This window comes from Scomber scombrus, chromosome 9, assembly GCF_963691925.1.
Source record: "Scomber scombrus chromosome 9, fScoSco1.1, whole genome shotgun sequence".
In the NCBI taxonomy this organism is placed as follows: domain Eukaryota; kingdom Metazoa; phylum Chordata; class Actinopteri; order Scombriformes; family Scombridae; genus Scomber; species Scomber scombrus.
In genome coordinates, this window is record NC_084978.1 from 13,063,458 (window position 1) to 13,123,176 (window position 59,719).

At 39.2% G+C, this 59,719-nt stretch overlaps 5 protein-coding genes and 1 non-coding gene across 6 annotated transcripts; 4 read left to right on the top strand and 2 right to left on the bottom strand.

Annotated features, from left to right (window-relative positions):
* The first annotated feature begins 6,040 nt into the window (after positions 1–6,040).
* On the top strand, positions 6,041–6,113 carry trnav-uac (transfer RNA valine (anticodon UAC)). Its single transcript has one exon. It is a non-coding gene; the product is annotated as a tRNA-Val (tRNA).
* Positions 6,114–11,054: 4,941 nt separating this feature from the next.
* cstf2 (cleavage stimulation factor, 3' pre-RNA, subunit 2) lies at positions 11,055–23,371 on the top strand. The gene is made up of 13 exons (XM_062425435.1): positions 11,055–11,156; positions 11,402–11,480; positions 12,730–12,899; positions 13,008–13,144; positions 14,255–14,374; positions 14,552–14,674; positions 14,976–15,111; positions 20,839–20,938; positions 21,085–21,281; positions 21,739–21,863; positions 22,199–22,282; positions 22,806–22,965; positions 23,099–23,371. The coding sequence occupies exons 1-12, from the start codon at positions 11,060–11,062 to the stop codon at positions 22,929–22,931; spliced, it is 1,494 nt and encodes a 497-aa protein (XP_062281419.1). The 5' UTR covers positions 11,055–11,059; the 3' UTR covers positions 22,932–22,965; positions 23,099–23,371.
* A 1,183-nt stretch (positions 23,372–24,554) lies between these two features.
* On the bottom strand, positions 24,555–30,817 carry nox1 (NADPH oxidase 1). The gene is made up of 13 exons (XM_062425518.1): positions 30,773–30,817; positions 30,472–30,567; positions 30,244–30,354; positions 29,326–29,410; positions 28,082–28,227; positions 27,753–27,934; positions 27,533–27,659; positions 27,240–27,332; positions 26,904–27,145; positions 25,388–25,550; positions 25,006–25,152; positions 24,767–24,891; positions 24,555–24,681 (listed from the first exon to the last, which is right to left on the bottom strand). Exons 1-13 carry the CDS (start codon positions 30,815–30,817, stop codon positions 24,555–24,557), a joined length of 1,689 nt encoding a protein of 562 aa, XP_062281502.1.
* Positions 30,818–31,219: 402 nt separating this feature from the next.
* Positions 31,220–41,460, bottom strand: xkrx (XK related X-linked). Its single transcript, XM_062426104.1, has 3 exons — positions 40,589–41,460; positions 33,939–34,201; positions 31,220–32,996 (listed from the first exon to the last, which is right to left on the bottom strand). Exons 1-3 carry the CDS (start codon positions 40,942–40,944, stop codon positions 32,128–32,130), a joined length of 1,488 nt encoding a protein of 495 aa, XP_062282088.1. The 5' UTR covers positions 40,945–41,460; the 3' UTR covers positions 31,220–32,127.
* A 6,561-nt stretch (positions 41,461–48,021) lies between these two features.
* Positions 48,022–53,198, top strand: arl13a (ADP-ribosylation factor-like 13A). The gene is made up of 10 exons (XM_062425883.1): positions 48,022–48,082; positions 49,721–49,837; positions 50,430–50,500; positions 50,588–50,840; positions 51,473–51,578; positions 51,702–51,907; positions 51,992–52,100; positions 52,239–52,506; positions 52,610–52,726; positions 52,837–53,198. Exons 1-10 carry the CDS (start codon positions 48,063–48,065, stop codon positions 52,890–52,892), a joined length of 1,323 nt encoding a protein of 440 aa, XP_062281867.1. The 5' UTR covers positions 48,022–48,062; the 3' UTR covers positions 52,893–53,198.
* Positions 53,199–55,420: 2,222 nt separating this feature from the next.
* Positions 55,421–56,818, top strand: tmem35 (transmembrane protein 35). The gene is made up of 2 exons (XM_062425884.1): positions 55,421–55,540; positions 56,425–56,818. Exons 1-2 carry the CDS (start codon positions 55,421–55,423, stop codon positions 56,788–56,790), a joined length of 486 nt encoding a protein of 161 aa, XP_062281868.1. The 3' UTR covers positions 56,791–56,818.
* Positions 56,819–59,719: the final 2,901 nt, after the last annotated feature.

Sequence of the window (59,719 nt, forward strand, 5' to 3'; positions counted from 1 at the left end):
TACAGATATACCATTACCTGTAGCTGTGACGTCCATATTAGCTGAAATTCTACCTTTAAATGCAAACCTGTTGACGAGTGGCTGGTTATTCTCGGTTACACCGCAGACATTTTGGCTCGTCATGTTAGGAAAAGCACAGGTGTTACTAATAACAGCCGTGACGGTGTGACATCGAGCCAGCGTGCACGATACCAGCGCCCCTGAAAGTGAAGCAGCTAAATGGAATTCGGCCATCATTGATTTAATTATTTAAACCTGTGCTTCTGGTACTGTGACATGTTAAAATGTGTTGTGTGAAAAGAAAGAAAGAAAAAACGCCCGGTCCTTGTTCTCTTGGCAACATGACACAGAAAATATGAGTCCAGACAAACGCAACGTTCTTAAAGTATAAATAGAGGTTTGGGCACGACGCTGGAGCACAAACAAGTCTAATGATCATCAGTGAGATACATGTGGGTATACAGTAGGCAGGCAACATCTAGTTTTGTTGTGATGAAGAGAAAGACGATGATGATGATGATGATTTTATCAATCTGCTGATTATTTTGGACAAAAATTTGCAACTAACTGCAAATTCCAAGAGCACAAGTCGACATCTTCAAACAGCTTTAGTCCAAAAGCCAAATACATTTAGTTTACTATGATAATAAGCTGCAAATATTCATATTTTGAAAGACCAAAACTATCACATTTTTGACATTTTTGCTTTAAAAAATGACTTCAACGATGTATCAACTAAGTGTCTCAGCTCTAAATTACACACAAACATCTTACAGTACATAGATACCTGGACCTGACACTTAAGGTCAGGACATTCGGTCACCTTATTAGAATCTTGTTAAAGTGGCTTAAGTCAGTGAATAAATCAGGGCTACTGTTAGTGAGTTGAAGCCCAGAATAACCACAGCAGAAACCTCTCATTGGGCAAAACTTAACCAGTGTAATGGTGAGAATAGACCGAGAGGGTTTAAGATGTAAGTAGACATTTTAGGCCGAGTCTCACCGGTCCTTTGAAGCTATTCAGCACTGTTCAGGCTGAATTACTTTGTGTTCCTCATGCCTCAAGAGAGGAACACTGGAGATGTTCCCTGACACTGGCAGAAGCCCTGCAGCAAACCCGATGCCTCCGCAGACAACAGTTACACATGCAGTACAATATTTAGGACAGCTCCCTCTGCAGTAATGGAGACAGCTCTCATTAAAGTGGTGTTGAAGTCATCATCACCCATCGAGGAGAGCGGTGGACCAGTTGGTGCTATTTTACAATCACCAACAGCCAGTTTACCCAAATTACCAAAAACTAACATATATAAGGGCTGCAACTAAAGATTATTTTCATTATCGATTAACCTGCTGCTTATTTACTCGATTAATTGTTTAGTTGTTTATGTAAGAAAGAGGTTTTGAGATTTCTGATTGAGAGTTTTCGGTTGCACAATGGGTTGATTGAAATTCAACTTGTGGTCGTCAAAAAATTTAAAAGCACACAACTGAAAAACCCAGCAGCCATATTTTTTTCCTGAAACGATACCATGGTTACTCTGGATAGTCCACAGACCTCACTGTGAGCAGTTTTTTTATTAAAGAAATGGACCCATATGGAAAGTGTTGACAGTGAGATCTGTGTATTATCCTGAAGAACTGGGACATTGTTGCTGAGCTTCTAAAATGTAATTTTTTAAAGTTTAAAGCAGCACAAATTAAACCGTATCTGTCCCCATTGAACTGGGGTGTGGTCACTGGGGAGGGAGGGGTGTGCACATTGGCACATAAAACTGAAATTACCCTTATGGACAGACCACTGGGTTTGAGCGATAAAGTGTTTTTCTGTAATTCACTGGGTTCTCATGCCAGATGTTGTGTCACAGACTGAAACAGAAAGGCAGGTGATCCTGCTTAAGCTGTTTGCTGGGAAGATGAGACAGAAGGGGCCAGTAAGAATGAGATGGTCGGTCAGGGGAAGTAGAGATGCCACTGATAGGACTGGCATGCACTGCCAGTGTCGTCTGGGTCTACTGAGGCTCTGCAGGCCGGTTTCTGTACAGGGTCTGAAGAGTTATTGGAATTGCAAGCCTGTGCAAAAAGAGGGCCATCAAAACCACCACAGACCACAGGCGTTTAACAGCAAATGGTGCGCCCTGTTTAACGGGATCACAAAGACCAACTTTAACCCTAATTTAGTTACAATGACTAATTTTCAAGATATAACAGAGTCTGCGTCAAACAGGGCAGGTTACCTCTGACTGTGGGCACAGTTTATCTTGTGCAGGATCTCTCGCTCCTCGGCTGAGGCCATCCTGACCAGTCATGACCAAAATTAAACAGATGTTTATGACTAAAATTTGGACAAATCTGAACGTGATCCTGTAGTTGTGTAACCAAAGAAATCTTAAATCACTGTGCTTGTCCAGGCATTAACATGTGTAGACTGATACATTTACTGTTACATTTATTTTTAAAAGTTAGTTATATTGAAAAAGTCAATGTGTGTGGACAGTGTGGTGTGTAACAGCCAGCATTACTATTGATGCAGGTTTTATGTCACAATAGTTTAACAATACCAGACAATCAGAGATCCCTGCCTAACGAAACCTGGGGATTTTTCAAATTCACGGTATTTGCTTGAATGGTGGCGAGAAGAGCTGCTAACAAACCTACACTAGATTTTGTCAAGGACACGACTTACTGGAAATGATGCTCTCCCCTGAAGTGAACTGCATGTCATTGCCCCAATATTAAGGACGGCCCTAAAGACTTTGGACTTTGGTTCTTCAATGCAGGTTTTTTAAATCTCTAATTATTTCCCCCCAGTTTTAACAACAAAACTTAGGAGGTCGTCCTCAGTCCTCAGGAGAGAAGTGTTTAGAGGCTGACCTGTGAGTCTAATGTCACAGAAATGTGCAACACTTAAAGGTACCCTGTCAGTTTCTGACCACTAGTGGCAGTATAGAGCAATGTTTTTTCTCGCAGGTCCCCATTTTGTTTTAACTGTGGACAAGGACACACCTGGACATCCTGACATAGGTTTCATGCTCTCACTGATTGAGAGCATGGTGATGATAACGAACCGAAGTGTAACGAGGAGCTAACAAAGGCGAGGAAGAAGAAAACTGTTCGAAAACAAACATAAATGTAAACAATGCACTATTTAACATATTTTTTGAACCAGGTTCGCAAATGTTCGAGGCAGGAAATGTTTTCAACACACATCTCAAGATACACTCAATGTGTGAAAACTCCACTGGACACCTTTAGGGTCATCTGAGACTGACTGAGATTAACAGCAACATATTTTTTTAAATTTTATATTTAATTTTATAATAAAATTAGGAAAAGAAATTACTTTTAAAAAGTGTTTTATTTTTAGAGACGCAAGATAAATAAACATACTGAGAACAATAGCCATGTCATTGTTTAATTAGGAGCCATCATGAACAGGGATGCTAAAATCCTCAGATCACGTCTATTAGTAAAGATTCAGTCCTCGTTACTGACGCAGGGCCTCAGCGAAAGATTTGCAGCCAGTTCAGTTTTATCACACCAGGTCGATACAGATTTGTTTAACCTCCAAAACCACAATCATGAGGAACTGTTTAAAAAATGTTACAACTATTGTTCCTGATATTAGGCCTAACTTGTATTTACATTTGATGCTATTTTGGTCGTGTTTCTTCCCATAAATACATGAATAAAATACAAGATTAAACATATTTTTTTGGTGGTATCCTGTCAGTCTGGAGGTTCTTGAGCATGTGATTGCAAAGTCCTCGATACAGCCCGGCGACCTTTGTTACGTCATCCTCTTTGTCTCTTTCTCTCTTTTTTCATTTACCACCTCTATGTCCACTGTAACACTAAAAAAGCTAAAATGCCTCCAAAATATTTCATCTTTCTATCTTTAATCTTAAACCTCCATAAATCTTTACAATTGCTCTCACACCACATACACACATTATTGTATGCCAGTCAAATTCACAGGCCGCGGAACAGATCTAACCCATATATGAATCTGCCTTGTCTATTAATTCTGGCCCGCTGTGTTGGAGCCAGGATCAGTGAGAATACAAGCTCTGGCTGCCTCTCAAGGTGTGCTATTGTACCCCACATGATAAACAGATGCAGCTGTCATCCCCGCATTTTTCCAGCGCAGCCTTCGTGCCCTTCCCTTACTGGCAACCAAGAAAGCCAGAGAGCTACAGTCAAAATGGCTAAAAATGGAGGAGTGATGCTCAAGGCAGACAATTTCAAGACAGGAGAGAGAGCAACATACAATGTGGTGTAAAGCATTTACATATATTTATATTTATAGTTTGCTCAGAGACAACATGGGTTTTAAACAGTAGAATTGGTTATTCATGATTGTACACAAGCAAGAAATAAGGTGTGAAGGACATTTTGAAGGAGAGTATGGAAAGTTGCTTGATTGAGGAGCTTTAAAATGAGCACGCATCAATCAGTAACATCCTCACATCCCACAACTTTAGTGTACGTGCGGGTCGGGAAAAGCACGAAATACACACACAGCCTGAACATCTCAAAGCAGAATCCAGCAGGAGAAATGTAACTGTGAGGCTCAGAAATTCCGTTTTGAACTCTTAAAAGAACCATTTGCATTTGATGCAGAGACCATGGAAGACAGATGTAATGGATAGATTCACAGTGCAGGAGCGCTCTGAGAGACACCTTCTGTTGAGCAAGTGTGCGTTTTCATCAGGAACACGACACAGCAGTTTGAAAATGTCAGTATGAAAAAATAGCGCTCATAGTGAAGACATGGATTTTTAGGTTTTACTCCACAAACAAATTACCTTGTCTTTAAAAAAGTGACGAGCAGCTGCTGCCTTAACTGTAGGTCAGAAAATAATTTGACCTCACAGCTGTGGATCAACTTTGGAAACAGGTTCAAGAAATTCAACACAAAAGTCCTCTATGTTATTTTGTCTGACTAAATGTCAAACACACAACCAGTAATGTGTAATGATTAAACCTTAAGGTGGGCTTGTATCAGCAAAACATTAAACATAAATAGAGCTGCAACGATTAGACAATTAATGAATGAGTTGATCATCAGAAAATTTGTCAGCAATCAAAATCATACACTGAACATCGTTTTCAAAAATGTCCACATTATAATCTGAATATTTGCTTGTTTCTATAGGTTTGTACAACTGAAAATAGAAAATCTTGGACTTTGGACTGTTGGTTTATTGTAATAAACACAGTGACAATTTTCTGGTATTTTATAAAATAAAAAAATAATCAAGTAATTACCAGATTTGTCAATAACAAAAATGAGTGTTAGTGCAGCTCTTTGGCTGATTACACAGCTCTGTGCTATGTCCACAGGCACAGTTTGCACAGCCTACTGTATGTTAATATGGCCATTTTAAAAAATGTGTATAAAAATGTTGTATATTAATGACCTGTCCTCAAATTTAATTTCTAATGTGGGTCAGTTTTGATGTAACTCATGGACAGCTTTGTCTTTTTGGCAATGCACTGAGGGAGCCTAAGCTCCTAAAATATCAGACCGTATATTAGAGGAAAGGATTTGTTACCAGGAGATTTTATTGTTGCAATAAGGAGTTTTAAAATGTACACACTTGGCTCATGCTGGGAGGATAAGCCAAGTCAGCTTTGTAAGCCACGAGCGTAAATCTCAGTACGTTAGTTTCCGATAATGCAGGCTGGAAAAACACGGAGAAACACGGTCGACTCGCCCAACTTGATCATTTCAGCTCACAGCCGGCAGCTCCGTCGCTTGGATGACAGATATGGAGTCGAGAGGACCGGCCACAAAAGCGAAACGTCCCGGGAGGGCTCGACTCGTAGCTGAACGAAAACACCAGCAGCCAGGCGCAGCGTCGGGCAGCCACTGATCTCAGAGTCCCCCGCAGCCTGCAGACGTGAAGCGGATAAAACGCGGAATGAAGGGCGCTGTGAATGTCAGCCGGCTGTCGCGTTAGCACATAAAACAGGACTACGTTAGACGTGGTTCCGTATCTTCATAAACGATCCGGATCCTTAAACACGATCAGCTGGTTCCATAGTGTAGCGGTTATCACGTCTGCTTTACACGCAGAAGGTCCTGGGTTCGAGCCCCAGTGGAACCAGGAATACTTTTCTGACCTGAACTGATTTTCAAAATTATATCAACAAAGAAGTAATCTGCTCCACTGAACAGGCGAAGGAAGAGAGGACATGCGTGTTTGTGGTGTGGATGAAATGATCCGACGACTGAACACTGTGTTACAGCTAATGTTAACGCATACATACTTTATCGTAACATCGTCGTTGCCTGTATATCCTGTACATGACGAACATTTGATGAATTTTGTTCATGAAACTGCTAGGTTCAAAACAAATACAAGGAGTGGAGTAACACAGCAAATGCCTCCTTAAGGCCTGGGGTCTGTGAATAATTCACAGGTCAATATTTTTTTTTCGAGCTGGTGTTTTTTGTGATGAGTACTTTCACACTTAAAAATGTGCACATTTTACATCGTGAAAAAGAGATTTTCTTTTTTCTTTACTTTTTGGGACAAGGTTGATTTTACTGAGTTTTGACAGAGCAGCGCATAAGGCATAAAAGGTGCAAGTGTGTAAAATATAATGTCTTTCAGCAGAATGGACTAGTCAGAAAATAAAATATAATATTCGTGAGTGTGTTTTAATTAGTTTATAATCACCTGAAAATAAGAATTGTTGTGTTTTTGTTACCTTACTGTGAGCTCTTTATATCTACATAGGGAGCAGTGTCAGCCATTTTGAACCACCATGTTTCTACAGTAGCCCAGAGCGGACAAACCAAACACTAGCTCTAGAGAGGGACTACAGCCACCGTAGGTTATCGTACATGCTCGGAGGGCCTGCGCTCGTTTGATTGCAATCTACAACCTCACCACTAGATGCCACTAAATCCCACACACTGCACCTTTAACTAATCACGAAGGTTTTATTATCCCGCTGTGTGTGTATTTACTGTATCTACAATGACTGATTTGCTCCCAGTCCTGAGTTTACATTAGCCGGTCTATGCTGGTTTTTGGCCAGTATCACGTGCAATTGGCCGGCAGATTCATGTATCAATGGCCAAAATGTCCAGCAGGAAATACGGCAAATAATATATTAAATACGATTATAATATAATATTATGTGACATACTTTATAACATATGTTGCCAAGTCAGCAACAACAAAAAACTTGTGCACTTTGGATTTCCCTCCGTTTCATTGAGAAATTCACTGAGTGTTTGATCGTGTGACCTAAGTGCAGCACATCTATTAAACAAAATCGTGCTACAGATAAATGTGAATTAAATGTAGAATTCTGACCAGGCATACATCTCTCTCTTCCATTCACTCTCACCGGACCACCGCTCTCTCTCTGACTTTCAGAGCATAAACTCTGTTCCAGTCTGTGAGCTGTTTCACTGCAGGCAGACAGGAAGAGGTCACTGACTGGTTTAATCAACACAGTCACCTGATCCCAAATCCATTGTACACCTGTTTTTTTTGGAATAACATGTACAATCGCATCGTCAATACGTTAAAAAAAGGTGTGTGTGTGTGTGTGTGTGTGTGTATGTGTGTGTGTGTGGCAGGTATCTTGCAGAAGATGCTGTTGGATCCCTCAGTACAGTTCGATAGAAAGGAGCAGTGAAGCATCAAACCACCGTCATACCAGCTGTGCAAATTTTATCTGCTGATGAAGGCTGAAAGATGTGTCTGAAAGCTTCGGAGGAAACAGGTCAGTGGACTTTTTTTTATATCAAACTGCTATTTCCAAGATCAAGAATTAACTTGAATTAATAAGTGCCATATTGAAGAAAGGGAGATTTCCATTTCTGTTTTGATTATAAAGCAGGTCTAGGTGCTCTATAATTAGAATGTAAGTACTAAAACTCTCAGCCCGTATTCAGAAACCTTCCATAAGGTTGTGTGGCATTACAACCGTACAGAGGGAGGCCCACCCCTCTAATAAGCCCCCCCCCCCAAACGGAACACAATTAGCTTATTTACCTAATTTATGTCATTTCATATCAGCTCAGTGTGAGAGTCTGTACTATGTTTTACTGTCACTAATTTGTGCTACTTTGACTCCTCTGCTCCGCTCCACACGCACGCACGCACGCACACGCACACGCACACACACACACACACACACACACACACACACACACACACACACACACACACAGAGTGGAGGAGAGACAGACAGCAAAAGAAACACTGTGCACTTGTTGGATGTCAGGAAGACAGCCCTTGCAAAGGTTGGATGACATGATTCTCAGCGGTGGGCATCACGATGCACTGGTGAGTTTTACCCAGAGTCCTGGTTTTACCTCCAGACTACGATCTGTTACCTGTGGTTGGCCTGGGCGTGCGTCACTCAGAAAATAGTCAGCCAATCAGAAGACAGGGGCAGCGTGCAGACACAAAACAGCCTGTTCTTGGTCCGGGTCCAGGAAGAAGCTTAAGAGAGGGGATGCAAAAACTGTATTGAGATGGTTTCTGGTACTTAAAATCTGAAAAATATCTTCTTATCGACATCAAGACGTAGATTAAAACTCCAGAAAAGTGTCAAATATGATCTTTAAAGCTCAGTGCTGAAGCTGTTCTGAAGGCTTGTGGAGACACCTTATTAAAACATTTAATTTTTTTTTTCTTAACAGTAATGATGCAGACAGTTGTCTTATTTTTGTTAACATTTAACATGTAAACTATGCTATTTTTAATAATTTGTGTCTCATATGATTTTTTCCACATGAACAAACATTCAACAACACTCATTAAACATTTCTCATCAATCTACAAATATCCAAATACATATATTTAATTTGGACAGTTTTTCACATTCTTCAATGTTTGTCCACTTTTGTAAAATTGAATATTGGACCAGAATTGGCCTCCAAACTAGTTGTGATGTCACAAATCCTGCTTGTAGGCCCGCCCCCCTTAACATCGGATAAATGTGAAAACAGACTTATAGTATTAAACATGGTCCTGCAAAGTGAAACACTGAAGGAACAAGAAGAACACATTTTTTTTTAGAGGAGGGGGACTTTAAGGTAAAGAAGATTATGTGGTTTGACATGTGTATGAGGACTAAGAGAGCACAAACAAACTGACAGTTTTCAAACTTGCTGGTACGCCCTCATCTATCATTTAATTAGTATATTGACTTTCTGATTGTGCAAACATACGTCTAGCATTTAGATCTCTACTTTCTGTTATGTTTATATACAATTAACTGATGGCTGTGGCAGAAAAAGACTAAGATTTGAGATGCTTCAGAGCATAATCTCACAGCAAATACAAGCTTGTAGACTAAACTGAGCAATTTGTTGACACAAAACTATAAGCAAAAAATTGTCCAAAATTACTGAATTAATGATGACAAATATAAAGTTAACAAATGAATTATGGTAAAAGCTTATAGTATCCCATTTGATATAGAGATAGACAAGCAATGTCAACACTTAAAGCATAATTGTGTTTAAAGCAGTTTGTACACATCTGTGGAGGCTGGAGTCTGCCGCTAGGATATTAAATCATAATATATTGTATACTTATAAAATGGTATTATATTACAATTCATGTCAATATTCAAATGTTTTTTGATTATTCTGGTTTTAAAAGTCTCCGTAATGACCTTTTAAGAGTGAAATATTACATGATGTATCAAAGTAAGAATGTCTTTTATGATCAATTGTTGCTGTAAGATATAGCACCACCCAGTAAATGATGATATCAAGCAGGCATCAGACAGGACATGGTTGTATACTGTCATTTAAAGTGCAACACATTTTTTTTCAGTCAATTTCACTCTATGTTATTCACTTTATTATAAATAGGTTTTCATCTCACAATTCAGGTATTTTTTTCTTAAATGTTCACAGTTTCAACTACATTTTAATTAATATTATTTAATCATTTAAAGATGTCTCACTCTAATTTAAAAATATGCAGTGTTTTTAGTACAACATGTTGGTTTTTACGACTTTAAAGATGCGTGGATGAAGTATAAACTATTGCATTAAGGATTTACCCAGAATGGCCTAACCTAACGAGAAATATAAAAGGTATGATATATTCCCTGATGGTTTACAAATTTACATGTCGTCATATTGCCCCATCCTTACATTTGTTGTCAAATGGATTATGATCACAAATATTTAAACAGGGATTTCAAAAAGTAGAAGTAAATATTTTTTTTTTTTTTTTTTAAATAATTCATTTAAAAAAAATCAAGGTCTAATCCATCATTTTAAAGATAGTATGATGAGGATAATTTCCACATTTACTTATAGATTTACTAATTACACAACTCAACACAATTACCTTCTTAATGTTGTGTCATTTGTCATTATAAACCATGGTAAGACTAGGTGCCATACATTTTTTACTTTACTAGTAACTATGTAACATCATCTAACATTACCTGAGGACAGTTTAGGGCAGTGTTTGAACTGACTTCACCAAGTACCAAATTAATAATGTTGCTGTTATTAATGACCTCCTCTTCACTAACAATGTAACTCATACAAGGCTTCACAGGTGTTTTCAACGTCTTAAAATTGACTCAACATTAGCTAATATGCAATTAAAATATAAATTAGTTTGCTTATTCTCAAAGAAAACTCACCAAATCTGATGTTGTAGGAAAAAAAGATGATCTTCGGGGAGCACGTCTTACGTTTTTATTAATTTTCTTCTTTGTATTTATTTAAACTGAGAAACTGTTACAGTGTTATCGGCCTCACTGCTGAAATAACCGTTAACAAGCTAACTTTAATGTAACCAAGGGCAACAGCGCCATCTATTTCCCCCCCGACTGACCACTTTGACCCTGTTTCTCAGTACAGCCCGCTGCCAAAGTATTATTTTTTCATTGTTGGTTGGTTATAAAGATGAATAAAACTCTGGTGGCGTATAGTGGAAGCTGTCAAGAGGTTAGACAAGGTCGCTGTGGTGGTATTTGAACGGGGCCCTTTTTCCCGCAAGCGGATGTTCGTCTTACCCTTATTTCCTTGTGCCACATTCAATCTGTCCCCAAAATGGCGAACGTAGCCGCCGCTGCTGCGGCTGCTGCTGCTGCTGCTGCCGCCGCAAATAGAGACCCAGCCGTGGATCGTTCACTAAGATCCGTGTTTGGTAAGTTTTTCAGCTGCAGGGCAGTTTTCCCCGTGAAGTACTTCTGTGGATAATCAGATGGTTAACATGCTAGAAAAAGCTTGCTAACGCGTATAGCTCGGGCTAGTGTTGCTGTTAGCAAGTCAACGAGGGCAACACAACTTGACACGTTTACCTTGAAAAAGAGCAACTAGAAGTGTTAATGATAAGTCTGGTAGCTTTTTTATTTTTATTGTCGTATTATTCATATCTGATTATTTTTTTAGTGGGAAACATTCCGTACGAAGCCACAGAGGAACAGCTGAAAGACATCTTCTCTGAAGTCGGACTTGTTGTCAGTTTCAGGTGAGTGAAACCATTCATTCCCTTAACTTAGCCATCGTTGTATTATTATGTGTCTATAACCGGCTACAAACTATAAACCAGTATGCTGTGGTAAAAGACAGATTTTCCTCCGTCAACTGAACAATCAGTGTTTCGTGTTTTGTATCTTATACCAAACAAAAGAATAGAGTCAACTTTATTGTCCATCTGAGGCAGGAAAATTGTGCTTGGTCTTACACAGGGAAATATAAACACAAACATGCCTACAAGATTTTTAAAATACATCACATTAACTGAACAGAGATCTCTGAATGGTACAACATTAATGCATTCATACGCTGGTTTACAGCCTACACTCCCCATATTTAAGTTTACTGTAGTTTGTAGACCACATTAACTGCATTTGGAATAAAAGGACCCTTTTAGATCTTTTTTGGCAGGGATAAACTATAACATTGTACTGAGGGGAGCAACTCAAAATCAAGGTGTAGATGATGTGTTATGTCACTGATGATTGACACTAGGGCTGGGTGATTTTCTGACCAAATGCATCTATCAATATTGCAACAATATTGTAGGGATGACTGTAGATGCTTTTTTAACAATATTTAAACAAAGATATTTTTGATAAATAATCATCAGTAATTTGGATATAATGACTAAGTGTGGAAAGGCAAACAATAGAACACCTAGGGCAGTCTATTACTTCACTGTAATGTAGCTTTTAAAACCAGGAAGAGACAACACTTATACCATATTACAATATCCAAAATCTAAGACGATATCTAGTCTCATATCATGTAAAGTCAAGACTGACCCCAAACCTCTTAAATTTCCTAATTGAAAAACAATCACTGACTAGCTTTGTTACGAATCAACATTGTCTGGGAAATTCAGTGTGTCATCAATGTGTGCTCCCTGATACTGAAGAGTTTACATTTGGTTTGGTCACGCAGTATCAGTGATGAGTGTATCTGCTTGGTTTAGAGTAACTTCCTTTTGTTTTCTCAACATGAATTAATAATGAGCTGGACTTACACCACTATTCTAACTTGGAAACCTGAGCAAAATAATCAGAGATCATTTTTATGGGAGAGATCCACTAAAGCTTTATCATGGTTTGAAATTGCTGTAGTGCAGTTTCATTTCATTGGTGTACACAGAGAATAGTACTGTGAGGATGTTGTAATGTATGGCTTCCCAGCTTGGTTTTGTCACCTTTCAACATGTGGACTGTTTGTCATGATCATTTCTGCCTTCTGGTTCTCAGGTTAGTATATGACAGGGAGACAGGAAAACCAAAGGGGTATGGCTTCTGTGAATATCAAGACCAGGAGACGGCCCTCAGTGCCATGCGAAACCTGAACGGTAGAGAGTTCAGTGGTCGAGCTCTCAGAGTTGACAATGCAGCCAGTGAGAAAAACAAGGAAGAACTTAAAAGTAAGTGTTTGAGCCCTGTGTATCATATTTCATATTGTGTCTCATATTATGGTGTTGGATATGTTTGAGAGCTGTTGGTGCAATGTTGTTTGTTTATGTCTTGCTCAGGTTTAGGAACAGGGGCCCCTATTATTGAGTCTCCCTATGGAGATAATATCCAGCCAGAGGAGGCCCCCGAGTCCATCAGCAGAGCTGTGGCCAGTCTGCCTCCAGAGCAGATGTTTGAACTCATGAAACAGATGAAGGTAGGACTATTTTCCCTTTTAACCATGTTCATTTAACAGTTTTAACCTTTCTAAATCAAGTGTCTTAAGTGTGTTTGTATGGCTTTTATAATGAGAGCTGATACCAGTTATTTTAAACCATCCTGAGTATGGCTTTTACAATGTGCACACATATTTGCATAAAAAAATAATCTCTCCCAAAACTAGGGCAACAGATCTAGTGTCTTCACTTCAGAAAATGGCAGCATTTTAATATTTTGATGACAGCTGGCATATACAACTGCAATTAAGGCAGACAGAATAAAATAAGAACTCTTACAAAATAGTTTAAATGAAGGTCTGATTGATGAACACACTTAATGGTGAAAAGTTTTGAAATATTCAATTCTCAATACTATGAAAAAACAGAATCAAAATTATACATTTTTAAAGAACAGGACATGTTCTCATCCTGTGTGTGTGTGTGTGTGTGTGTGTGTGTGTGTGTGTGTGTGTGTGTGTGTGTGTGTGTGTGTGTGTGTGTGTGTGTGTGTGTGTGTCTCTTTAGTGCCCCAAAAAAGATGGTGACAAATGTTTCTCTCAGTTTGAATCACCTCCAGCCTGACAACTGTATGCAGATGCTCTTTTTCTCCGTTTCATTACCCAAGGCTGTGCTCTACAGACTGTCTCTCTCAGCTCTGCCAGAGAAGCCTTATCTTTGCACAGCTGGCAGTCTGCTTCATTAAGCTCAAAGAAACACCACGCTGCAGCCATTTTCCCCCCCCGACTTTGAAAGTGTTTTGTTGCACCAAAGCTTGTGTCAGTGGGACGGCTTCATATGCTAATCAGACTGTGAGTTTTTGGGCTCGGATCCTGATGCTACAGATCTAGTTGCATGTCTTTGTCTAAATTTTCTGCTGATGCTGCCACCAGGGTCGGTGATGGACATTTATCTGAATCATACGTACGTGGCAAAGATATGTGCAACCTGTCAGAGAGTTAAATCGCACCAAGCTCTTTGTGAAAGGACAAGCTTTTTTAAAAATGTATAACGAACAGGGTCCAAAGTTTTGTTTTCTGCTCTGCTGTTCTGTCATTATTCACACGCTCTGAAATGATTCTGTTTGGTGAAAATTTGATTTCTCTCTCCAGCTGTGTGTGCAGAACAGTCCCCAGGAGGCGAGGAACATGCTGCTGCAGAACCCTCAGCTGGCCTATGCTCTGTTGCAGGCCCAAGTGGTCATGCGGATTGTTGACCCTGAGATAGCCTTGGTGAGAGATGCTGCATTGAGGATGAATACATTAGTGATATCCTTGTGCTTATGTTTACTTGAAAGAAATTAAAGAGTTCAAGCCTGCCATATTTCTAAGGAGCTAAAAGTGAGTTTCCTGTACTTTTGAACCAATACAAACATTTGAGAGAAGATATTCTGTGTCTCCCATATACAGAAAATGCTCCATCGCCAAACTACAGTCCCGCCACTGGTTCCCAGCGGACAGGGTGGAGGAGCACCGCCAGTCAATCCACCCCCTGTACAGCCCAGCGTGCCAGTCTCCCAGCCGCAGCCTGTGGTAAATAGAACAATCTTGCACTCTCACACATGTACGGAAATACAGTAGCTTTGCGTGTGTGTTTGAGTGTGATGTGTGAAAAATAAATGAAAAGTCACACTTTGTAAATTTCATAATTGAACACTGGTAGAATTCAAATGTTACTGAATTATTAAAATGTTACTGTAATGTTTTGGCTACTCAGATTGGATAGTTGAGATGTGTCATGTCTAATATAATAACAAATAAGATTAATTCAGCAAAATTAATGAAGGTAAAATGTTTCATTTCTTTTTTCTTTTTTTTCTTTCTTTGTCACCAGCCTGGGATGCATGTGAATGGAGCCCCTCAAATGATGCAGCCCCCCAACATGGGTGTTGTCCCCGGTCCTATGCCTGGACCAGGACCAGGACCTGGACCAGGACCTGGACCTGCATCGGGACCAGTCGGACCTCCAGGTAAACATCAAACTGCATGTATCATTACATCACTGACTGGATCGGTTTGTTATAGGACCATCTTTATGTCCCAAACATTGTGTAGGCTGTAGATGGTTAATATGTCCCATTTCACCAGTTTTCTTTTGCAGAACTGATTTCTTGCCAAATATTTATTCCAGTTTTAAGTTGGCCAAATAAAACACTCCTCATAGCGACAACTTCTGTCTCTGTAATTCTGTAAATTTCCCTCAGTTTTTGTTAAACTGGCACATTCATTTCTGCCTAGTTGATTCCACACAGCTGTCGTTTTGTAGTTTTATTTTGTTTATTTGTCTTTGTAATTTGTCCACAAGGAGAGAAGTGCACTGATCAGATATGCCTTTTTTAAGCTTTATGGGTTTAAGGATTATGTTTTACTTAAAGTTCTGTAGTATCAAAATATCCGAACCAACAATTTTGTTCAATTTAAACATAAAACATTTTCAAGCAATTAAGCATATAATGGTGTGTAAATACTAAATAATAACATTTAATATTAATGTGTAGTATGTGTAAAATGTTTGCCTACTTTTGAAACATTTGTCAAAGACACATGTTTGTACAGCTATTTTTCACAGCAGTGCAAAGATTCACATTCATATAATGGCTGATTTGGTTAATTCAAAACCACTAATAATTTGTAGCTATGAATTATTTAAAAAGTCAAAGTGACGTGTAGCTGATTGGTTACTGTCATGTGGCAGTGAAAGCAACCTTGCCATTCATTGCTCCTGAAGTAGGTGCATCCAAATCTACAGTTTTTATCAGGACCAGGTGATCAAATGATTTAAGCTGTTGTTCTTTAAAGTTGACATCAGCAGCAGATTGAGCTGTAACATTAGATTGATCTTTTTTAGTACAACCTTGCATCCGTTACCAGAGATTTAGATAAAATACTGAAAAATCCCTTTTGCTTCATTTTAGGTGCATGTTTTTGCACCTGTCATTTCTCACTTGGATCACTAGGTGTCACCAGAGCCTTGTAATTGGAGGTTTTTTTGAGACATACAGTAATGAGCTCTAGCGCAGAAACAGTTTTTAAGTGTGCTTTAATTACATAATTGGGTCTCAGTGTTTCTGTTTAGCACATTGAACCCTTCATGCAACACATTTGCTAATATTAGGCATCTAAAAGTTCGATCATATTGATTTTTCATCCCCTCTCATCCTTCTGTTTCTTTGTATGCATGCAATGATGACACTCATGAGCACGCTTCAAAATGCTCTCAAAGTGCTGCTTTGCTCTCTTGAGTTTTGTGTCTCCTGTTCTTCCCACTTTAATGCTGGCTCAGGAAACCTTCAGCATTCTCCCACAGGATCGTCTGGCCAAGCTGCTATCGAGCGGCCTCAAGGTATCACTGTACTCCTCAGTTCTCCAGTCAGGTCATAGGGCTGTTACTCAGTGGCCACTGTCCAACTATACAGTCCAATTCTTTTAGGATTTAGACTTAGCTGTCCATTGTTAGACTGCATGCCCACTATAATCAAACATGAACCTTTTGCCATGTAGCCTGTATCGTGATATAGCAAAATCACTTTTTGATTGAGAATTGTACTGTTATAAGTTTACTCATAATCCTTGATGTGAAGTGTACAATGATGATTTTTGAGAAAGAAAAATATAAACTTACAAATATAGAAAGACGTTTCATATGATGTTGTGTAAAGACCTGGACAAGCAGTTTTAGTGTGGTTGACCGGCTGCAGGTCACAGAAATACAAAGACAGTCCAGACCAATTCAGACAGGCTGGGCTTTCTGCCTTTCAGCACTCTTCTAGTTGGACTGCATTGTGCAGCCTGATAGCTATCGATACAAAGAAAAAGAGCACTTGTGACACTCAATGTTGCGCTTTAGGATTCTTAAAAGGAGGCTGAGGATGTTCTACAAGCCTCATCAGCTCAGCACAGGTTGTCTAATTTCTGGTGACTAGTTAAGCGTCCTGTGTTGACCCTTTTTCAAAAGATGTCCATGTGCAGGCCTTATCCTGATCTCTTGGTGGGTCAGTGGACATGGTACAACCTTTTTATTTTAGTAAATATTAAACCATAAAAAACAAGAAGTCAACCACAAGCTGTCAGTGTAGTCCCCAAACCAGCAGTATCTGAACTGATTGTGTTGTTAATATCACGTTTGCAGAGTTTTTAGTGGTAGTATTTTTAGCCATGTTTCTGTTGCCATGGCACTAATTCAGGTCAGCAACAAATGTTAGACCCCTCAATAATTTTAAACTTTAAGACTTTATGGTATTACACTTGACAAAACAGCACCAAGCCTTTTTGTGATGCACGTAATTAATAAGATTCATTCAAATTAATTTAGATTTCTGAAAATGTTTTATTACTAATTTATTTTGGTTCAATTCCAGCCAGGGACCCTTGTTGCATTTCATACCCCCCCCCCCCCCCCCCCCCCTTATTTCAAATCTGCCTCTTCACTGCCCACTGTCCAATAAAGGTAAAAATGCCCCCCAAATAAGACATTTTATGATATACCCCTCAGTTCAAGCCTGTGGAAGGGAAGGAGCACTTTTATAAAAACGAACAGACATTAAAAAACAAAGGTAAAACTGATAAAGACATCAATTCTGTTTCTAAAATAGAGATGAAAATAGTGAAATGTGACATGAAATGTGAGGTGAAGAATCATTAGGGCCAGCTGTGCAGCACTTCAAGTCATGCAGCATATGTGACAACAGATGTCACTCTCACTAATGGAACTAAAGAGTCTATTTATCCCGCTGTTTACTTCAAGAAAACCGTAAGAGTAGTTTAATAATGACAGGAGAATGCTGAGTATGCTTTCAAGCACAATGCTAGAGAAACAGCTTGTTAGTTTCAGGGAGTCTTGTAAAATCAAACTCCTTCAGAAATCTTTTTAGTTATTAGTAGCTGCTACACAAGGATCAGCATGGGCCTTTTAACCGTTTTGTATGACATCGCTGATCATATTATCGACTAAAAATATACCAAAAAATCAATTTATTTCACTTATATCAAAACCAAATCATGTTTTCTTCCCATAAAACAAAGTATAAAGTGTGCTTACATAGGCTTGAACCAACCAATTTCAACCTGTATTGTCATGGCATCCACCAACCAATCAGTCTTCAACTTTTAGCAGAACAGAGCAAACATTCATCATGACATGTCTACTTTTCAACATTACAATCAAATTCTTGCCAACATTTTGTACTGCCTGTCTATCCTGTTTTACTCAGAAATGCGTCACGGTACGGAAATTAGATTGTAGGGAAATTTTGTTTCATCTGAACTTTAATAATTCCCTTGAGTCATCTTTAACAAACATAAATATACTCCTTTGAATAATAAATTAGGTCCGATATAGTTTTCTATATCTTAAAATTACATCTTCTCGCTCCTCATTAAAAAATTACAAAATCTGTAAATATTTAAATATTTCAAACGTTACAAATACTGATAACAAGATGTCTCCTGCTTCACTGTAATCTCCATTTACAGTGTACGTGTACTGTAATGTCAAAGTTTCCACATCACACAGGTGCAGGTTTCATCATGGATTAACTTCAAACTAATTGTGATTTCACAATTTGCATGTTCATGTCACAGAGAAACTTTGAGTCTTCAGCCATTTAATTTAAAAACATTCTGCATGTCATTTGCACAGTCAGGTGACAATTAGGAAAACACATTTTTCAGAGGAAATTAAGTCACACCTTTGAGTCTGCATTCCAGGTGTCATTGAGCTAAATGGGTTGTGAAGGTGTCTGGGAGTGGCACACGTAGCCTATTGCGTAATGGAGCATTTAGAACTGTTTTTATCTCAGCTTGTTTTTATAGATTATACAGGTCCCTTACAGCCCCCATCAGTTGAAACGTAGGCTAGTTGTCTTCCCTGAATAATAATGTTGATTATTATTCTGTCACATCATTAAAAAAACATGTCATTGAATGCCAAATAACAGATTTGATTTAACTGGACAGCTGGAATATTATTATCATAGGTTTCCCAGCGAGCAAAATGTGAATAGAAATTTCAACAAATGCAATGGTTAGAAATTTGATATTCAAACTTGAATTAGGTCTCCATATTGATTGTGAAAGGCAGCCAATCAGAAAGCAGTCATTTGATGCCGATGCCAAACAAGAAGCATTTTAATGAAGTGTTCCACCAGAAAACTAAAGCAACCTAACAGGGAAAATGTCTGAGGCTACTGGAAAGAAAGCAGAAGGATTTGTATCTGTAGTTCAGGTATTCAGTTGAATAGTGGCAGTATTTTTTCTTGTTCCGTGTCATTCTACTGAATATGATTATTGTTGTTTTATAATGCTAAGCAGGTCATGAAATAATCGGACCTGCAGCCGTCTGGCGGAGAGCGTCAAATAAAATAACCCAAATGACGGTCAAAGGCCCACAGGGATTTTATTTTCAGGGTCCTACAAATATTGTTTCTGCAGCAGTAACAGTAATGTTCACAACAGCAAAGTCTCTATATAAACTAAATCATATCTCATTGGAAACAAATCTATAATCTCTCTTATCTGTCAGTAAAATGAATAACAATCCTGACCTCAAAATACTGAGTGACGCTTAGAGAAAAGACGAACACAGACATCAGTCGGTAACGGCCTTCCCTCTCTCTGCTGCTGGTTTGAGCCAACAGCTACGTTAAAAAATGTTTTACTTCATTTTGAATCTAGAAACTAAGAGAGGGTAGAAACTGAGCGTAGTTTCTCCGTGTCTACATAGAAAACACAGCATGCTCAGCAGAGCTCAGCAGAGCTCTGTGTGTCTACATGAGGTGTTCAGGTACAGTGTTGAGCATAGGCCATCTGCATTTTGAAAGTATTCAGAGCCCAATACACACATTTGACTGTAGTTAAGTGTGTAAAATGTAGGAAAATAGACTTGGCAGCACTGTGAAAAAACAAGATAACCCTGAAGTCAAATGGTTAAATATTGAAAATGTGCATTCAAATGTAGGAATGAGCTGGCATTAAACGCCCCAAGAACACCTCCTCACTAATTTAGACTAATTATCACATATTTTATAACACAGGGGATTAGAGGAAAGGAAGGTTCAGATCTCCGCCTTCCTTATTGAACTTTTTTAAGTGTTGTGCTCTTCTGTTTACCTTTGACATTGCTAGCTGCGGCACCCTTAGTTATTAAACCTGCAATTAACATAATTGAAGTGGCAACCCAAAACTAGCATTACCATTGTACTTGATCTTTTCCCTGCATGGACTATTATAACTTCAGAAATAACATCAGAGTTATAAGACACAAGAAAAATGTGCTCCCAGTCAGACCTTCTGTTTTATATTTCTAGAATAGACTTTGTCACAGTTTTCCAGCTGGTTTGAACCTCTCTGTTGATGTTTCCCTTTTCCTCCTGCATTTTTTTTTTTCTGATCTCACTCCTGATGTGTGTAGTTCTTCCTTTGCTCTTGCAGCCATCTTGTTAATCTCTCCCTGTGTGTTGTGACATTGGGCTGTGGCAGTTTGCTCTAGTCACTTTGTACTTTATTGTGTGCTTTTACCAACTCCAAACAACCCTTTATTGTTTCCTGAAATATCCATCCCGCCTATTCAGCCTATTCAGCCTATTCAGGGTTACAGCCTTTTCTTAATGGATGAGTCATGACACATTTCCTGGTTGGTGAGCCGGGGAAAAAAGGAAGTGTTTTTATGTGGTTTAATGTTGTTGTTTTTTATTCTTTAGGACCAGGTGGTATCCCCCCCAGAGGCCTGCTTGGAGATGGTCCCAATGATCCCAGAGGAGGAACTCTGCTGTCTGTCACTGGAGAGGTCATCGATCCTAAGTAAGGCTTTCAGCCACATCACAGTTCCCTTTATAACTGAACAAGTTGTGTGTGTTAATTCAAACAATGACCACAACTTTCATGCCAAAAAAATGTCCTCTGTGCAACAAATTAGATTTTGTGTTAATTTGTGTGTGAACGTTTAGCCGAGGCTACATGGGCGCTCCTCCACCCCACCAAGCTCCCCCTGTACACATGGGCCAAATGGCAACTGGACCCCCTCCGGATATGAGGGGCCCTCCGATGGACATGAGAGGCCCGCCTATGGGTGAACCACGGATGATGGGTGACCCCAGAGGGCCCCCGATGATGGAACCACGGGGACCCCCGATGGAAACCAGAGGTAGCTGCACCGATAGTGCTTCATAGTTGGAGTTGTTGAAGTTTAAAGGATTACTAGGTGTGTGAATGTTTTTGACATTTTGTTTGTAATGGATCTGAGTTTAGTGTCACTCCCACCTGGCACACCTGTAAACCAAACAAAGGACTTTTGTCCAAGTGGTTATTAGGTGATTATTTAATAAGAGCAGTCGGGTTGACATGACATTATTTTCTTTTTTTTCTTTTTGACATCCAACTATGGTTACACTTATTAAAGCCTTATATTCAGTATATTTTATAATTGATTTATTTTTGTGTTGTTAATGTTAAAGAGGAAGCTATAAACACCTTTTATACATGTTTAATGTTTTATGCGATGATCTTTAACTTGTTTTTTAAAAAATCCCCATGCATTACTTTAGTTTTTAGCTTTTCCAGAGATGTGTAAGTGGTCAGTGTGGTTTTGCGTCTCTCTGCAGGCCGGGACCCCAGGGCGATGGATGCTCGTGTTCCAGTCACAGGCCAGAGGGTCCCCATGGCAGGAGGAATGCAAGGCCCCGTTCCCCATAGTATGGGTCCAAATGCTCCTCCACCTGCAAGACCGGTAATACCTGCATCTGATGTCTTTTTCCACCTGTTTGGCGATATTTACAGAGTCATCTTAAATATTCTGGGACATGTCACCTTCATTTTATGTACTGAGATTTATGTCTGGCTGTTTTGTTTTGTTTTTGGTTGTTTGCTTTAAATATTTAGCAGGTAACTTCCCAAATTCCTTCCATTTAAATTATCAGCAATCTCCTGTTCTGTCTCAACTTTTAGTTTATATAATACTTTTTATTCAAATTAAGTCGTGTGAATGAGATTTGAGGGAAGACTTTGGGTAATCATTACACTGCTAATAAACACAAACAGATAACAAGCATGTTTCTCATGCAGGTTGCTGGTATTTCTGGCGTCCCTCCATCGGGAGGAGGCTTCAGCCCAGGGCAGAGCCAGGTTTCCACACAGGACCAGGAGAAGGTGCGTGTCACTCCATCTCTCACCAATAAAGAGTCACATTCAGTGACCTTTATAAAGATTTTATGTCTACCACCTGTTCTAAGAGATATGCGATTAATGTCACAAACACTACACGGAGAATCAATCCAGGAATAATTGCAGTGGTTAAATCCTCAACTGGATGAGAGTAAGTTTGTCACAAAATGAACAGCCTCATATCAATAACTAGGACCTCGTGGGGTTTGATAGAGTAGCTGAGCGGCTGTCATCCATCAACAGCTTGTTGAATTAGCTCTGAGCCAAATGCAGATTCCTTTTTTTTCTCTGTCATTCACTGATTGCACACCTGAGGGGAAAACATGGGTATGTAAGTGCTTAAATAATAGCAGTTGATGTTTTATCACAATGATGGGCGTTTCAATGAGTTGCCTTTCTTTTAAAGCAGGTTCAGGAAGATTACTCACTACTTAGTGCACTCCTTATCCTTTTCTGTGGACTTTGACTTTTAAATCTAATATATAAGGATATTTCTGTCCCTCTGTAGGCTGCCTTGATCATGCAAGTCCTGCAGCTGACCCCAGAACAGATCGCCATGTTGCCACCGGAGCAGCGGCAGAGCATCCTCATCCTCAAAGAGCAGATTCAGAAGACTGCAGGAGGAGCACCGTGATTGTCCGACTGAGGAAATGCTTGAAGGTTTTAAGGTATGCAGAGGTTAAGTTTCTTTTGTTTCCATCACATTACTCAAATTTCCATCCTGCTTGGAAAATTATGCATCATCATGGAGCAGCTCTGTTATTTCTGACACGATTGTTTTCCTTCTTCTTCTTTTTTCAGGACTCGCTGTCTGCCCCCGTCCTCACCATGTCACCCTCAGTCTGAAGACGTCTCAGTAGTTTGTATAGTTTTTTTAAAATCATTTGTCTGTTTTCTGTATGAAAGGGTGAAGTTGCTGATTGCAGATTCAAAAGCAAGCAAAGCTTTTGTGAGGAGGGCGATGATGAATGCTGTGCTGATATAAAGGCCATCATCATTTCCCTCCAGAGCTCACTGTTATCATCTAACAGCTCTGAAAACTGTCTCAATAGTGTTTTGTCAATAAAACAACAAAAAAATACATTGACCTGCTTTTTATTCATTTATTTAAAGTTTTTTACAAGAAGTTTTAACAACAGCACATTGTGATTGTGAAACAAAACTTCCTATAACTATACATCATGTCAAGTGTTCTGAGGATGATTAACCACAAGCCACAAACTATGTGACTGAGTGGCTTCCTCCTGGTTTACTTGTCATCTTATCGGTCTGATAAGGAAATACATCTGATAATAAATCACTCACCATTTCCAAGAATCATGACCCATTAACCCATAAAATGACAATTACAGATTACATGGCCAGTGCCTTAATTTCAAACATTTTAGAGCTCACATTCACTTATAGATTTTTGATTTTGTCACTCATTCACATGTATTTGTTCAAGAACACAACAACAGTATTTACATAGTATTTTATCAAAGGCTTGAGGTGAAAATATATGCTTATAAATGCCAAAACATGTTAAGCTGCTGCTGAAAAATGCAGCTCATATAAACAAAGTATTACATTCAGTTTCTTTGATGTCTTGATGCAAAATAGATATTTCTTTACACGGTGTAACCTGTAATGAAAAGATTAGAGCTGCAACAATTAGTCAATCGATTAATCTATTAAATTGCCAACTTTTTTGATAATTGATCAATTATTCTGAGTCATTTATTAAGTAAAAAAGCCCAAATGCAAGCTTCTTAAATATTTCTTCTTTTTTTTTTTTTAAATAAAGACATTTTAAGGACCTCTTCTTGGTGTTTAGGAAAAGTTTTCACCATTTATTAGACCAAAGGCTTAATCAGTTCATTGGGAAAATAGACAAATTAATTGATAGTGAAAATCATTGTTAGTTGCAGCCCTAAAAAAAAGAAGAAAAAACACCTTGAGGTCCTGCTGTCAGTAACAGTAAAAATCTCTCAAATCCTGTGCAAGTCTCAAACCAGGAGGAGCTCCGATGATTTCAGCAGTAAAATTAGAATAAGTACCAACATTGTGGTTAATGAGGCCATAATGATTCATGTTTTCATGTTAAAAGATGTAAAGAGAGAGAAAGTCTGTCCCTGAGTAGTGTTGATAAAAAACAACCCTCCCTTCCTCTTTATCAGAGCAGATTTGCAGTAAAGTGTCTCAAAACACCCAGCAGGTTGCCAGGCAGCTCCGTCATCATCAGCTGTCTTCAGATACTCCTGAAGTGATGAAATGCTCAGAAGTTCTCCTTGTTGAAGTAAAATTTGGTCTTGCGAGGATCCACGTCTGAGTATTTGGCACATTTCTTCCCCAAGACTTTCGCCAGAGCTGCAGGGCCGCATAAGAACGTTCCCACCACAGACCTGAAGGGATCAGCAGGGGATTAGTTAGATTTCAGAGGCCTAAACTCAGAATATTTTTAAAGTTTTCAACAGGGGATTTTCTTACGTGGGGTTCTCTTTGCGGACTTGTTCAAACTCTTTGTCCCAGTTGGGTCTGCCATAGTGAGTTTTCTGTTTGAGTCCGGTGACTACATCTGTTTCCTTATCAAAGTGAACCGTCACGTGAGTAGCCTGTGACGAAGCGTGGGGAAAAAAATAGAGAGATAACATGTCTGAGTTTAAAATTAAATTACATCACACTGTTAATCTGGATTTCAGCTCATGAGAGCTGATTCACACACGTACATGGCTTTGATCCCACCCAGTCAGGTAGAGTTTGTAAGTGAGGAAATCCCCCATGCCTCTCTCCTCCATTTCCTTCTCTTGCATCTGCAGGAGGTCAGCAAACCACTCAAAGGCGTGTGTTTCCCGGCAAAGCCAATAGAAGTATATCTGTAACCAGGAAGTAGAAGCAGGACTGTTACACAATGTTCCGTTAACAAAAGAGCTGATGACTCGTCCACTAACATGAATGCATTGTGAAAGCACACAGTACTCTTTATTTAAAAAGACAATAGGAGGGCCTGTCTCCCATCAATCAAGTTTAACAGCATGTAAGTGTGGTGAAATGGATATACAGGTTTAGATAACATAAGAAGACATGAGATGCGGGTGTTTGGCTTCTTACCTTTCTGGTGCGCAGCTTCGGGTTGGAGTCTTTGAATTTGTACCAGATGGATTTGAGGATGGAGGCGAAGGGAGTGACTCCAATGCCGGCACCGACCAGCATGGCGACCTCATAGTCGAACACGTCCTCGCTGGCTGTGCCAAAGGGGCCGTCCACACCCATTCTGACGAAAACAATAAATACACTGTTATTGTAAATAAACCACATATGAAAAAAAATGCCTTTAAAATATTTGCAAACACTGATAGAAAAGTTTTTCCCTGTGTTAATTTTTATCCTTAAAACAGCAGATGAAAAGAAGAAAAACTTATCACAAGGTCCATTTAATAGGTGTTCCGGGAAAAAAGGAAATTTGAACATCTGCAATTTAATTACAACTGATCAGCTAAACGAAGATCATGTGATGTGAATAAAGCTTCAGAACAGCTGTTTAATTGGACCCTGTGGTGAGATTTTTTTATCTCAGCTAGTTGACAATCAATCAAAATGTATTCATAAAGCACAATTCACTGAGTGGAAGTAATTTAAAGTGCTTCAAATAATGATCAAGAGTTAAAAAAAAATCATGATCAACAAGTAAAACAAACTTGATTGTCAAATAATGAAATTTAAAAAAACAATTTAAAAAACAATTAAAAGCTAATGAAGCTGATTTTTAGATAATTAAGCTATTTTTAAAGAACACCACTGATGTCTATCCCACAGTTTAGAAGCATAGATGGAAAAAGCTTCATCTGATATTTTTCTAAGCACAATGTTGAGACTGGAGTTGGGTATTTGAGGACCTGAGGGCTTGTACAGGAATATATGGATTTAAAAGTTTGGTTAAATAGGCAGTGCCTAAGCCATTTAAAGCTTTGTAATCTAATAAAAGGGGCCTCAAAATCAATTTCTAAAAGCTACAGGGAGCCAAAGTAATCTGACTCAGTTGTAGCCTGTTAATTGATGTAGTAAAAGGGCATTGCAACAATCAAGTCTACTTGTTATTCAGCCACACATGCCTGACAATTGTAACAACGCTTTAATTAATCAAAATGACATTTTTGCAGGAGGTGTTCACATCTATCCCTGTACAGTTATTCTAGTCAATTTGTGGCTCATTAGACTTTATAAACTACTGAATCAAAGTGATCAAACTAAATATGTGCACAGCCCTGCAGTAAGTGGCTTAATTAAAGATTCCAGCAAAATCAAAGTTTACACTTTAATTAGCCACATATTACACATGCTTTCATGTGTATTTCTAAAAGTGGACCACTATGGGTGATATATGGAAGGTAAAACAGTGTTTGACCATGAAGTTGTAGAAAAGTTGGCATTATGCAGGCCAGCAGCAGATCTACATAAAACCTCATACGTATCACTCTACTGTAAAATGAATGAGATACAGTATTAAATTACTAAAATGAAAAGAAAAATCAGTTAAATGGGTAAAACTGTTGTTTTTCTATCATACCATCTTATAATGTGGACTGACACAGCATGCAGGTAGACTTGTTTTGGAAGAAGAACTCACTTTGGTCCCTGTGCCCCCTCTGGCAGCTGCTGCATAATGTGAATGAGCTTGTCGGTCCAGTCCCCAGCTGAGCGAATGTGGACGCTGAAGAAGTCCTCCTCGGGGGCCGAGGTCATGGTGAACGGGTGCCACTCCAGCTGTGAGATGGCTGGGCAGTTGAGGAAGACGTACTGACCCACCTCCATTTTGAAGCCGTCCTTCACCAACTGCAGCTCGAGCACCTTAGACGGCCGCATCACGATCTGAAAGCGATAAAATCACATTGGAATCAGATGGAGTTGTTGCACAATAACCTGCAAAACAAATCAAGAGCCAAAAATAATTTCTCAAACTTGCCTTCCTGTATTTGACTGTCTGCATGTAACGAATGAAGCGTACCACACGCTCACAGATGTACAGAACCATTGGACCGATCACCCACATCCAGGTCTGAATGGACAAGGAGAAAAAAAACAAAAATGTGATTAAATGATAAGTCACAGTGCAGCTATTGTATCTTTATCTTGTGCTTGCAGTGGTAGTAAATAAGTAGTTTTAACATATTTGCAGCAGTGATAAAAACTGTAAAAGAAGCTGGACAGCAGGGACTTGCATGTTCTAAGCTTTTTAAAGACAAAAGAAAGACCAACCTGTGGAAACCCTCCAGCAAACTGAGGGATGGGACACTCAGGAATCTTCCCCCACTCGTCACTGCGGTCTTTACAGAAGGTAAAGTTGTGCGGCGGAACAGTTGTATTTTGACTCCTCACAATGCGCCTGCAGATGGGACGTATACAAGTGAAACATGCTTACAATAATTAATAATAAACTCCATTAAAATAAAGAAGAGAGCTGAGACTTTTCTCTTACCCGGCTCCATGGAAGACAAGACCGGCGAAGAAGATGATGAAGAGATGGTGCGTGTACCAGAAGACTTCAAAGTAGCTGCGCCTGATGACCTCCATGGAGGAGGTGATGATGAGGATGAGGGCCAGAGTGATGATGACCCCTGTGAGGCCAGCGATGGTGGTGAAGACTAAGTAGGTTGGCGTCTGCTGCGGATCCTGAGACACAAGAAAGAGAGAGTGATCATGTGGCCAGACGAGCAGGAGAGATGATGGTGAAGAAGACTTAAATTGTCTAATGATTTGAGATTATTGACTCTTTGAGAGAGTTTCATCAAAGTTGGCTGAACTCACAACATCTATTGTTCGGATGGGGTTCAGGTAGGTGGTGTTTTCTGTGTCGTCCAGGTTGGACAGTGCAGTGCTGAGTTTGTCATAAACCCCCCGTCTGCTGTTGTTGTACCACTCCACGTTCAACAAATGGGCGATCATGTGAACAGCTGTCCGAGCACAGAGAGGAGAAACGGGTTAGTGCTGCTGTCACATGAACTCTGACTTCTGTTTGGAAAAAAATGTTGGTAAAATAATACAAAAAAAGCTGGTACTTTTAGTTTGTTTTGTTCAGTGATATAGTTTAACTGGGAGGTGGGATGTCCTATTATCTTTAAAAATAAATGAGGGGAAATCTCCTTCAAATACACCCTGTGTCAATATTTATTTTAGGCTTCATTTGACCTCCATGACCCTTTTTAAAAAAAATGTTTTCCTTTGTGTGTATTTAGTCTGTTTAGTTAACTAGGATCCCCATATTAGGCAACAGCTACTCTTCCTGGGGTCCACATTGAATAGAAAGTACATACAAATCAAGATAAATTGAAAAGAAAATAACAATGGACTTTTCTTTTTACATCATAAAAGAAGAAAACACACAAAATGTAGGTAAAATGCTGCAGAACCTGGTTATTTTGTGTGGATGGGAGGGAAAAGATTAATTTACAACTTGTGTTGTATTTGAAAAAAGGGGCAAACATTTGTTTTGTCTACAAGTTTTGTTATCATTTTTCCACTTTTCACTTTCACTGCACCCTCAGGATGGACTGAACAGTTTTTTTCTACTAATGTGTGTCACTTCTGAGTACATTCTCTGATTAATGATGATAAGATACCCATCTGACAAGTGTGTACAATGCAGAAACTCCGCATCACAACTGTGCACAAAGAGCATATTGTATGTAGTCAGAACAGAAGGTACACACAGTTTAAGAAAAATGTCTCTTTCAAAGTGAATACATTTGTTTAGTTTATGTTTTGTCTGTCTCCCTCTCCCTTTCTATTATTTTTCCTTCAAGAAAACCTGGAATGAAGATTCAATGACCCATTTCCCCAAATGTACAAGTTGCTTACTGTACAAATGAACTCTAAATCAAACACAAATGTTGACAAAACTTTCACTGTTGATCCATTTTAGTTGATTTTTTTCACTATAACACTGTTTCTGAGCAAAACATATTGTCAAACTATCTCTGTAAGAGAGGTTAACCTGAAACATCTTTTGTAAATGAAACAAACTGAAGTCAAAGCTGAAACAATAACCTCACCTGTCATCAGGCCGATCATATAAGCCACCAGCTTGTGGAAAGTTAAATTGTTGTCCAGCTGTTTCCTCATTGTTCTGCCACAACACTGAACAGATAAAGAAAGGAAGACAAAAATAAAAACAAAAATTAATTTCAAAGAATATCTTCCCAGAGTAGACACTAAAACTTACTGAACAAGTGTGAATTAATTAATCAATTAATGAATTCGTGTGTAAAACAGGCATTGTCTTGGGTGGGGTTTGATTTTGCAGCTGGAAGAGTTTCACCTCTGACAAAAGCCTCAAGCAAAGTCTTTATCGGCAATAATTGGCATAACATCTTTAGGTAATATTAATAATAATAAATCACAGGGTATAAAGCAGTGAGGTCTGTATGCGGTTAAGCTCATAAACTATATATCTCAACACATTTGTTCATTTGTTTTGTCTGACAGACCTATCTCAACCCATTTCATTGCTCACATATGTATTGAAGCCTCTGCGGCATCTGACTGTGAATTAATTTCTTCTCTTGCACCTGAATAATTTTTCCCGGATGTGCAAACACTCAGTCCATCCCTGAATATTGGAAATTATTATTATTTTTTAGTTATGTAATTATTAATAGTTATTATTTTATACAACCTTAAATGCAGAAGTGCAAAGTGTTTGACAAAACAGGAGGACACTAACTTCAACTATTAGGTTATAATAAATAAAACAATTTGATAACAATAAAAATAACCTTAAAATAATAAGAAAAAAGAAAATGTATGTTTAAAAGTCTATAAATTGAAAATAATGAAAAGAAAAAGAGGTTTAATGGAAGGATGTGTTTCCCAGACATAGTTGTATGACGATATGAAAATATTCTGCTGAACAGATCAGGGCAGTGTACGGAGTGTATTAAGTGCTCCTTGCCCTGTTAATAACATCTTACCATAAAGGAGCCTCGGACCAGAGACAGCAGGTTCCTGCAGACCGGGAGGAGGATCAGCATACAGTTGAAGTTAAGGACCGCTGCAGGAGCCCTGGCCCAGGCCAAAGCTGACTGGAATAACAATAATAACAATCATGACAGTATAATAAAAATGAATGAACCAAGTATCATAGGCATAGCTGACATCAATTCTCTGAAGAGGTTTTTGGGCCTCTCTCTTTGACTCACCCCTAAAATATGACGCGTGTAGAAAAAACGGTCCTGCAACTCGTAGATATGATAAAACCAAACGAAAAGGAAAATGTTGATGCCCATCCAGACCACCTGCAAACACAGCAGGGCCATGATACAATCACACAACACGAAAGCACATTCTGTTGTAGAAAAAAAACAGTTAAAATCCTAATCAGTCTGTATGTGCAAAAGTTTGGACACTTTCTTTCGGACAAAAGGCAATTTTGCGCAACAGGTTGTGCGTAAAGTATAACATTATAGTTCAACAGTGTCAATTCTAAAAAAAAAAACTCACGTGTATGAAGGACGTTAGTCCATTGTTGATAATCCAGTTACCCATGTTGAGCTCTTCGGGTCGCAACAGCCTCACTGCATCTTCAACCTGCTTGCACCTTTTATCTTATACCCTGCTGTCTGGACTCCTCCCTCCTCCTCTGCAGGTGTGCGAGTGTCGACACACAAGGAAACAAAACGCACGGCGAGTTATATTGCTCTGTCCAGTTATTCTAAGCGACAGATTTCTGTCCTGAAGCTGATTAACCGCATTCCACCTTTCAGGTTGGAAAAAGGTAAGGAATGAGGAAGTTATCTGTTACACCATACGGGAAATTATGCTCGGCTGGGAGGTGGTGCATTTAGTTTTATAGGAGAGAAGAAAAAAACACGGGTGGCCATACATTTCTTTTTTTAAGAATTTCATTTTTATAAAAACAAAGAAAGACTGAATGTGTTGACATCACATTGTTTTATTTATTTCAAGTAATACAGTAGTCAAGGCACTGAACCAACAAGACAACACATAAAAAATAGGAAAAACTGTGAAAGCACTTCAATTAAGCAGAAGCTCATTCAGTACCAGTCTTGTTAATGCAACATCAAACACAGGTTAAATTCTGTATTAGTTTCATGTTACAGAGGACACACACCTGATATTTGCTAAAGGCTTTAAAAGTCTGTTTTCGACAGAATCTTTTCAAATATTTTCATGTTTTATTTATGCAAAACTAAAACCTGTTTTGTTATTGTTTTTTAAATTGAGGCAACTAGACCGGACAGTGAACAACACAAGGCATTCATCACAGCAGGTGTATGCAGCTGTATGAGAAAGATAAATATCTTCTTCTGACTTTTTCCTCCCCCTTCTGCTGTGTTCGAGTCTATTTAGTGCAGATGCAAACGTTATAGGAAGGTGTGAAAACCCTGAGAGGAAGTGCGCTGAGGGTGTCCCGTTCAGTCTTTCAGTTGGGACACAGTTGGCACATTTCCCACACACCTGGCTCAGTCCTTTACCTGACCCGCTGCTGCTCTCTCAAGGCGGCCTTTGTGCATTGCTGCATAACTCAGCATGCTACATTCTTTGGTTTACAGGGGCCTCAAGGTGCCCTAAGTGTACATAATCATCCCCAATAAAAGGCATCAGGAATAAATCCCTCGCAAACCATGAATGATTTCAATTTTGTACACTTCATAGAAACAAGGCAAAAGTTTGTTCTCCGACACTCAAAAACACTAAATGACTCTGGTTTCTATGTTGAACCAGCCGAGACTTTGTTCAGGAGCCCTGCAGCACCAGCACCATCATGCCTTGTGCTACTCCCAGGATGCATTTCTACATTAGATGACTTCTGAATATCCCAAAAAAATCCCCTCTCAGGCAGCTTCCATAATGTCATCAACGATAGCTGTCTCCCGCTCTTCCTGGTGGCCGTTGAGGTCGGGGGGTTGTGAGTTTTGGGGGTCCAGCAGCTGCAGTGGCTCCTCTAACGTCATCACCATGGTGGCAGCGGTGGAGTACGAAGGGGGCATCTCCCCTCGTCTCCCCCCTCTCTCCCTGCGTCTCCGTTTACAACAGCAGACGCAGCCCAGGCAGTCGTGGACGTTGTACTTGAAGAGGCGTCTGCAGGGGTGGCAGAACTGGTAGAAGAGCAGCATGAAGAGCACGGCCAAGCTGTAGCAGACCAGCAGCTGCACGCCCAGCATCGGGGCGCACACATACTCATAGAAGTCCGACTGGAAGAAGTACCACAGCGTCATGAGGAGGAAGTTTTCAATGAAGCGGCCACCATAGTACATGGCCAGGCGGTTCCAGTGCTGCTTCCGCTCAATGAGCTCTCGATGGGAGAGGTCGAGCTGCACCGCTGACCAGCAGAAGACGTTGATGCAGGCGTAGAGCAAAGTGAACATGCACAGCACCACGGTGGTGCCCAGCTTAGAGAAGTTCTTCTCAATGTTCTCAGTCAGCGAACCTTTTTTGGACCAGAACTCCACCCAGGGGAGGAAGAAGAAGAAAAGCAGGTTAACCACGCCGACAAGTATCACCCAGTAGGTGAGCGCCGTGCTGAAGAGGACCAGAGCAGTGACCCGGGTGGCAATCTCCATTCCTCTCCACACAATCAAGCACAAGTAGGCACCCGGGCGCAACCGCACCTTGTAGTCGTCGTATCTGATCTGTATGGCCAGAACGCTGCACACGAGTGCCCCGTATGTGATGGAGATCAGGGTGATGATCATCAGAGTTACTGCCAACACAGACACAAGTCAGTCATTAAACTTCACAAATACCAACATCAACATGTTACTACAGCACAGGGTTCATGTAGTTATAATAATCCAACAGAGCTGTGTATTCAACATGATTTATCTGATGGTTTTGGCCACCTGGGAGCAACAGAAACTAGCTGAAAATACAACACTGACATTCTTTTAAAACATTTGAGAATTAACATTAGCATTCATTCTTCATTTTTCACTCTCCTTTTATCTCTGTTTTTTCACTCTACCACCTCCTGAGGGAAATATCTGCTCTGCGCTTTAGCTGCTAAATGCTCCCCTGTGTTCACCTGCTAGTATCTAATTTGTGCTGTGCTGTTTGGTGCTGAGCAGGTAGCACACAGGTTTTCTCTAAAACCTGCAGTAAAGTTGGGGGCCAGAAAACAAAAAATAAAGGAGGTAAAGGACACTGAATTTCTCACCAGATAAACCTCTGTGGGTTTGTGTTCATGGGCAACTCCAGGGAAAAAAATACTTTGTAAAAGACATCCAAACATCTCACAGAAGCTCTGGTGTTTATTTTCCAGAAAAGCCTCACTATCCTGTCCTAACCAATGTACAATATCAGCTTAACATGAAAAGCAATTTTTTTATTCTTTATTCAGAGGACATCTTTTATTGTTTATTTTCCCAAAAAAAGGGCTGCTTGTGAAGAGAAATGCAGTCATGTTACTGGTTTATTAGAGGTTATTTAAAAATCTTCCACCCATACCAAACTGAATTTACATATAATAAAAAACTGGCAGAGACATTTTCTTTTATTTGTGCAGTATTATTTCCAGGTGGCGCAGACTTAAAGAATTCGCTTTTGGTTTCACCCGAGAGTTTTATCATCACCTCAAGTAAACATTATAATCCAATTCTAATATTCTCTTCTATAGCTTAAACCCCGACCCCTCCATCATCCTTACATCTGACGGGGAGGAGGAAGTATTTCTCCTGGATGCTGGCGTACAGCTGGAGCGTCAGCTGAGGGGTGGAGCCCAGAAACGCCTGGATGACTGCAGTGCGTTTGAAGGCATTCCTGTGAGTGGCCAGGATGCGCTCCGACTGGCCGATTTCCCACTCCATGGGCGTCTTCTGCCCCTTCTTCAGATTGATCTTCCTGGAGATGGTGACGTAAGGCTCCTCCTTTTTACCTGCTTTGTAGTAAACCACCAGGGCCTCAAAACACCTGAAGAAATAAAGAGAGGGAGTGAGAGTGGAGTAATATTTCACACCAATAGAGGGCAGTGCAATGTTAAGATTTAGTTGAAGTAACCTACAGTGGGACATCATGATGTCCTCTTTTTCTCTTTACATCAACTAAGAATTATATTTCTATGATTATGTCAGGGCAATAGCTATAAAACAAAAATATTATTAGAATATAGTTAATCAGAGTTAATATCTGCATTTTCTCAGTCCAGGACCTAAAAATTAGATATTAGTGTTTTTTTCAGGAAGGAAGGAAACACTATTAATCATCCTACAAATGCAGTTTCATGTCAGTGATCCATCATAAACATGTTTATTTGTGAATCACGGCTAAACAAACAGTAACATAACGGTGTGACTCCACCAGAGGGCAGTCAGAAGAATAGGAACAGTCTCTTGAGGCCTGAATGGATAAACTGAAAATCTCAGGGTGTGGTTCCCTTCAGCAGTTTCAAGGTAAATGGTCTCTGTGTTTGGCCACAAGGAGAAACTAATTCCATTCAGGAAAAGGAAAACATGTTTTTTTTACCTAAAGGGGTTTCTGTGCAAGAGGTGGACACAGCTAACAGTGAGGAAAGTATTTGAATTTCAGACAAATGTTGAGAAAATGGAATAATTTATACATTAAAAAAGTAATTTAACTGGTTCCTGGCTGACTTTTAAGAGCTTTATTGACACCAATGATAAAAATGTAAATAATTTCAGAACCAAATGTTCTAGCTGACTAACGAAACTGGAAGTGCAAGCCTTCACCTGCCAAAAACAAGACACCTGTGTTATAATCCCTGAACAGGGCTTCAGTAAAATGACCTGAAACTCCCAGTGCTGCACATCTGCGTTCAAGACATACACCCAGCCCTCTGCTGGGTCTCACTATTGCACTAAATCTCACATCACTGTGCAGGAATGTTATCTTTTTGTTCCAAAATACCAGCATATCCAACTTTGGACATAAGGCTCAAGGATCCCTAGATGTGTTGACTTCTCCCTGGTTCAAATATGTGCTGTCGAGCTGCTCTGACCTCACAGACTACAGAGTCAGCAGTCACGCATTTTCAGCTACACTGTTGCTTCAGCTGCTACTTACTGCGCTATAGTCTCTACTTACAGTACAAATACAGCAGTGTGTCAAGCTTCCGCAATGGTCCCTGAACTATGTCTGACTCAAACATTAGAGGTTGGCAGGGAGGGAAATGTTGTCGTTATTTGTAAGCAAGCCCCTATCTCTGAATATAGTATATTCACTCCCAGACTGCTAGCCACCGGCAGACGAGGATCACTCAGCCTGGGTGAACAACCTCTACTGTGGAGAAGGAACAACAACCTGATTTACTGACATCATTTTGCTGGAAATTTGGCAGCACAAAGGGCTGAGAATGCAGTATGAGCGTACTGAACTCGAGCCAGCATGCACTTAGGATTCTGTAGAGTGACTCAGAGGCAGACTGAATTTCACTTTGAGAGGAAAAAGACAGCATGACTGATGAATGCATTAACCATGAGAATCAATAAGCTGGCTTTCCAAGGCAGCATCCTATAGATTTATAAGAGGAAATGTGTGGGCTGCTGCTCTGTATTCATATCCTGAACATGAGAATGAACTAGACCTGCTCTATATGAAAAGTGCCCTGAGATACCTTCTGTGTTGATTTATATATAAAATTCAATTATATAAATGAAATTGAATTGAAGTGAACATGAGGTCTGTTTCCTCCTGAATACAGCAGCAAACATCACATGAACTAAGACAAACTGCCTTTAAAGTGAACTCTTGTGTCACTGCCACACGACTGAAATACTAATCTACTCTCAGCACGGCGTTCAGGAAATTCTTTCAGCAGCACTTTAGCGAAATCATCCTGTTTTGGTCACCTGGGATTATGAGTCAGGCCACTGTGTGGGGAATGTGTGGAGATAGTAAAACAAAAACAGACAAAAATAACAAGAAGCTGTACGTGTTGAAACAGGTCCAGATTGACAGAGTAATTATGAAGTTTCTGTCCCTTCTTAAGAGGACAAGTCAAGACAAGGTCCACCCTGCAGCAGATAGCCTGACGCCCTCTTCATAGTTTCCATAATGACGTGTGTGGCGTTAACTTTTTACAGACAACTAATAATTAGAAAAAAATATCTATCTGAATATGCAGTTATTTGTGTAAATTGTGACTGGAGCTTCCCCTTTTGAAAGCAGCAATGTGGAGTCACAGGATCAGCAATTACACCATCCCCAAGCCACACAGGAAAACTCCCATCGGGGAAGAGGAGGAGGAGCGAGGATTTGTTTACATTGAGGCAGCATAGAATAAGAAGATTGAAATGTACTATGATAACAATCCATATTTGCCTTTCTGGATGAATTAAAAGCAAACGTTACAAGTTTTACAGCTCAGGTTAACAAATGATAAAGGCATTCACAAAGCCCACTTTAAAATATGCAGCCAGCACAGTAGCACACGCTCACTGTCGTATTGAAAGCCCTTTCATGGTCACGGCTGTTTTGAATCACTGGCATGAGAAGAAGCATTCTTCAGTGGTAGCGAGAAGTTTGCAGGATCATAAACATATGTCAGAGTTGAAAGATGTAGCCGCTTTTGGCTTTAGTCACTTACAGTGTTCAGCAAGACACACGTTAGATATGTTTTGTTTAGTTTGCTGTGTCCAGGACCCCTTAGTGAACTTATTTAAATGTGTCAAAGTCCAGGACTCCTATTTATCAAGCTGCTTAAAGTGAAACTTTGGAGTCAAGGCAGGCAAACATAAGAATAAGAGCTATTTATCAAATTTCTTGTAACTTAGAAATGCTCCCACAAGTCTCTTAGGTCGGTTAAGACCTCATCCTAGATTGCTGTAATACACATGACATGTTTTGTACAAAATATCAGTGTTGATGTTGAATAATATGTCAGCTGAATCAGTATTGATTTGGGAGATTTCAAAAGGATGTTACACTGCTTTTTCGTTCTGGCACTGATTTAGTTTGAAATCCCTTTCCATTTGTGTTCCTTGTCTGCACTTGTAAATGCACGATATTTATCGTCAATGATTTATTGTCATCTACCCGCAGCAGAGTTTCTTTTCTTTTGTTTTTGTTTTCATTTCAGCTTATTTCCAACAAGAGTAAATCCACGTTTGACCGGTTTTAGTGTCAATCCAACACTTCACGTTAAGTAGGAGTAAGTCACTTAATAAATGCATCTTATTCTTTTTTCTTTTAGGATGTCATTTTGTATTCCTAAATTCTCTTTTTATAGCATTATTAAGTGTGATTCTTTGTTAAATATGAGCCCTGATGTCTTCATCTTGCGAACATAAAATATATATCAGACTGTTATCAAAAAATCGATCATACAGCTGCCGCTCTGCAGTTTTCTTACAGCCAAATAAACTCAAGGCCACAGCAACTCTTTCAGCTTTAATACTACATCTCACTTCTATGACATATGTGACTTTATCAACAATGTGTTAATGAATGATTATAGGCCTGTGCCTGACCCTGGTCCCACGGTTTACATGTGTTGCCTTGTCCAACTGCTGGCTCAGCATTGAAGATAAGCTCATATCCTCTCTTTTGGATGGCCTGTATCTTTCTGCCTGTATGTTTCTTTAGCCCTCAAAGATGCATCTTTCATCTATTTCTATACAGCAGTTTCTAAATGGATTAGAAAGTTTCATTTTATGGAGCACAAGTAATTTATATGCTTTTTAATGCCACTCTACTGCAAGGCTTTCTTCCTACATTCTTTTCTTCCTTCTTTCTTGCCCTGTAAAAAAAGAACACACCCTTTATTTACTGTAAATTCTACACAGCACCTCGATACTCCCTCTTGACAAATCAAAGTTCAGATAGAGAGAGAAAAAAAAGAGATAGAGAGGGTAAGAATAAAAGACAGAGTTTCATGTGTAGATTTGAATTTCAGGAGAACTCAAGCCGAGGTCTCCGCCTACATCCTCAAACATGAGTCATGGTTCACCAAACAGGTCTCTCAGCCGAGATCAACTGAAGTACAGGTTAGCAGGATTTGAACAGAGCACCTCCCCCAACTAAAATAGTTTTTAAACTTTTAAATTGCTCGTAGCAAGGACAGTTTCAGTATCTACTTGTTTTTCTCCTTTTACTAAATATGTGCTGACCTGCCTCATTTGCATTTCCACAGCCTTGCTCCCTCATAATAAATCATGTCGTGTTATTTCCAGAAGCCTTTCCGGCAACATCCACAATGCAATTTTCTGAGCGGGCCAGGCCTGATCAGCTGTCTGCCCGCTCTGCAGCACAGAAGCCTTTGGGTGCCATTACCCTCAGATGAGGTCATACAAGTGAGTGGCATACAAGCTATAAATGTGAAGTATGTGTTACTAGGGTGGATGCCAGCTCAGCGGCGTCATTTGACAGACTGGTTCCTGAGTATCGACTGCAGGGGTTCAACTTCGATCTAGAGGATGTGACCACATTATTTGGGAGATTTCAGATTAAAAGAAGCTGAGGAATATTTATGGAAAAGCTCTTTGTTTTTTGTTTTTTATTGAAGCCTGACTCAACACTTAAGTAGATAATGTGGGTGGATTTTATGACCCGTCATAGCTGTTTATGTTTTCCAACCAGAGTCTGATGATGTCAATGACGGCCAAATACGCAAACAAACACTCCATGGTTTAACCAGAATTAATATAATGCAACAGTCCATCTTAACAAATCCACAGTTTCATAAAATGTTGTTGAGTGCTATGATGAATAGGAAAAGGAAGATGATAACAGCTGACAGACTGATCTACGTTTTGAAATATCAACTCCAGTTTGTTATGATAAACTATTGCAGCATCATCTTCGATATTAAATACTTATATCGAATACTTATGCTCAACAACAATATCCAGTAGTATCTCATTAACTGCACTGCTCTGTACGTTCTGTATTTATAGGGACTAACGTTAAAATGCCAACTTTTTCTTTAATAGGACAGTAAGTTTGGGAAAACATGATTCTCTCATGATTTTAAATGAAATGAATGCTTTTTTGTTTGTGTGCATGTTTTAGACAACTTACTACAATCACCTGTATGACTGGCTGAGTTAAAAGTAGTAGACTAATTTGAACAGCTAAAGTTTCAAGGTAAGTGATGGCTTTTGTTTCCCATCACTTACCTTGTAAGTGCATTATAAATGGATCTCTTTAAATGGATCTCTTTAAAAGGAGCATCGAGAAAGACATCAGCTCTGCATGAAAAAACACAGGCATCGCATTCATTCAGCACGTTGATGCAATGGGCTCGCTACTGCAGAGGGCTCGACAAAACACGGCAGTGGTCGTCCAGCAAAAAAGTTGAACCCTGCTTATCTTTTGTCACAACCCAATCCGATGTCATCCAGAAAAGTACCGTGTTGGCCAATCTCCCATGCAAATGCACTTTCCTGGTGGATTACTTAGTAATGTAAATATTGTTTGCTGTTGTAAAATACTGTCTGTGAGTATTACAAACCACTATGCACTGTTTTGATGTCAGATAAGCCTTCAAATGCAGTAATCTATAGCTGCAACTCAAACCACCTACAATACTAGCAGTACATGCTTATAGTATTTAGTATGCAAACAAAAAGGTAAATCTGCAGAAAGCCAATAATACCTGGATGTCACACTGACTGACTAGTCTATCACACCGACTGTGTCCCACAAAACAAAGTGGTGGAACGATCACAAGGTAAATGCTAGATTAGTTGGGCCAGAGAAACAAACTCTTGTGAGTAGTTTTAGGTTAGGGTTTAGGTTACATATGCCACAGGGCATGTGTGTGTTGTAGACTTTCCAGGTGCAGGACCGCCCTTGCAGTTGAGTTTCATCATCTTCTTTTTTCAACATTTAGAAAATCGATTTTTTTTACATTTGTGAATCATGAAAACCCACATTCATAACTTTTCTTTCTTTAAAGCATAAGGGGATGTTACACAGTAGTGGTGTTTGCCATTAACAGTGCTATTGTTTACTTTCACTTTTCAAATTCAGAAACCAGCTAAACCTGGTCTAGCATATTGCAAGTTAAATCATTGTAACAGTTTCATACTGCATACTACTATTAAAGGCATACTGTGTTAGTTGGTAAACAACACGCCCCCCTCTACAGCTCCTTTAACTGTTTTAACCCAGGGCTGTTTTTGGGCTGAGCACCACTTTAATGGCCAGTATGAACATGAGGAATAAATTACAGCAAGAAAAATGTATCAGTGTTCATTTAGGCACCTGTTTTGGACTGACTGTTAACTTATCATTTAAGTATCTAAAAACTATTAATTGCAATGCAAAATATACATGATTTGTACTGAATTGCCCTTTAACCATGACTTTTTACCCCTGACCCACTTCCCACCTGCCTACCTAATAAGTGGGCCAAGCAGCAGTAGGTGCAGGAAGAGCACCAGAGGCCGGTCCCGACCCAGGTCCCTGTGGATGAAGGTGAGGGTCAGCTGAATGAGCACGGCGGGCAGCAGCATGAAGGTGATGGTGCAGCCCATCCAGATGGAGTCGTCGGTCTTGTGGTACCTGCTGCACAACACGGCGGCCGAGATGAACTCCGCCAAGTAGAGCACGGTGGCCAACACGACGCTGAGGGGCGCACGGACCTGGCTGTGATTCACCACCAGCATGACTCCGTTCTCGGCCACGAAGCTGTGCTCCTGCGGCTCAGCGTCCGAGATCTCCCTCTCCTGCTCCTCCATAGCCACCTCACACATTATTAAATATCCTACAAAGTCTGATCTATGTGCTAAAACTGTGTTTACGTGGCTGGATGATGGCGCACGGAACTGTGTGCTCCAAAAACATCACTTTGTGTAAACACGTCTCTTGGTGCGTTGTGTCTCCAAAGTTTCCATCCAGTTGATCATCTCTGGTTCACATTGTGTTAACTATTCAGCTTTCATTCACTCGTCACCGGTTTTCTTTTGTCTGATGTGTCTTTTAATCCGGAGGACTCCACCTCACTGTGCGCAGTGATCTCAGCGCTGCAGCTGCTCGTCAGTGTGCAGGATCGGGAAACTTCAGCCCATAGTCACACACTCACTTCATTCTCATCAAGGGCGGATATCGACCAGCTTTATATGTATTGTCCCTTCAAGAAACACATCGACGTTTCCTCCAGCTGTAGTCTGACCCCGGGCTGTTTGAGGATTGGTGTCTCCGTGTCGACATACTTGTGCGGCCGCTGGCAGCCCGTGTTTTCAATCTTTTCATGCGCTGTCAATGCAACAGCTGCGTCAAGTCATCATCAAGCAGACGTGGCGGAAGCGGAAATGATGGGCGGCGGCGTCCAAAGCAAAAGCCCAAAACACATCGAAAGCATAATAGATGCGGCTCATTTCTCTCCGATGCATCAGATATGAACAACATCACAGGACCAGCACAGATCAGGGGGTTTTTACAAGAAGGAGGTTGAACACATTTTGAGTCTAACCCCCTCCCCATGGCAACAGCTGAGGAAAAATGATCGAGTTACGTCACCCCTCTGGAGCTGGAGGTGCTCTTGCGGGCCTGTGGTGAATATGCTCATATATGGTTTGTGAAATATATATATTTCACAAAAAAGTAACACCACTGCAGCCGCTAAGGAGAGAGAAGCAGCATGGGAGAAAATTGCTGCCCGAGCCAATGCTTAAGTTTGAATGCACTTCCATTGACTTAACATACCTCACTTTTTTGTATAAAATTGTATAATACAGGTGAAACAGTGGTGTAACAGGCTATTAAGTAAATATTAATTCAGTGGCTATTTCAACATATAGTAATTTAAACCCCCAACAGAAAGCTGTTTTAACACATGTCTTCTCGCCTAATATCCTGCTTAGTAGATCAACATCTCACACAATTTGAACACTTTAATTTTAACAAAATTTTATGTATTTTATACATATTGGAGTCATTGATTTTAAGACTAAAATGTGCCGATATGTATATGAACATTCAATAAAATACAATAATAATACAAAAGATAAGATTAACATTTGAGCTCTACAGAAAGAAGGCAGAGGCCTGCAAAACTGGTGGAGGGCCACTCACTGACTAAAGAGTTTCACTTACCTCTCTTTCTGGAATGGATAACACAGAGTTTCTCCTCATCTCAGGGTTAACTTTGTATTTACTGTTGCATGAGTTAAATGTACTGAATGAATGAAAATGGGAAAATACCGAGGAGATCATCACAGTAAATCATCTGTTGAGTGCTTGTTGGTTATTTATTTGTGCTTAAGAAAACAACAGAGAAACAATCAGAAAATATTGTTTAATTTCTATTACTCACTGCTTTGTTTTCTCTACAGTCGCTCCGTCTCCTCCCCTGCACTCTCTCTCTCTCTCTTGCTTTGTCTCTCTCTTTCGGGGCAGAAAAAACAGTTTTGGTTGCTGGATCATCATTTGACAAGGTTGGAGCAAGGGTGTCAAGGAAGTTTGACATACCTCATAGTGTGCGTGTGTGCATCACAGCAGGACCAATCACAATGTTTGTTTACAACAACCTCCGGGTAGAAAACCTCTGTCACACTATAACAAATTAAGGGCCGGGAGCAAAAATAAAGGTCTGTGTAAGCGATTGATGTGTAAACAAAGGAGCGTGTATAAATAAGCATAAAGCAGTAAAATTCATTAAAAGCATGCACAATTATAAATGAATAAGGCAGTGGTAATGCAGCTCCCCACTATAAGACATGCAGCCGCCAGTTAACCCAACTGGTGGTGAGATGTTGCTGTTCATGATTTGGTTTATCAAAGACGTTAGTAAAAACACAGTACTCATTAAATGTACATACATTTCGACAGTGGTGGAAAGTAACAAAGTACATTTACATTTACTTAAGTACAATTTTAAGTTACTTGCACTTCACTTGAGTATTTCCATTTAATGCTACTTTATATTTCCACTCCGCTATATTTCAGAGGTAAGTATTGTACTCTTTTACTCCACTAGAAATTCAGCGAGTACAAAAATAACCACAAAGTCAAGTGCTAACTGAATAACATCCCAAATGTTAAGTGTAAACATTTCCAATCTGCTACAGGTTATGAGGCTGTTATCTCCACAGATAAACCTTGTCTTTTGATGTCTTAAAATAAGCACAATAGCAATGTCAGATAAGTCGGACCACTGTGTTTAACCATATATCTTAAAAAGGTACAATTAGAGTTGAAAATGACAGAAATAAACAAATTGTCCTGACTTCACTTATCTCCGCAGTTGAGTGTAATTAAAAACGTGTGTCACTGTGTGTTTGGGCCTCACAAGAGATAGGACTCTTATCTAAGACAGAACTTCATTCCCGAAAGACATTTCTGTGACAGACAGTACTGTGTAAAGTTTTAGGTACGAAAAGTGGGGATGTTTTCAAAAAATATTACCTTGAATTTATCCCTTAACCTCATACAAAGACCATGCTTTGCCTTTAAAACAGAACCAGTTCTCCTCAGTATGCTTTTTGTCTCAAGTATCTTGGAGAAGTTTCCATATTTCTTCTGTGGATTTTGGCGTCTCAATAACTTCTGCCTCTTTATATAATCCCAGACTGATTCCATGGTGTTGATATCAGGGCTCTGTGGGAGCTGTACCATCCGTTGCAGGACTCCTTGTTCTTCTTGTCAATGAAGATAGTCATTTATGCCTCCGGCTGTATTTTGGGGTTGTTGTCATGCTGCAGAATAAATTTGGGATCCATCAAACGTCTACAGAAGGTATAACATAATGGACAAGAACCTAAACATCTAAAGTGCCTAAAACTTTTCACAGAACTGTACATCTAAAAAAAGAGTCAGAAGAAACAGTGGAAAAAACAGAGCAGAGCCTTTGAATTCAGAGAAGTGAGAACATTTACAATGCTATACACAATCTAGACAGGAATTATTTGGACAGTTACACATGTTTTGTTCTTCAGGTTCTACACTTCAACACATTCAATTTGAAATAAAACAATGGATACTGCATTAAAGTGCCAAGTCTCAGCTTTAATTTGAGTGCGTTTATGTCAATATTAAACCGCATGGCATACACTGTTTAACAAGTAGTACCCAATGTTTAGTGATTCAAATCTAACTGGACACTTATCTCCAACACGGATCTTTCTATATTGATACAAAGTTACACCAATTAGTGCTAAGACTTTGCACTTTAATGTCCAATGTATCCATTACTTAATTCATGTCCAATTAAATGTGCTGAAATATGGAGCCTAAACAACAAAAAGTGTCTAACTATCCAAATACTGTACATAATGTGTGGACTGGTATGTGCACAAACAGGCAGTAAATGGCAAGAAGAACACAGAAAGGGTTTGGCCTCGCAGCTACTCTTTAGATGCACAGGTATGAAAAAAAATCAAATAAAAGGAGGTACAAAGTACACATGCAACAAAATAATAAAAGTCTGATATGCTGGTTAAATATACACTGTTAGAAACTTTATTCCACCTGAATCAGCACAAACAGAATAAAAACAGTTCAAAATGATAACAAAGATAGTGGATTGAATTTGAAGTACATTAGAAAAGTATATTAATGTGTCCAGTCTATGGTTGTGTGATTTTGAGCAGCCTTTTATGTGGTCAAAAATAACTACAATAATCACTGCGACAAAAGGGGTGAGCCACGAGTTGTACTACTGTAAACAAGAACATTTATGTTCATGTATCATTATCTTTTACATTATTAACTGCTACTGATAGATGAGAATATGCTGTGAAAAATATGATAATATGCAGAATATGCAGCTTTACAATACACAGTCCTTTCCAAATGGCAGCAGTGTAATGGGCGAGCATTGACAGATCTGTTACTCTGCACTTCCATTTTTAGTTTCCACCAGCAGGGCGGACTTGGCCTTGTTAAAGTGACCTGCAGGCCAGAGACGGAACAGGTGCAGCACATACTCTGAATCACTCAAACTTAACTCGATCACCTTTTACACTGACTTTCCATCATGATATTACTATTTGTTAGGAGTACATGTCCATTTGAACAGAGGAACAGTGTGTATCCAGTGGAAAAGAACCAGTTTTATGTTTGCTTAACTACTTATGCAAACAATGTTTATCTGTTTGCCAAACGCATGAGAAGACCACAATCTGTGGCATACCTCATATTTAAATAACAAAACTGTTGTCCATGCTGCTTAGGTTAATGTTGACATGACCTGTCATTTTAAAAGAAGCTCTATTTTAACCTTTTCGGATATATTTAAATTCCAGTGTGGCAGTATGATCATGAAAAAATTTACTTTTCTCGGATTTCAACTACAGAGGGAAGTGTTCTGTTTATATTTCTCTGTGAACTGCGGCATAGTTTCAACACAGGGTACCCAGAGCTCACCCCAAACACACCGACCTCTTCCTGTCTAATCAGATTTCGTCAGAGCCGGTGACTCGAGCTTGGCATTGTGAAGCGGGTAGACGCAACCTATGAAGGCATGCCATTACTAATTCATGTGTTTGGTGAGGCAGTGGTGTGGGTCAGTGACTTCAGATTGCAGAGGTTGTATGTTTTCTGGAGCCATGGGGAAGTATAAGTTGTAAGCCCTGCACACTGTGTTACCAACTAATCAGGTCAGTTCAACCTGTTTTTTCAAGTTTTTCAAAACAGACCAGCGGTGGAAGAAGTTCTCAGATCATTTACTTCAGCGAATGTACCAATACAGCAATGTAAAAATACTCCATTACCAATAAAAGTCCTGCATGAAAAATCCTAAATAAAAAAGAAAAGTCCATAAATATTGGCAGCAAAATGTAGTTAAAGTTTTGAAGTAAAAGTAATGGTTTGGTCCCTCTGACTGATATATTATTATACAGTATATGACTTCATAGGATTATTAATACTGAAGCATCAGTCTGTAAGCTGCATGTTACTGTTGTAGCTGCTGGTGGAGTTAGTTTCAACTACTATATATACAGTTAGTTAGTTAGTTTAGTCCAGTGGTTCCCAACCTAGGGGTGGGGCCTCTCCAAAGTGTCACCACTGTCGTGAGATGATTAATGGGAGAGGAAAGAAAAAAAAAGCATATAATAAATATAAAATAAAGTTATATTTTAAAAGCTTCATCTGTAAGTAATTAAAGCTATCAGATAAATGGAGTGTAGTAGAATGTACAATATTTCGTTACTTTGGTACAGGACTTGAGTAAATGTATAGTTATTTCCCATTACTGTAACAGGCTGAGAGAAAAGTGAACTGTCCTTTTAAAGAAGATACCGTAACCCAGATTGAGAAGTTAGAGGTCAGGGGTCTTTCAAAATATGTTTGCAATGTAGAGAACATAAAGAACAAAAGTGGGTGCGGTGGCTCTGCTCAAATGCAGCTGTTTTTTGCTCTGTGTGCGTGTGTGTGTGTGTGTGTGTGCATGTGCGTGCGTGCGTGTGTGTAGGTATGACTTAAGTCACTTTCACGGACACAAACAGGACTTAAAACCAGATAATTGGGGATGGCTTGTGCAGTTAGCAACAAAAAACATGTCCCAAAATGGTAAAACACTGATATTTGGTTCAGTGATTTAGGTTAGGATGAAACTGAGGTTAAAGTAAGGGTTGGGCTTTATAGTGGTTATGTTTTGGTTACGGTGAGTCTCCAGGAAATTACTGTAGAAATTACGTGTGTACATGACATGTGTGGGTGTGTTTGTGTGTATGTGTACTTGCGTGGGGTGTTTGTGTGTTTGTGTCAGTTTCAGCTGTGGCCAGAGTCTGTGATGAGTGTGCTCAGCAGACGAGGGCGGTGCCTGATTGGACATTGGTTTAATGACTTAATGAGATAAAGCCTACAAACAAACGATGGCTGCAGGTCTCTATAAGCTGCCACTAAACATTTATTCACTTGAAGTATAATTTAATTACAGCTGCAGAACAACAACATTTGGAAATCAAAAATATTTATGTTCAGTTAGCTGCCGATGAAATTCATCTTAGCTTGTTGAGGACAACAGCACAAAGACATTATATTATTTTTTACAGACTAAGCAGGCAAAAAGTGCACAGAAGCCTCTGGCAGTGAAAATAGATCCTGTGAACATGATGCCATCTGGTGGCAGAAGCTGCATTACAATATGTGTCATTCAGCATAAATATACTACTAATAACATTATGTAATATGTTTATCCTCTGTAAATGTTAAAGTGAGTCACTGTTGCGCCTGAAAATAATTATATGTGTATAGTCAAATAAATATACTGGTATCTTCTAATTAAAGTTTTGACATTATGCATCCATTAAGTAAAGAAATGAGGTGTATAAACTTGTTAAACCCAAACCAGCCATTACCCAGGCCAGTCATATAGAATCTTGTTCTCTTCCTTTCAGTTATATTTTACTTATTATATTTTATTATTTAATATTAACATTGTTATTTTTGTCTTCGCCACATCTACTTCAGTCAAAATGTACCTCACAGGAAAAAATACATATATTTTAAGCTTCAGTCCGATTATACCTGTAAACCTGTAGACTGTAGGGTGACACCTCATGGCCAACATTCATCATCTGCCAAAGTGACAACAATTGTGCAGCCTAAATGTGTCACAAACAAGCATGCCACTACTGACAGACAGCAGGAGAAGGAGATCACAACACGTCACAGATCACACCATGAGGTACATTTAGTTCTCTTGGAAGGATAATATGCACCTTCGTTTGGTCTAGGTAAAGAAGAAACACGCCATCCAATGGGACGAGCGACCGGCTCAGAGTGTCTGGGATTGGTTGAAATGTCCAACAACATTTCTCAGGCTGCACCTCCCAGATGGGGTGACCAAAGGCTTAGCCTGAGCCTGATTAAGTTTTGCAGCAGGTGTGTACAAGATGTTAGTAGAGACGTGCACCCAAACAAATGCATGGACATAGACTTGCTTCTGTAAGTATTCCTTGTATTTCTCCTGGTTTATTAAAATTAGCAAAGTTGTAGCATCAATAGTCATTCGGTCTGACTACCAGTAGTCATGTATTGTATGCTGTACTTAAAAATGCTCTGTTTTCGTCTATAGATTCACTGCCTTTTAACACCCATGCATTGCTCATTGTCTGTGTGAATTTAGAGGCATACAATTATGACTGTTGTATTAGACTCAATTTCGGATTTTTATACAAGGATATTAAGGAAAATAGATTATTTCCATTAGTGATAAACTGTAGAGATGAATTGTTTATAGCAATACGTTTTTCATGGCCATTATTACTGCTGATTAAGATTTAAGAGCCTTTGTGCTTAATATTCCAGTTTCTAGTTTTATTTATACTTTCTGAGACATCACTACATTTTTATGTATTTATTAAGTATGGACCAAAATAAACAAACTTAATTTGAAAACATAGATTCATAAACAGTTTTATTGCAATATATGTGAAAATTTTCTTTATATTTATCAAAAATAATGCTTGAAGTTATCTTTTTTTAAACAAATTTAAATGTTTCTTATTAACATAAAACAGTAAGCGATCGCCACATACAGCAAACATGTAAAACTATTATATTAAAATGATCAAACTGCAAACAACTTGCCACTCACCTGTTCACAGTACTTTAATACTGTGAGCAGGTGATTTCTTTGTGTTTCAAAAACACTCTTTTTCTTGCCTGCTCTGAATGTCTACCTTGCAGAGATTTCAGACGTCTGGGCAAAACACTCTTCTCAAACATGTTTACACTGTAGTGGAAACTCTGATGACGTCACTGTCTTCTGCAGCCAAAGCAAATATGGGTCGGCTTGTCACCAACACACAGTAAAAGCAGGCCATTCTAAACTGGCTTTAGCAGATTACAGAGCCTGAACAGATGCAGTGGACAAAGGACTGAAAGATCTGCCTGTGTTTTTTTTAGCACATGGCCCGACTACCCTGACACACAGACCTGCTGCGTGTGCATTACAAGACACAGGCAGACTACCCATAGTTCCCTGGACGTGCCAGAAAGATTTAACTGGGCTCATTGCTGATGTTAAGACTGATTACTGAGAAAAACACAGGCAAATATTTATGTTTGAAGCACAACTGACAACATTGTTATTATCTCTATTACTGACTGCAGTGAAACGTGTTTTTTGTTTTTTGGTTCAGATTTATTATTGATCCAAAAAAATTACAGGAAATACGATTTTTAAATTTTAAATTAAAGTGAGCTAAAGAAGGCTAGCATCAATTTTCAAGATTCAGAACTGCTTTTAATGTAAGATTTATAATATGTCACATGCTTTTTAGTATGTTGTTTTCTATGACCATTTAAACTTGTGTAAAGAGTCTTTGAGTACCCTGAAAAGACCTCCATAAATAAAATGTAGTATCATTATTATTAATATTAGCCTACTTACTTAGCAGTCAACACATTACTTGTGAGTGACCATCTGTAAAAATCTCCTAAGTCTACAAGAAACAGACACTTAACATCTTTGTGTTGGATGTGGCCATGACCCTCGGTGACCCCGCTGAACAGCTCTGTTTGTGTGCGTATGTGTGTGTGTGTGTGTGAGTCATGCTAAGACTGACCATCTGTTTTCAGGTACGAGTTCCAGAGAAAATGGTGGCTACTGTGCTCACCTTGCTCACCTCAAGTAACCATGTTCAACCTGATGAGCAACTGCTGCACCTGGGTCTCCAAAATACAGGAGCCAATCAGGTGAGATAACGAGATCTCTAGAGTCCAAAACAAATGTGGTCAGTGATGCACATGCTGCCCTAAGCAAAGGTTAAATCTTCTAAAATGATTTAAAAAACAAGTTTAATCATCCTTAAGTTGAGTTACAGTGGCTATAATAAAGACTCTTTTAAAAAGGACCATAATAATTTGGACTGTATCAGCAATACCATATTGAGAATTTTACAAAGTGAAATTCAGACCACATAAATTCAGGAAGATGGTTTTAAAAGTCAAATATGTATGTATTCAGTGGTATTCTGCAGTGATTAAATGTCAAAACTTGGTATTTCGCTGCTGATATAATTAAAATTATTAAGGCATTGATTTGCTTCCATACTCTTACATAACCATATTTGACCAAATAATGTGTGTTGTTGGAGGCAGACATTTTTTGGCTAAAACTGAATGACTTGTATGTAATAAAGAAACATTTCTGTACAGGGAAAGCTAGACAATTCACCATAACATGTTTTAGCTTTCTTATTCCTTTGGTATGTTGGTATATAATTGATTGATTGAGTTCATTGATATCATCTGACATTCTTTCTACAATGTCTTTACATTTGTGCAGGAAAGTGACTGTTCTTGTGGTTGGTCTTGACAAAGCAGGAAAAACATCCTCTATCCGAGGAATGTTAAGAGGTAACTCAACTTTCAAACTGAATAACTTTTAAATTGTACTTATCGTAGAAATACCGCAAATAACCTACCAGTGTCTTGCCTTTCCAGTCCCCCATGTTGCGGAATCAGGACCCACCCAAGGCTGTATCAGAAATGAGCTGCGGGTGGAGAACTACCTGGTCACCCTGCTGGATGTGGGAGGATCGGTGGAATCGAGGGAAGCATGGATGGAGCTCTGTGGACAGGCCCACGGGATCATCTTTGTGGTGGACTCCAGTGACAGGCAGAGGATGAGGGACGTCAAGGAGGTTCTGACTGACCTGCTGAAGCAATCGAGGGTGGCAGGAAAACCCATACTAGTGTAATTATAATCAAATTTATACCTGAATATTTAAGTATGGTCTAACATCATGTGCAGTGTAAACAGCACTCTCTGGTGGCGGCTGAGAGAAAATACCAAATATGCTCAGTGACTGTAAACCTGGGCCCAAATTTGGTAAAGATCTAAAAGTAAAACTTCAGACCTATGTGAAAGATAAAAGTAAAAATCTTTACTTTTACTCCTACTAACAAACTTAAGAATTAAAATAAGTTATTTAACTTCCTTTGACTTTAAAATGCTCTTAAATTGCAGAGAGCTCGAGAGGTTTCTTAAGTTGGTTTTAAGTAGATCTTAGATGACTGCAGTACAGAAACAGTTTTCTGCATGATTGTGCTAAAGATCACAGGTCACAATGAATAAATATATATATTTTTTAATGAAGGTACAATATTGGCTATTCCTTCTCAGAGCATACATGTGATTACTTGAGTGTTGCTCTTAAAAGTTACTTTTACACTTTGCTTTAAGTAGGAATAAATCACTTGATAAATGTGTCTTCTTCTCTTCTTAATTTGGGTCTTTGGAGCATTCTTAAGTGTCATTTTTAGACATTTCATAAATAGAGGTAGAAGAGAGTCACTCAGGTCTGTGCTGTGACCTTTTCCTTTTAGGTTGGCCAACAAACAGGACAAAATGAACGCTTTGCTGGGAAGTGAGCTGATTGAGATTCTGTCTTTGGAAAGGCTGGTCAACCAGAGCCGCTCTCTCTGCCATATTGTAAGTCTGAAATTTAGAACGCAGATCTACCGAGATATAATTCTACATCTTGTATAGATATTGAGACAGACAAGAGATGCAGACATACCTCGCTTGAACTGATGAAGCTCCCTCTCCTCTCAGGAGCCTTGTTCAGCCTTAATGGACCTGCGACGCTGGTCAGACAGGAAGACTCTACGAGGCCTTCGCTGGTTGCTGCATGCTATTTACCTGGATTATCCAGAGCTATGTACTCGTGTAGCCCAGGACAGCAACAGACCCTTGGAACCAAGAGAGAGGGAGAAGAACGGGAAAGCAGAGAAAGTTCGCAGAAAACCCAAGGGGGAAAGGTAAGACAAAGAATTCAACATTCACTCCACACACACAAGCTACACACCGGCCAAACTGATATGTTAAATACCGTCTTACCTCAGAATGCGAACCAGCAAGTCAGATCTTCGCCAGGTTCATCGGCCGAAGGACAAGGAGAAAAAGACCAGGGGGGAAGGAAAGCTGCAGCCTATTCGAAACATGCTGCAAAAGGTAAAAAAAGAACATTTTTGATTGTAATTCTACAGAAAGCTTGTATATAATAATGTATTAGTGTCGTAATTTTAAAGCCTTTTGAAAATATATATCAAATGCTATCAAATAAATGCTCACAAGTCTTTTTATTTACAGGAGACAACACTTAAAAAGAAGCTGAAGACAAGTAAGAAGAAGAAGCCGGTTAAGGTCAAGGAGGGTGAAGAAGATCAGGAGGAAGCAAATGATCAGGAGGAGGAGGGTGACGCTAATGAAGCAGAGCATGAGCCCTCAAGTCACCGAGAGAAAGCCAGCAGTGCCCTGATCCCCCCCAAAAAAGGCAAACTGAAAGGCAAAACAAAGGTGAAAGAGGAGACTCTGGATGTGCTAGAATCACCGGACAATGACGACAAGCCACTAAAAGGTTGACACAAGTTAAATCATTTATTAGCAGCTTCTTCTTCTTTTTTCTAAGTTTATTACAGTTAAAGAACAGGAATCTAACGTCTTCTTTGTCTTATGTCTAGCTAAAGGGGACAAGAAGAAAAAGAAGAAGGTTGTGAAAGTAAAAAGGAAGAACAAGATCAACACAGAGGAGATCCCTGCAGCTTACACTCAGCCAGTGGACCTGTCCGCAACCTTTGGTGAGCCTCAACCACTTCTTCCATCCACCAATGAAATACAATAACACTTTGGACTCTACAATGATGAAATCCCAGCTTCTGTTTAAAAAGATCCCCCTGTCTCCTGATAGATCTTTATCGAAAAGCAATACTGGCTCTGAAGGAACGTCAAGATCAGGGACAGTGAGAGTGAGTCCTGGTTGCGGCTTGAATGTGAGGAAGTGGTCCACAGCAGTAATATACGCTCACACTACGTCACTTCACAAACTCTCACACCCTTTCTTTGCCACTCAGCGGGGAAAAGACGGACACACAGATTTTGACTGATATTATTTGTCACTTTCTATACACTCGACCACCTCAGACCTGATCCCTGAACATTTGGAGTGAAACTAGACATTCCAATGTGTAGTGAAGGGCAGGTATAAGTATGCATGTAATAATGTAGAAATAATACATTAAAGTTATAGAGTTATAGATGAACTTGTGCACTTCGCCAAAACATTATAGGAGGTTTTCTTTGTATAATCTATGCAGATTTGATTGTAAGGGAAACACGATTTTTGAGCTGTATCCTTTTTGTATAAAAATATTATTTAACCATTTTCCAATAATAAACAATACAGTAAGCAGTTGTATTGTTAAAGGGATGAACAAATCCATATAACTGTATAATAAATATTTTTATCTCAACTTCAACGTCATTTGTTTTTACTTTTCTGCAGCAGAGACCAAATTCAGACCTACTGTTAGAGTTGCAAGCAAGCTATAAATGGGTTGTGTGACTTTGGATTGCTTAAATGGATAATTATAGAAAATGAATAAAGTGCCAGTTTATCTGAGCTCTTATTTCAACAAAGGTCTAATCCTGTTGTTCTCTTGATTTTATCAAATCTAAGTCCCAAAATACATTTCTCCTCCAGTCATCCTCACCATCTTCTACAATCCAAAGTATATTCCCTACATATAATCAAGCAACTCTGCATTTACCAGATGGCATTACAAGTTTTCGTCTACATTACTACATTCAGATTTTGGCAGTTGATCGGTTAAATTAATATTGCCTGTCCTGACAATATTAAGTGTGGTAGATTTGAGCAATCACAAAAAAATGTCAAAATTGTGTCACTAAAATTCCTTTATTTAAATAATACAATAACTTAAAGTTTTACATGCTGCCTATCTGCACTTCTTTTGAAATGTATTACTGGACAACTACAATTTTTGGTTGCCTTAGTTTGCATTCTCTTGTTTGTATAAAGGACAAACTTTGTTGCTTTTTACAACAACAAACATGTGATGGGATAAAAGCCAGGGAGCCATCAGGGGCTTGTGGATGATTTTGCTTCTTTCCTTCTTTTGAAGTAAAAAAAAGGAAGTGAGTTGAGACTGGTCTAAACTACCCAGTTGAACATGATAAACAGGGCAAGCTTAATGAGGGATAATCGTTTAGCCAATTTCAGTGTTTCGGCAGCATTTTCACATAACAAACACCATCTTGGTGGGGTCCATTGAAGGTCCACATCAAGCTATGTTCATATTACTAATCATTTCAGCCTAATCTGTTTTTGAAAGGTTTTAATTTCATATCTACAAAACTGCAAACTTTTCTTTTTTTCAGTGATGAAAAAAGACACAGCAGGGAATACAATTTGTCAGTATCCTGTGTAAAAGACCCCCTCCCCCGCCAACCCACCCTCCATGGTCACATTAACCTCCCAGGGGCAAAAATTAGCCTCTGGGCTCCTATAAACCACCCAGTCTGCCTTGCCCACTACCCGTGACATGTTTTTCATGCTATACTATGTGGTCCAATGTTTTGCTGTGGTAAATAAATTAAAAACATTAATTAATCAGATAATAATAACAAAAAAGTTAAGTTGGACACTTAAGGAAATACACTTCATCAAACTGTTTTTCTTGCTGAGTGTTAGATGAGACGATTGACAACTTTTATCTGGCAACTTCAAATTTAACACTAGGAAAAGATGTGAATAAGTATATTTTCAAAATATCAAATGTTCCTCTTATTTTTAGCAAATCTTTTTTTTTTTTAACATATTGTACTTTCTTGGTCAGTGACACCTCTTCATCAGTGACACCACTCACTGACCACCACACCACTCACTTAGCTGAGCATAAAGACTGAAACAGATGGGAACAGCTAGCCTGGAGAAAGTCATCTTAAGCTCACAGATTCATATTAACTCATTTGAACTGGTTTGTTTGAACCGTACAAAAAACAAAATGTGTGTTTTTTTTTTTTTAAAAACAAACAAAATGTGTTTTTTTTTAAACAAAAAAGTGTTGTTTAAAAAAAAAATCAGGATATATTAAATCAGGAAATAATATATCCTGATTTAACTCCTTTTTAAGACATATCAAACAGTAGATATTGTGCCTTTTTGGTGCCAAACTAATTTAACATAGTAAGGTCTCAGGTCTTTTTGGTGTCTCAGCTTTAGAGATCATTAATAGTTGTACTCTAACAGTCTGTCTGTCTCCTACTTTCAAGTCCCTGTTATCAATAAGAGATGTGATGTGTGATGAGAGTGCAGAGGTGCGTGTAGAGTCATGGATGCGGCTCAGCAGAGAGGAGGGGACCAGCGCGTCGCCATTTCTGCTGTTCATCCTGAAGCCCTTCCCCCTGATGCGTCTTCGCCAGGAAACCATCCGACTTTCATTCAGTTCAGCGGGACGCGAGTGGCTGCAAACATGGCCTCGCCAAGGACAATAACCATCGTGGCCCTGTCTTTTGCTCTGGGTTTGTTTTTCGTCTTTATGGGAACCATTAAGCTCACTCCGAGGCTAAGCAAAGATGCATATAGTGAAATGGTGAGTACATTTTTTTTAACGATGCATCTGAAGGGGGTAAAAGGCCATTGTTCTGCGCTGGCTGCAGAAAGGCTTTGAGGCTCGATTAATGTGTGGAGGGGCTGACCTAAATAGTGAAAGATAGGGAAAATGAACGCTTTCCATAATGACTGGCACTGCTAATCTGCCAGCAGTGTGAAGCCTTCAATTGCCAGTGCAGAAAATATAATGTGTCACACCTGATGTACTGCCTCTTATAACACAGTTAGCATCATTTAATGTAGTCTAGGCCTGCATATTATAACATAAACCTGTTAAAATATCAAAATATGACACTATATTCACTCATGAACCCGAAACATGTCGCTCGTTAGCCGATAACACTGAAACAGGGATGAATAATGAATGAATGAATGCACGTCCCAATTTTTCTTAATCCTTGTCATGATTTATCACAAGGCTGCAAACAAACACACCTAAAACGTCAGATTTGAACAGCTTTCTCTTTATAGATTAGTGATCGCGCGTGCAGCTGCATGTCCTCTTCTCGTTTTTATTTATTTATTTTTAAAATATGAAAAGCAACTTCACAGCTGTTGAGCAATGGCGGCGCATTCGAGCAAATTCTGTGAGGTGCTGATGTTGAAATGTCCTGTGAGGAAGGGGATAGCTGACCTTATGTGAAACACAAGCTAATATGCTTAAAGAAGGTGTTTTTTTAATAGCTATTATACTTGTACACATCTATGAGTTTGCTTCAGACAGGTGCACAATGAGGAATTAAAAGCAGTTGACCTTACATGATCTTTTAACAGCCTCACTATAAGACGCCCCACCCCCCATATAAGTTTGTATTAGCTCACATTAATGTTAGAGATATTTATCTGTGTTTATTCTCCTTTCAGAAAAGGGCATACAAGAGTTATGCCAAAGCACTGCCAGGCCTGAAGAAGATTGGTATCAGCTCCGTCCTGCTTCGTAAGATCATTGGCTCCCTGGAGGTGGGCTGCGGGGTGGTGCTCACCCTGGTGCCGGGCCGGCCCAAAGATGTGGCCAACTTCTTGCTGCTGCTAGTCATGCTGGCGGTCCTCTTCTTCCACCAGCTAGTAGGAGACCCCCTGAAGCGCTACGCCCACGCTCTAGTCTTTGGTATTCTGCTCACCTGCCGACTGCTTATTGCTCGCCAGAGTGATGACCGGCCGGAGAGAGAGGACAGCAGGGAAGAACAGCACATCAATGACCAGGAAAAGAATAAGGTCAAGCAGTCTTAAGCTCCTCGTCTACTTTTGGTCCAAGCCACAGCGAAAGGGAACCTGGTGCGCCTCTATGGATTGTGGTAATTCATATTTTGAAGGAAGTAGTCACTCAGTAATAAAACCCCTCACACACATCCTCCGTCTCGTCCAGCTGGCTGACTGATAACTCTCACCTACTCCTCTGCACTCGTGTGAAACTGAGAACTCTTGTTCCATACGTCCTCTACATAACCGTGGACAATCGTACCTGTGGAAACTGATGAGCTCAGCTCATTGTTGAACCAGTTGACCCATTTCCCCTTTCTTGTCCCTATTTATTTCATTCCTAAACTGTGATAAATGTGTTTTGTGTTTTTGTTTTAACTGGAATATGAATTTAATTTATGCTACAAGTTGATTGAGAATGCTTTTTTCATGAAGGAATCTTTGTAGCTTGTTTTTCTAATTTGTTTTTATACTGTAGGTAGGAGAGACTGATAACTTATGAATTTCAATCATTCGAGCATGTTTCATTTGGTCCAGAGTATAAATCATAAACCAAAATGAGCACCGTTAAAAGATTTTTGTATTAAAACTGGTATTCATTACATATCCACATCTTATTTTGGTGCCGTATTAGAAAAATAATATTTTAGAAAGAAAAAAATAAACCAATCCTAGGCTAGTTCATTTTTTCATCTTGGTATCTTTTTGCAGAACTGTGCATGAAATCCTTTTTCCCAAAGTAACATAAGCTTAAAAAATCCTCTTTCTCCTTTCAGTTCAGTTAACACAGTGAAGTTTTTTAGCTGGGGAGGACAGCAGGTGCTGCCTCAGGTGTCTGATGCTAGCTTGTACAGCAGAACATCAAAATTTTAAAAAAGTATTTTTGCCTGTTACAAATGGATTTCACCCTTTTGTAATACACACGTAAAGTCGTATTATTCACCGTCTCTGTAACTTTTTGCTCCTCTGTTTGGTTTCTTTCTCTCTAAAGATGTGAAAAGCATTACTCCTTCAGTTTTGCTTGGAGGATCAAATGTCAGTTGAAAATGCTGTCTGTTCGTTTTGAGAATCACAATATTTCTGTAAATGATATACTTAAAATAAAGAATTGGAGATGAGACTGATTAAACATTGTTTGTTTATTAGCACTCTTTGTTTTTTATTCAAATGAACAATAACTTAAATTTGCAACATGTGCTGGTGCTACATAATGAGTTTCTGTGTCATCATCTTGTTGTTTAACTTCAGTTTTTCCCTGTCAGGTTCATTTCCTCATATCAGCACATGAAATACATATAACATTTTATGGGCCCAGAGATACAGAGCTTGTCATCAAGACCCTGCAGGGATTTCTTGCTGATTTTATAATACGTATTACAAGTTGATCTATTTTATAAAATTAATCTGTTTCCACTCAACTCGAGTTTAGTGTTAAGTCTGTGTAATGGCAAATAACAACAATTATAGAAAAATATTATTGTCCTCATTGATCTAGGAATACATAAATCATGGAGGAAGTAAAGAACCAGGCCCACTGGGAGGTGATGGAAGGAAAAAGCATAAGACACCAGACTCATTTTGTCTTTTGCTTTCATGATGACATGGGGTGATCTCACTCTTGCTCCTCCCCTGCATGCCTCCAGCATGAAAACTGGACAGGAGGTCAGACACAGTTGGGGGGCACGTTGGGGAGAAGTAGCTCAAATCCAAAGTGATATTTGTCACTGTGTGGTTTTGCAGAACAGCTTTACCAACATGTAACTACATAGAATAAGCAGTGAATGAACGTTTTTTAAAGAGAATAAATCCCACTCCAATGACTGTCATTAACTGACCATTTGGTTTTGAGGGATTTTGTGTTTTAATGGTGACCTTGTGTTCCTACTTACACTTCCTTTATTTTATTTTGTGCTGACATGATGTGGTTTCTCAAATAAATTGTGATTAATCAAATAACCACAAACTAACTGACAGAAAGTGCAGTATTTGATGTTGACTTGGAAGCAACAGGGACTGCACAAATAGGTTAATTTGGACATGATTACGAGGTATCTTAAAGGGCCAGTTCACCCACATAATAGTAACAAAAAAACATTTCTGACTTACATCCATACAGTCTATGCTTACATCTAGTGGTATTTAGCCATGCCAAGACTTTGATATATCCATCAGATCTCTGCTAATATACGCCAATGCAGTACAGGTGAATTAATTTCGTTTGGGGTGTTTAGAGCAGTTAAAAATTACATTTAACATAATCCCTGGTTACTCTGATAACCCACAAACCGCACTGTGAACAGTTTTCATTTGAACATCTTTTTTACTGGGGACATAGTTCACATCAAAGGTGTTGACAGCGAGGTTTGTGGGTTATCCAGAGCAATGGGGCCACTTTTCCTTTAGTGCCACTACGGATTAAAAAGTGTGGGTTAGTGTGAAAAATATAGTCACCAGCCACTTCATTAGGTACAACCTGTGCAATCTAATTCAATCAAATACAAAAACATTTAAACATTTTCAGTTTTTGTTAACATTGTCAAAATTGTGATTATTTTACGTTATGTTTATTACTGAGGTCGTACTAAGTGGTGGCGTACTGAGGTGCATTATATTGACTGGTGTCCTTAATTTTTTGCCCATCTCATGTATGTTAATGGGGTGGACAAAATATTAGGAACACCATTCAACCGTAGTAAACCACCATCACCTACTATGACCTCAATAATAAACATAAAGTAGAATTATCACGTCCTTGACAATGTCAGACAAACACTGAAAATGTATAAACTTCATAAATGTAGCATTCATAGCAGAGCTGTTGTATTGGATTGTATGGATTGGTGTACCTCATGAAGAGGCCAGTGAATGTATACAACTACTGGATTGATTGCCATGACATTTTGCACACCACCCTGAGTTGTACTTTGTTTTTAGTGCTACTTAGCAAAGCATAACACGC

What these genes read in the sequence shown, in the direction of transcription:
- cstf2 (XM_062425435.1), top strand. Translation starts at nt 11,060, where the DNA reads ATGGCGAACGTAGCCGCCGCTGCTGCGGCTGCTGCTGCTGCTGCTGCC. An exon ending in TTCACTAAGATCCGTGTTTG is followed by an intron (nt 11,157 to 11,401) that starts GTAAGTTTTTCA and finishes TTATTTTTTTAG; the next exon opens with TGGGAAACATTCCGTACGAA. An exon ending in TTGACCCTGAGATAGCCTTG is followed by an intron (nt 14,375 to 14,551) that starts GTGAGAGATGCT and finishes TCCCATATACAG; the next exon opens with AAAATGCTCCATCGCCAAAC.
- nox1 (XM_062425518.1), bottom strand. Translation starts at nt 30,817, where the DNA reads ATGGGTAACTGGATTATCAACAATGGACTAACGTCCTTCATACAC. An exon ending in TTGCTGGAGGGTTTCCACAG is followed by an intron (nt 27,333 to 27,532) that starts GTTGGTCTTTCT and finishes TTGTCCATTCAG; the next exon opens with ACCTGGATGTGGGTGATCGG. An exon ending in CGAAGCTGCGCACCAGAAAG is followed by an intron (nt 25,153 to 25,387) that starts GTAAGAAGCCAA and finishes TCCTGGTTACAG; the next exon opens with ATATACTTCTATTGGCTTTG.
- xkrx (XM_062426104.1), bottom strand. Translation starts at nt 40,944, where the DNA reads ATGTGTGAGGTGGCTATGGAGGAGCAGGAGAGGGAGATCTCGGACGCT. An exon ending in CTGCTTGGCCCACTTATTAG is followed by an intron (nt 34,202 to 40,588) that starts GTAGGCAGGTGG and finishes TTATTTCTTCAG; the next exon opens with GTGTTTTGAGGCCCTGGTGG. An exon ending in CTTCCTCCTCCCCGTCAGAT is followed by an intron (nt 32,997 to 33,938) that starts GTAAGGATGATG and finishes CTGTGTTGGCAG; the next exon opens with TAACTCTGATGATCATCACC.
- arl13a (XM_062425883.1), top strand. Translation starts at nt 48,063, where the DNA reads ATGGACATAGACTTGCTTCT. An exon ending in ATGGACATAGACTTGCTTCT is followed by an intron (nt 48,083 to 49,720) that starts GTAAGTATTCCT and finishes ATCTGTTTTCAG; the next exon opens with GTACGAGTTCCAGAGAAAAT. An exon ending in TATCCGAGGAATGTTAAGAG is followed by an intron (nt 50,501 to 50,587) that starts GTAACTCAACTT and finishes TTGCCTTTCCAG; the next exon opens with TCCCCCATGTTGCGGAATCA.
- tmem35 (XM_062425884.1), top strand. Translation starts at nt 55,421, where the DNA reads ATGGCCTCGCCAAGGACAATAACCATCGTGGCCCTGTCTTTTGCTCTG. An exon ending in AAGATGCATATAGTGAAATG is followed by an intron (nt 55,541 to 56,424) that starts GTGAGTACATTT and finishes TTCTCCTTTCAG; the next exon opens with AAAAGGGCATACAAGAGTTA.